Source organism: Podarcis pityusensis (genome assembly GCF_964106645.2).
Source record: "Podarcis pityusensis genome assembly, chromosome: 9".
NCBI classification, from domain to species: Eukaryota; Metazoa; Chordata; class Lepidosauria; order Squamata; family Lacertidae; genus Podarcis; species Podarcis pityusensis.
In genome coordinates, this window is record NC_138034.1 from 77,874,619 (window position 1) to 77,944,357 (window position 69,739).

General features: G+C 52.7%; 2 protein-coding genes across 2 annotated transcripts in view; one reads left to right on the forward strand and one right to left on the reverse strand.

Annotated features, from left to right (window-relative positions):
• Positions 1 to 21,786: 21,786 nt before the first annotated feature.
• PCGF1 (polycomb group ring finger 1) lies at positions 21,787 to 32,768 on the reverse strand. Its single transcript, XM_081021223.1, has 9 exons — positions 32,632 to 32,768; positions 29,506 to 29,611; positions 27,365 to 27,517; positions 26,966 to 27,037; positions 26,672 to 26,777; positions 24,272 to 24,305; positions 23,297 to 23,383; positions 22,020 to 22,100; positions 21,787 to 21,931 (listed from the first exon to the last, which is right to left on the reverse strand). Exons 1-9 carry the CDS (start codon positions 32,725 to 32,727, stop codon positions 21,884 to 21,886), a joined length of 783 nt encoding a protein of 260 aa, XP_080877349.1. The 5' UTR covers positions 32,728 to 32,768; the 3' UTR covers positions 21,787 to 21,883.
• A 33,971-nt stretch (positions 32,769 to 66,739) lies between these two features.
• TLX2 (T cell leukemia homeobox 2) overlaps positions 66,740 to 69,739 on the forward strand; it is a 3,015-nt gene continuing 15 nt past the window's right edge. Inside the window, exons 1-3 of the mRNA XM_081020441.1 lie at positions 66,740 to 67,169; positions 68,561 to 68,798; positions 69,395 to 69,739. The exon at positions 69,395 to 69,739 is cut by the window's right edge and continues 15 nt beyond it. Coding sequence (XP_080876567.1) covers positions 66,761 to 67,169; positions 68,561 to 68,798; positions 69,395 to 69,611 — 864 coding nt within the window. The 5' untranslated portion in view covers positions 66,740 to 66,760 and the 3' untranslated portion in view covers positions 69,612 to 69,739. The remainder of the gene's footprint in view (positions 67,170 to 68,560; positions 68,799 to 69,394) is intronic.

Here is a 69,739-nt window from a genome sequence, read left to right on the forward strand (position 1 = left end):
ACATCACCACCCGACCCCACCCCCACTCATCTTTCCCCCCCCTCCACTTCTTTCCCCCATCCTTCCTAATGTCTCAACAAATGAAACTGATTTGTAAAAAAAAAAAAAAAGTTACATGAGGGGGAATACGAGAGAGAGACATTGCACACACCTTTGTAAATAAAGAAAATCTTTAATGAAAATACATTTTTAAAAAAATGGAATAAAACAAAGAAGAAGGGAAGATGGCTGCGTGACCAGCCCTTTCATGGGGTCTGCCAGGGTCAGGCCCATCTACCTGGTTGTTATGTACTGAGTTGAATACGATCCAAAATGCAGCAGTCTGATTGGTCCTAGAACAATAGGATTCAGATTGCAGCAGTCTGATTGGTCCACAGGAGCCACCCAATCCAGCTCCAGGTGGAAGTGAATCCGCAACCTGATTGGCCTACAGGAGAATCCCGGAATTAGCCAATCACGTGGGGCCCATTGTGTTAAATAATGTATATAAAGCAGACATTCTGGGGGAACTTCCATTTCCTCCTCACCACTATGAGCTGAATAAAGAGCCTGAAATCCACTCTCGACTCTGAGTATATTTCACTGGTCCACGCAGGGGGAGGATGCTCCAGACCAGGTGTGACAGGAAGTCCTCCTGGCTGGAGCAACATCCCCCTGTGTGTCCACTCTGGGCAAACAGGAAGTGTTGTACTTGACTGCTACGGTGATGTCCCATCCTACAAGACCTTTGGTTCTTTTTGCTCTGTGCCATCGACACTGACTGCCAGCAACGGCACTCCAGGATTTCAGCCATGAAGGAGCCTCTCTGAGTCCTACCTGCAGATGCCAGCGAGGAATGAAGCACCTGCAGTGCTCTGCCACTGAGCAACGGCCCTTGCCGTCTGCAGAGAGTCCTGGGGGGGGGGCAGGACTGCTCTTCTCCAACCCAGATCCCTGGATTCTTTCCTGCAGGCAGCTGTGATCTACCCTGCTGTGCCATCTTCATAATTTAATTAACTAATTAAGAGGATTGATATACTGCTCAGTCATCAAGACCCCTGAGCAACCTATATTTTTTAAAAATCTGATTAATAGGTGTAGTAGTAAAACAGTGCCTCTGAGCATATGCAGAGTGTGTTTGCACCTGTTGCCTTCCTGCACACTGAGGCTGCCCTGGTGCGTCTTCCTGGAAATTCCCCGTGGCGCAGCTGATTTCTGCAGGCTCTGTTGCATGACCAGGAAGGTAAGGACACCATCATGTAAGACGACCCCTGGTGGATCAGGCCCACGGCCCATCTAGGCCAGCAACCTGTTCTCACCATGGCCAATCAGGTGCCCCAAAGGGAAACCAGCAAGCAGGATTTCAGCACCAAGGCAGCCCTCTGTCTCCCTGCCTGTGGATTCCAGCGACTGGTGTTCGGAAGCATGAATTTATCCATCCATGAATTTATCTCATCCTCTTTTAAATCACTTTTGTGTGACTCCGCTGCAAGAGGTGTCTGGAAGGCGGCAACACGAGGAAGGGCCTTTTCTGCGGTGGCTCCCTGCTGGTGAGATGCTTCCCCAGAGAGGCCCACCTGGTGCCTTCTCTACGTATTTTTCGCCACCAAGCAAAAACCTTGCTCTATAACCAGACCTTTGGCTGATTAACGTTCTATGTCCTTTCAAATGTATTTATGAGAGGTGTGGGTTACTGGCTTGTTTTTGCTTTTATTACGTATTTTGGGTTCTCGTTACATATTTTTATGATGTGAACTGCCCTGTGATCTTCAGATGAAGGGTGGTATTATAATAATAATAATAGTAATAATAATAATTTTAAAAGCCACCCAACTGGATGCCTGCACTGCCTCCTGTGTGAGTCATTGCCATAGTTTAGCAATGCACAAAGAGGAACTTTATTTTATTTGTCTCGAAGGTTCTCCCTCTGCCCAGGACCCTCTTCCTGTCTCTCCTCCTCCTCCTCCTCCTCCGCCTCGGCCTCTGCCTGCTGCTGGAGCTCATGAAATCTGCGCTCCGCGCGGCCTCATTTATCTCTGCCTCTTTTCCCAGGGGCAGGAGGAGTTAATAACAATAAAAGTGGCCCCCTCTCGCTGTCTGCAGATTTACTGTTATTTAATCATGACCTTTTGTGGGGAGCCAAGGCCGGAAGGCACATCGGGGGTTAAGCATCAGGCGCCAAAGGTCAACATCTCCTTTCATCCTTCAAGTCCCAGGCGGGCGAGGGGAGGGGAGCCGGAGGAGGGAAATAATCTGCGGTGAATCTATGCCCACTCCCAAGGGGGCAGACTCTGCCCAGGCAGAAAGTCCTTGGTGCAAGCTTTATTCTCACACTCAAACCCTCAACGTTGTCTAAGAATGTGGCAGCCAGCTGATTCAAAGGAAAGCTGGGTCCTTCTCCTCCAGAATCTGGTTCAGCTGCCTCTGGGCAGCCCACAAGCAGAGCACAAAAGCAACAAAAGGCATGGAATAAGAGAGTTGCAGAGTCGGAAGGGACCCGAGGGTCATCTAGTCCAACCCCCTGCAGCGCAGGAATAAGAACGAGAGGATTTTCTACAGAAACATCACTACTTCTGTTTGTGGAGGCAGAAAGCAGAGCCGTCCTGCCTGGCAGCCACCCAGGACGTTTCCAAGCACAATTCAAAGTGTTGGTGCTGACCTTGAATGCCCTAAACGGCCTCGGTCCAGTATACCCGAAGGAGCGTCTCCAGCCTCATCGTTCTGCCCGGACACCGGGGTCCAGCTCCGAGGGCCTTCTGGCGGTTCCCTCACTGCGAGAAGCCAAGTTACAGGGAACCAGGCAGAGGGCCTTTTTGGTAGTGGTGCCCGCCCAGTGGAACGCCCTCCCATCAGATGTCAAGGAAATAAACAACTACCTGACTTTTAGAAGACACCTGAAGACTTCCTGAAGGAAGTTTTTAATGTTTGATGTTTGATGTTTCATTCTGTTTTTAATCTGTTGGGAGCCGCCCAGAGTGGCTGGGGAAACCCAGCCAGATGGGCAGGATATTATTATTATTATTATTATTATTATTATCATCATCATCATCGCCGCCACCACCACCATTATTATTATTATTATTATTATTATATCCTTTCCTCTTGCATGAGTTTGTCTAATTCTCTTTTAAAGCCATTCAAGCTGGTGGCCATCTTGTGGGAGGGAGTTCCGTAGATTAACTACACCAAGAACCCCTTCCTTTCATGGAAACAGCCTCTGTTGCCTAATGCTTGACAAGCTGAGGAACGGATAGTGGGGAGGAGGGTGGAAATGCGGCCCCTTGGTTCTCCTGGACCTCTCCGTGGTCGTGGCATGGCCTGATTATCTGGACTGGACTGGAGAGGCTCTATCTGGAGGAGGAGGTTCTCATCCTGTGTCCTTTGGCCTTTGAAGTACCTCAAGCCTCCATCTTGCTGGGGGGGGGGGTGTTTTTAACACCCACATGAAAGGGTCCCGTTTGTGCTGAGCAGGTGATGCTCCTCTTAGTTCCATCTACTGACTAATCCCAGGGAGGGGGGAGAATCTCACAGGGGAGGTTGAGGCCAGTCCAGGATCCCTGCAGCCAAGGCATGCTGGGGAAGGAGCGCCCCCTACAGACCCCACAGGGAAGGGGGCCAGGCTTGAGTGTGTATTTTTACACACACACACACACACACACACACACACACACAGTTGTATTGTATTTCAGTGTCCTACAGCAACTTTAAAATGTTCAACATTGGAAACCATCCCCTGAAAAACCTTCAAATCCTGTAAGTTATAACCTGTTTATTATTGTATAATTAGATTATTGCTGATTTTATCTTTAAAGAGTTTTTTTTACTGATAATTTTATTGTTTTATTCTCTTTGCAAACTGCATTGATGTTTGTTTGTTTTCAATCAAGTGGTGTGTAATTTTTTGAATCAATTAATCAATTAATAATAAAATATTTATTTATAGCTTGACTTCCCCCCCCGTCAGGGACTCAATGTTCTTTATGAATCTTCTTCTTCTTCTTCTTCTTCTTCTTCTTCTTCTTCTTCTTCGGCAATCACTCGTAGCTGAGTAAGATTGTCTTCCATGAACACAGTCTTAACAGTGAGTCCGTAAGTGACTGTGGAGGCCAATTCTGGATCCACACGTCCTTCCTCAGTGGGGACATAAGTTTCTAGATGGGAGTTGATCACAGTGAGGGTTTGCCAATCTTGCCTTCCTCTTAGCACGTTTCTCCCTTTCGTCCTGAGTTTGAGTGTCTTCAAAGCTGATTACACCTTTGGTAAAGGCTGTTCTCCAACTGGAGCGCTCGCAGGCCAGTGTTTCCCAGTTGTCGGTGTTTATACTACATTTTCAAAGACTTGCCTTGAGAGAGTCTTTAAACCTCTTTTGTTGACCACCAGCATTACACTTTTCATTTTTAAGTTCGGAATAGAGTAGTTGCTTTGGAAGACGATCATCAGGCATCCGCACAACATGACCAGTCCAAGTTGATGTTGAAGAATCATTGCTCCGATATTGGTGATCTTTGCTTCTTCCAGTACACTGATACTAGTTCACCTGTCTTCCCAAGTGATGTGTAAGATTTTTCAGAGACACCGTTGATGGAATCTTTCAAGAAGTTGGAGATGGCGTTTGTAAGTGGTCCATGTTTCACAAGCAGACAGCAAGGTTGGTAGTACAATGGCTTTGTAAACAAGCATTTTGGTTTCCCTCGAATGTCCCAGTCCTCAAACACTCTGCACTTCAATCGGGAAAAAGCTGCACTGGCAGAGCTCAGGCGATGCTGGATTTCGGCACCAATGTTGGCCCTTGTGGAAAGATAACTGCCCAGGTAGGAGAAGTGATTAACATTTTCCAATGTTACACCACTGAGTTGGATTTGTGGCACTGCAGAGGGGTTGTTTGGTGCTTGTTTGTGAAGCACTTTGGTTTTTTGGATGTTGAGCAACAGGCCAAGCTTTTCGTAAGCTTCTGCAAAGATATTTAGGATGGTTTGGAGGTCATCCTCTGAGCGTGCGCACACTACGTTGTCATCAGCATACTGAAGCTCTATGATGGAAGGTACGGTAACCTTACTCTTTGCTTTCAGCCTGCTCAGATTGAAGAGCTTTCCATCTGTTTGATATATAATAGGAACAGCTAAAAACACCGGGGGTGGGGGTGGGGTGTCATTAAAAAATAATCAAACTTTTATAGAATTAAAACTACATCTAAATATAAAAGATTTGCTAAAAGCATACAGATAATTACAATAAATAATGCCAGCCCTTTAATTAAAAGCAGCCAGTTGGAATAAGGCCTGTTGGAATAAGAAGGTCTTCACCGGCTGGTGGAAGGACAGCCAGGAGGGAGCCGGTCTAATTTCTCTAGGGAGGGATTTCCAAAATTGTCTGGGGGGAGCCACCACTGAGAAGGCCCTCTCCTGCTTCCCCCACCAAGCGTGCCTGGGAGGGTGCCAGGACTGAGAAAAGCGCCTTCCCTGAAGATCTTAGAGCCTGGGCAGGTTCATATGAGCTTTCAGATAGCTTGAACCTCAGCTGTAATGTAAATACTGACCAAAAAAAATTACAAAAACATTGTAGAGAACAGAGCAGTCTCTCTGTGCTTACCATTTCCAAATGCTGCATCTTAATAGTGTCCCCAAAACTCACCAAAATCCCCCCTCCATTCAGCTCTGGAGACAAGAGTGACTGTGTCCCAGATCTCTTTTGCAGCGCCAAGTGCACAGCTGGTGCACAAGGAGCGCCTGTGGAACTCACTGTCACAGGAGGCAGCAACGGCCGCCAACTTGGCCAGCTTTAGAAGAAGACTGGAGAAATTCACGGAGGGAAATAGGCAGGGCTGGATTGAGGTTTGATGAGGCCCTCAGCTACTGGCCGCCAGTCAGGGTGGCTTTCCTCTACCAGCGACGCTTTTTCATGCCACAGTCCCTGCCCAGCACTCAGGGAAGAAGAGAATCCAGGGAAGGGACTGGGAGTGCCTGATGCAGCCGGCCTTCTCCTGGTGCTAAATCACAGAATTGCAGAATCGGACAGCTGCCAGGAAGAAATCCTCCTGCAGCTGCAGAGCTGAAGACCAGAAGCAGCTGCAAGTGGGAGCTCTCAGGTGCGGGCGCGCAGCTGCCCCGTGTGGGGAGAGGCGGAACTGCCGGATAGAGCATCTTTCCATAGAAGGCCGTTTCTGCTCCCTCTTGTGATGGCCAGAGGAGTCTCAGTCCGCACCGGATCCTCTGCCTCAGGCATCACCTGAACCAAGTCTGGGGCCTGATCCTGAAGAGTCCCAGTCTGCACAGGTTCCCCTGCAACAAACACCAGCTGGGCCGAGTCAGGGGCTCCAGATGCGGGGATGACCTCCTTGCCTCCTGCTGGGCCATCACTTACAGCTGCTCCACTGCCGGTTGGGTCAGGGGAGACTGAGGCAGCCTCTGGGTCTAGTAACCCACCGACGTCTCCTGAGCTGCAGAGACTGAGGTCTGAGAGAAGGAGAGACCTGAGTACTCGCAGGAGGATTGCTCACCTTCGGGCGAAACAGGGAGGTGAGTTGCTGGGAGATCAGGACCGGCCGTTATCCCCCGTCAGAGATAAAAGGCTGTCCAACCCTGCCCCAGGTTGCGGGAGCAACATTGCTGCTTGCTGGAACCTGCCTGTTACCCTGTGCCTGTCCTTGCCTGGTTTCCTGCCTTGGCTCTGTAGGACTGACTCCTCACGGAACTCTTGGATTCGGGACCAGACCTGCACCGCGCTACTCGGGTTACCCCCAGGCCCAGCACACCTCCCCAGGCTAGTCCCTCTTGGGCAGGGTGGGCTGCAAAGGCACTTCTTGCCTGAGCTTGGCTGGAGTGCTCCTGAGGGTGCTCTGGCCTTCCACCTGCTCCTGACCTCGCCCTTGGCTCTGACTAGTGGACGCGCACCACAATGCCGTCGGCTTCCTTGACTTGGCTCGCTCCTCGTTCCTTGGCTTTGGCCTCCTGGTTCCTGGCTCAGAGGCGACAAGGAATCTGAGCCTGAGGAGAGCCTGGCTGCTGGATCAGGCCCCAGGCCCATGCAGCCCACCATCCTGCCCCCCAAAGGACCAGCCAGATGCCTCCGGGGAGCCCACAAGCAGGACTGGAGAGGAACCGCATTCTCAACGCCTGCGATTCCCAATACCCGAAAAGAATGTCAGGAAAGCTCTGCTGAACTGGGGCAAAGGCCATATTAAAATGATCCTTAAAAGCCTTAAAAGGCCCCCTCTCACCTTCTCACCCCTTGCCTTTTCCTGTAAGACCTATTACAGTCGTTAAGAGTCGTCAGCAGGCTCATCCCAGCTATCTGCGTATCTCCCATTCCCACCACCCTTCTGAGTAATACCCCTCCCCACCTTCTCACTATATAGAAGGATCTGGCAACTTCTGTTTCAGTGTATCTGAAGAAGTGTGCTTGCACACGAAAGCTCATACCAAGAACTAACTTAGTTGGTCTTAAAGGTGCTACTGGAAGGATTTTTTTTTACCTTAAAAGGCAGTTAAAACAAGAAAAAACTTTTAAAATAATGAAAATTAACAGCAAAATTAACAGCTAGCAGAAGCACTGGGATTATTCCCCCATATGGGGTAGGTCCACATGTACATATTTGTAACTAAGTCTGCTTTCAGGGATCCAACTGTGGAATGATGTAAGTAAACTTTATTTTTATTGCTTATGGATAAGACTGTGGTGTCTTTATTCTTTTAAGAGGGATTCAAGGGAACTTACCAGGAATGTACAATTCAATCTGAGAAAGAATTGTACAATAGTGAGAGGCTCACACGAGCCTGCAACCAGCTGTCTGCTGTGTAAAGGGGAATGCACTCTGCTAGCAAGTAAAGGAACTTGCTAGCACAAGTTAGGAAGCACATTAATTAACAATATATCCTCTCCTGCCACCCTGAACATTCCCACACAGACTCCTTTGGAAGGCGGCAAACTCTCATTTGTTAGAGGTTTTAAATTAAGCAGCGTTTGGCGGGCCATCCTGTCAGGGATGCTTTAGCTGAGATTCCTGCATTGGACAAATTCCTGCGGTTCTTTGACTCTGAACCGAGGAGAGAAAGGGCATCTCTCCAGTTGGGCCAGGCTAGGCCACCCCTGGGCAGTGAGCCTGTGCATAGTTTTTGATGGGTGCTGCGTCTGCCCCCTCAGTGGCGACACCCCAACCTCTTCCTTCCCAACCTGGGAGGGGTGCTGCCGGCCTGTGTCGGCCATCCCGGTGGGCCCAGGGCTGGCTCGGCAGGCCTGCTTGCTCTGCCCCCGCTTCCACAAGGGTCTCCCCCTTCCCTCTCAGGAGGAGCCAGCCCCGCAGGGCCGGCGGGGAGCGCTGCCTTTCCAGAGGCGTCGCGTCTGGCGGGGAGCGGAGCCCCGAACGGAGCGTATTGATCCGGCTGTACGGCGGGTCAGCGATATCATTAACCCCAACAAGGCTGCTGGGCCGCGACACGCAGAGGTTAATTAAAAATAAAAGTTCAGCCAAATACACCGGCCCGTCGCCCACGCGGCTCGTGCATGGCAGGGACGCGGGTGGGTGCGGACGCTGCGATTCACACCAGCCAGCGATGCCCCAGGGCGGTGGATCGATCTCGTCTCCCTCCCCGCCATCTCGCTGCCTGGATGAGCTGCCAGAGAGAGATGAGCTGGTCCCAGTCCTGGCACTGGGAAAGTCTGGCTGATGGGAGACATGGCTGCAAGGAGAGGCTGCAGCCGGGCCTGCTCTGCCCCCCGCGCGGAGGGAAGGCGCTCTGCACATGGCCAGAGGGCGGCTCCCCAAACCTTTCTTCTTAGGCGCCCTGGGGTTGGGACTGTTTCCTCATGAGGAAGCCCAGCCTTTCATAGAAGCAGGGCGGGTGAGTCTCTGTGGTGCTTTGGCATGAACCAAATCTCTGCCCTTCCTCTTTCTTTATGGCAGGCAAAGTTGTACTTCCCCACAAGGGCCAGTGAGGCTTCTGGGCCGCAGGATGGGCGGGTGGGTGCTTTTGCTGGTGGCTTTTAATCGCAGAATTGTGGAGTTGGAAGGGACCCTGAGGGTCATCTAGTCCAGCCCCCTGTAAGGCAGGAAGATGCACCTGTTTCGACTCTGCAACCTTGGCATTCTCAGCCCCACGCTCTAAACATCTGAGCTATCCAGGAACTTCCTGTTGCCTCCTTGATTGGCTAATCCTGCACTTTTCTTGCTCTTTGTGTTGGATAAATGTACTTCAGCTGATATTTTCATATGTGTGCAGCTTTGAATGCTATTTATTTATTTAAGATAAATATCTATTTGGCCTTTTTGTTTCATAGAACCGTAGAGCTGAGGTAGCTTCAGTTATTTACCTATAAGACCCCCCCACCCACCCACAGATACAGGTAATCCCACCACCCACTTTGGAAACCCCTCAACTAGCGTAGCCAGGGGGGCAGCTGCCCTCCCAAATCAATATAAATACATCACTAAGGTTCTTCCCTCCCCAACCAAAGGCGTGCCCCCCCTAATAAAATCCCTTGCTATGCCCATGGTCCAGCTGTTTCCTTCCATGTCCCCCAGTTTGATTCTCTGAACACCTGAAGGGTCCAGGGCTGAGTCTGAGCTATGGGGCTGTGGGGGTGTCCAGGGGGGAGCTCATATGGCTGCAGGCCTTCCCAGCCCCTGTGGCACCTCCCTGCAGTAGTCAGGTAGTGATGGAAAAGAAGGGAACTTGGGAGTGGGCGTGGGGCTCTGTACCTCATTGCCAGCCCCCACCTCAACTCCTGTCCAGTCAAAATTATTTCCTCCCTCTCCCGGGAGATGTCCCTGCGTGCCCCTCCCCCTGTCGCTGATTGACAGGAGTGCTGTGAATTATTCATTGTGACGATATGAGTCTCTTTCCAAGGCATCCCAGGCAATTAGCTCCCAGACTGGGAAGGAGCCTCTGCAATAAAGGGGGGAATTGATTTAAGGGGTGCCTGAGGAATTGACTTGGTGGGGAAGCAGAGCTAGGGATGGGGCCTCCCCAGGTCGGGCTGCTCCTGCGCCGGGGGGCCAGACAGGAGGCTTCCTAGCCCAGGCCACTGGCACCCTCCATCCAGCATGCCAACAATGCCAGCCCCCTAGAGAACTGTGCAGAAATGCCTCTGCCCAGGGCCGCCTTACCCATAGGCGCTAGGGGTGCGAGGCACCTAGGTGCCAGCCTCTCAGGGGCGCCAGGCCAAGAGTCCGGGGCCCGAGAGTTGAGTCCGGGGAAGAGCCCGTCTGTTGGTGGGAGTCCACGATGGGCTCTTCTGCTGTGGGCGGCTCTGCGCTGCGAGTTCGGGGGCAACCAAGCCAGTGAGATGCTGAGGCGTCTGGCCAACTCTGCCCACCTGCGTGGCTGGGACTGGGCAACCGGCGGATCTTTGCACCCCAGTGCCGCATATGCTTAAGCCAGCCCTGCCCACTGGGATGGGGGCAAAGTGGGGCTGTTGACCATTCACAGGCTATGAGGAAGCCCCTAAATGGTGGCATGTCAACTGGCAGGGACAGAACCCCCTGACCCCCATTGCAGGAGAAGCCCTTTCCTTTACTTCCTTGGTTTCCGGAAGACCTTTTGGCAAACCATGAAACGGTTTCCTGCTCCCCCCCAGGGAAGAAGGGGCGAGCGAAGATCTACAGCAGGGAATAAAGATCGACCCTGGGATCTTCTGCCCCTGTGATCCCTGCTCTGCTTCCACAGTTGGAAGCAGCAATGCTTCTGAATGCCAGTGGCAGGAAGTCACAAGAGGGGAGAGTTGCTCTTGTGTTCAAATCCTGCTTTTGGGTTTCCCATGGGGGCATCTGGTTGTCTACTGTGAGAACAGAATACTGGACTAGATGAGCCATTGGGAAGATACAGCGCCACCAATCTGACTCAATGGTGTAAAGTTGGAAAATGTCAATGACTTCTCCTACCTGGGCTGTTATCTTTCCACAAGGGCCGACATTGATGCCAAAATCCAGCATCGGCTGAGCTCTGTGAGTGCTGCTTTCTCCAGAATGAAGTGCAGAGTGTTTGAGGACTGGGACATTGGCAGGGAAACCAAAATGCTTGTTTACAAAGTTATTGTACTACCATGCCTACTGTATGCTTGTGAAACGTGGACCACTTATAAATGCCATCTCCATCTCCTCAAAAGATTCCATCAACGGTGTTTCCGAAAAAAATTATACATCACCTGGGAAGACAGGCGATCTAATAGCAGTGTACTGGAAGAAGCAAAGATCAGTGTTGAAGCAATGATTCTTCAACATCAACTTTGTTGGATTGGTCATGTTGTTGGGATGCCTGATGATCGTCTTCCAAAGCAACTCCTCTATTACAAACTTAAAAACGGAAAGTGTAATGCTGGTGGTCAACAAAAGAGGTTCAAAGACTCTCTCAAGGCACATCTGAAAAAATGTAGTATAAACACCGACAACTGGGAAACACTGGCCTGTGAGTGCTCCAATTGGAGAACAGCCTTGACCAAAGGTGTCATGGGCTTTGAAGACACTGTAACTCAGGTCGAAGGGGAGAAACATGTTAAGAGGAAGGCACGCTTGGCAAAGCCTCACCATGATCTACTCCCATCCAGAAACCTCTGTCCCCACTGTGGAAGGACGTGTGGATCCAGAATTGGCCTCCACAGTCACTTATGGACTCACTGTTAAGACCGTGCTCATGGAAAACCATCTTACTCAGCTACGAGGGATGGCCAGAGAAGAAGACAGCCAGCTCTTCTCACATTCTTATGTCCATCCTACACCAGGGCCCAAAATGTTGATTCCACCAGTACCAGGAAAGGGGTGCAGTATCTGAGTCCCAGGTGGAATGGGGGGTGCAGGAGGGCTGCACCGAGTCCTAGCAGATGGCCCTCTTTGCCTCAGTCGCCCCACTCCCTCCCCATAAGTGGGAGAGGAGCCAGCAAGGATGCAGACAGACTTTCCCTGCCAAGAATAGCTCCAACGACGGAAGACGGGGCTTCTTCCTTTGCCAGATCTCTGCTTCCTTCTCCGCCTCTGGCCCAGCCAGGCCCAGACGAGTTGGCCAGGGAACTGCTGAGTTAGCCTCTTGCCTCCAGCCGGAATCGCAGCCCAGCCCCTGGGAGGAAGCGGCCGGCTGGAGCCTCTGTCCTCCTCTGCCTTCCTCCTCCTCCTCCTCCTCCTGGGCTGGCAAGTCGCTGCCATGTGCAAAAGTGGCAACTTGTGTCAAAAGGCAGCTGTGGTTTGGCCCAAGCAGCGGTTTGGCCACATGCACCCATGCAGACGGTATTGTGGGTCTCTGAACTTCAAAGTACAGAGATAAGAGCGTAAGAAGGGGCTGCTGGGTCAGGCCAAAGGGGCCCAGTCTAGCCCAGCATCCTGTTCTCACAGGGGCCAAGCAGATGCTCCTTCTGGGAAACCTGGAACCAGGAGTCAAGCACAGCCACAACCATAATATGTTGTTGTTATTATTATTATTTATACCCCGCCCATCTGGCTGGGTTTCCCCAGCCACTCTGGGAGGCTCCCCACAGAATATCAAAAGCACGATAAAACATCAAACATTAAAAACTTGCCTAAACAGGGCTGCCTTCTAAAAGCCGGATAGTTGTTTATTTCCTTGACATCTGATGGCATTCCACAGGGTGGGCACCACCACCGAGAAGGCCCTCTGCCTGGTTCCCTGTAACTTGGCTTCTTGCATCATGGGAACTGCCAGAAGGCCCTCGGCGCTGGACCTCAGCGTCCGGGCAGAACGATGGGGGTGGAGACGCTCCTTCAGGTCTACTGGGCCGAGGCCATTTGGGGCTTTCAAGGTCATCACCAACACTTTGAATTTTGCTCGGAAATGTAAAATGTAAAGGGTAAAGGGACCCCTGACCATTAGATCCAGTCGTGGCCGACTCTGGGGTTGCGGCGCTCATCTCGTTTTATTGGCCGAGGGAGCCGGCGTACAGCTTCCAGATCATGTGGCCAGCATGACTAAGCCGCTTCTGGCGAACCAGAGCAGCGCACAGAAACGCTGTTTACCTTTCCGCCGGAGTGGTACCTATTTATCTACTTGCACTTTGACGTGCCGACATTCTGATCGGCAAGCCCTGGGCTCTGTGGTTTAACCCACAGCGCCACCTGCAATGTAGGTCTTTCAGGACTGGTGTTACGTGGTCACAGGGATTCAGAAGCACCGCTGCCTCTGACTGTGGAGGCAGAACCTTCTCCTCGCCATGAATGTAATTTAACCCTTTTTTAAAGCCATCCAAGTCAGTGGCCATCACTGCTTCCTGCATAAATGAGTCCCATAGATTAACTCTGCATTACATGAAGGGCTTTCTTTCCTGTTGTTACATGCGCTGGTGGGAATGGGGTGGCGAGTCCTGGCAACTGAATTCTCTGCCCTCTTATCTATTGTTCTTCCTTACCTTTCTCTTGGTCCAGATTGTGAGAAAGACCTTGGACCACTGCTCAACTCGAGAGGGGAGTTCTGAGCTCTTTCCCTTTCTCTTAACCCTCCAACCAGCCACACCAACTGAGAGCCCGAAAATAAGATGGAGAGGACCGGCTTAAAAACCCACCTCTCTGCAAACAGGTATCCTATTGAAAGCAAGGGGTTGGAGTTCTTTTTCGTACTACTAGCTAGTTGCCCCAATTAGGAGCCTGAAAATAAGACGGAGAGGACTGGCTTAAAAACCCACCTCTCTGCAAACGGGTGTCCTATTGAAAGCAAGGGGCTGGAGGGACTGTCTTGCTACCCTATCCAGGGGTCGCCTGAGCTGGCACTGCACTGCGCGGGCGTTCAGTAGGGTCCCTTTCTTGAGGTTGCAACGATAGGTAGGAGGTTGCCAGGAGGGATAGCCTAGCAGGAGCTAGGGGGACACGGCAGAGTGGAAAGGAAGCACCCACGGAATACAGAATAGGGAAGGGCGAGTGCCGAAGGTCTGGGGAGGAAGCCAGATAGCTCATGACTGGGGCCAACCCTGTGAAAGGTCAGTCCATGGAAAAGGCGCCAGACGAGGGGTTGGGACTTGTGGATAGTTTTCAGGATCCTTGTAATTTGCTTTTCCTCCAAGTTTTCATTATCCTAGGCAGCTGCCGAAAGTGGGCCATAAAAAGCAAGGTGTTCTGAATCTTCCCCTGCTCACCTTCCTTGGACGCCCAGGAGTTCTGGTGCGAGTGTGACATTGGATGCCTGGTGTGAGGCATCATCTGCCCCCCTCCCTGTAACCAGCACCCCCCCCCCGTCACCTCGTGCTGTGTCTTCTCTCTCTGCGATAGAGCCCACGTTGCTCTGGGCTGTGGATGCTGAAGCCCAGGCAGGATGCGTCCCGTTCCCCCACCCCGCCAGCCCTGCCCTATTCCCAGGTCCTTGGGCAGGGGCTGCCCCCCCTCCAGGCCATCTCAGGCCTTCTCTGCAGTCTGGACATGAAGGAACAATGGGCAGGGGCCGAGGGGGTGGTGCTGTGCCAACATTCGTGACTGGCGGCATCCTGGAAGCGGGCAGGAAGCCCAGCACTTGGCGCTTCCCGTCCTCGCAGTGCCTGGCTCCCCTGAGAGGGCTGGGAAAGTGGGGAGCGCCGCGGAATGATTCACGGACGGAGCCCCCCCCTCACTGGAAATGGAGAGCCAGCGGCTTGAAGCTGACACAGCCCTCAAGCAGGACCTCTGCCCTAAGACAAGGCTGGCCGCAGTTACTCCATCTTAAAGAAGCAGCATTCTGCACATGCTCAGGAACAGCCGGACTTATTTTGCCAGGTGTCCAGGACGGAGGTCACAGGTGCCTGGGCCAAGTCAGGCGGCATTAAGAACATCAGTGCCGCTGGATCAGGCCAATGGCCCTTCCAGGCCAGCATCCTGTTCCCATGAGGTCATCCGGATGCCCCGATGGGAAGAAGCCCACAAGCAGGATTCGCACACAGGTGCAACATTTCCCCGCCAGCAACTGATATTCAGAAGCAGCCTCTGGCGGTGGAGGGAGGACAGAGCCGTCCTGGCTGGGGGCCTCTGATAGCCCTCTCCTCCTCCTCCCTGAACTTGCCAAACCCTCTTTTCAAGCAATCTAGCTTGGTGGCCATCGCTGCCTCCAGTGGGAGGGAGTTCCGCAGTTTAACTCTGCGCTGTGTAGAGGCGGCCTTTCTGTGTTGCACCGACAGGTAAGGAATCCTGAGCCTTAAGGCCCAGCCTGGCTAGCCCAGTGTGGATGCTGGACACCCCCCCCCCGGCTCACAGAGGCCCCTTAGACTTGGCTCCCTCTCCCTGCGCAGCCAGCCATGCCTGGGCCGGGACCGAGTCAGGCAAGTTGACAGGCTCCCCTCCCCTGGGCGCGTGTGTGTGTCTGTGTGAGCGGATCTGGCTGTGCAGTCGTTGAATGCCAATCGGGCACCAGCGGTTGCAAAATTGCCTTTGGATTTTTCTCATTAGCTTCGTCTCCCGTGAGCTCGTTATGCGGGAGCCTCTCTTCTGCCTGCGCTGACAGCTCATTCCCGCTCTGACAGCCATATGGCAGGAGCAGCGCTCTGGGGGGGGAGGGGGGAGCGGTGCAAGGAGGGGGGGGCACAATTGGCGTCAAAGCAGGAAGTGCAGCAAAAGTGCCCTGGAGCACCTGCAGAGAGCCTTTTCCGCCTCACCTGGGAGGAGCCAGCTGAGTCCAGCCAGCGGCATACAAATCTCCAGGGCACCCAGCCAAGGCAGCAGCTGCCCCAAGGCAGGGGACAGAAATCTCTCCCCCCCCCGGAGAAAAAGCCAGCAAGAGATGGTACCTTGCATCTCAAACACCTGGGAAGCAAACCTGGAAGTAAGTCTTCCGGTTTGCGAACTTTTTTTCGGAAGCCGAACATGCTCCGTTTTGAGTGTTACGCTTCCAATTTGAGGGACACACTTCCATTTTGAGCAGGGGTCAGCAACCTTTTTCAGCAGGGGGCCGGTCCACCATCCCATAGACCATGTGGGGAGCCGGATTATATTTTGAAAAAAAGAAAAAAAAAATGAACGAATTCCTATGCCCCACAAATAACTCAGAGATGCATTTTAAATAAAAGCACACATTCTACTCATGTAAAAACACCAGGCAGGCCCCACAAATAACCCAGAGATGTGTTTTTAAATAAAAGGACACATTCTACTCATGTAAAAACACGCTGATTCCTGGCCTGTCCACGGGCCGAATTTAGAAGGCGATTGGGCCGCATCTGGCCCACGGGCCTTAGGTTGCCTACCCCTGATTTTGAGTGTTGCACTGAGGTCTGTCTGTTTTTGCTATTTTGTGTTCGTTTTTGCGGCTCTTTTTTTGTTTTTGTGACTGTGTCACAGTTCAGCTGCTGATTGATTGTGGGACCGCAGTGCATTGTTGATTGCTTTCATTTTTTGGATCAACGATCTCGTTAAATAGTCAAATTCATGTTAAATTGCTGCTTTAGGGGTTATTTTTAAAAGTCTGGAACGGATTAATCTGTTTTGCATTACTTTCTATGGGAAAGCGCACCTTGGTTTTGGAACGCTTTGGTTTTGGAACGGATTTCCGGAACGGATTAAGTTTGAGAACCAAGGTACCACTGTACTTGGAGCCTGTCCTTCACACAAGCTGGGAGTCAAGGACCCTCTGATGCCCTGAGAGATGCCTGGGGGCTGGAGGGCCTGTCCTGGCTGCCCCTCCTTGCTGAACCTTTGCCTTCCGGAGGCGAACCCTCCTCAGTCCCCTTGGTTGGGACAGAGGAAGCTGCCTCCGGCCAGGCCTGAACTAGCGGACCCTTGGGAAACTCTGCAATTCTGTTATCCTAGGCTGGCCCCCTTGCGCATCTAGTCTGGGACAGCTCCAGGCGGCTGCGGCTGGGGAAGGGGCCTCGGGGCTTATGCGTGCAGAGCCTCTGGTGCTCTGGCCCTTGCACACTCCCAGCCTTCTTGTGGCAGTGAGTTCCAGAGTCCCAGCCTCCCACTGAGCCGAGTCTTGTCTAGGTGGCGCTCGGAGGCAGCCTGGTGATCCGGGAAGAAGCAGCAGGTCTGGTGGGTGGTTAGAGGGGAGGCTGCGCACCAGACACTGACTGTGCGTGTGTTGCAGACAGTCCAGGGGCCTCTTCCTCACGGCCAGCCCAACCCACTTTGCTGCAACTCAGGAACTTGAGCTCCCCCCTCCCCCCCATTAACTGCTTGCAGGGGAGGGGGAGGGGGGCTCAGGTTTCCCCCTCCCTGCAGTTTGGAGCCTGCGGCCATTAGCAGTGCCCAGAGCATGACCAGGGAGGGGGTGATATCAAAGCACTTCCACGCTCTCTTGTCTCCCCCACCATCCCTCCCTCCATTAGTCATGTTCCATAAAAGCTGCTTTCTCCTGGAGAGTAAAAGGTCTCAGGGAAGAATTCTCAACCGTGCTGGGAATGAAAAGCGGGGGCACTCCTGGGCACGTGCAGAGTGCATTTCCCTCACACAGCAATAAAAGCAATGGCAACAAAGGGTGTGTGTGTCAAAATTCAACATGGGCTTGGAGGGTCCCTCCGACCACCTTAAAGAACCTGGATGAATTCTCATGGGAAGCTGCTTCTTGCTTCCTTAATGTCAGCCGGGCAACCCTTTCCCCTACTCCTAAGAAAGGCCAAGTTGGCAGCTGAGATGACAGATCTGGTTTCTGGACTCTTGGAGGGGCTGTGGGAAGAGGACCTCTTCCCCACCTCCAACCCTCCCCTTCTTGGCTCTCCACCTCATCAAGGAAATGGGCGCAGCAAAAGCAAAAGTTTGGAACTCGCTGCCACCAAGTTGGACGGCTTCAAGAGAGAACTGGACAAATTCATGGAGGAGACTCATAAGTTTCTAGCCAGGACGGCTCTGCTCTGCCGCCAGAGTCAGAGGCAGCAGGAAACCTGTTGCTGGAAACCCCAGGAGGAGACTGCTGGCTGCTTGTTCTTGGCATCTGGCCTAGATGGACCATGGACCTGATCCAGCCGCCAGGCCCTTCTGCTGTTCTTCGTTTCTCCACTCGGATGTGGAGCACCCCAATAGTTGGTGTAAACAATGGAGGGGGGCGGCGAAGAGAAACTCTGGAAGCCACTCAAGGGCTGACAAAACCCCCCAGGCCTGTCTCAAAGGCTTAACATCTGGAGAATTTTTCTTTTTTGGAGCGGATGTTTCGCAATGTCTGTAAAATGGGCACAATGAGGCAGCAGTAGCCTCCCCTTTCAAGGACCCTGCTGCCTTTGCAAGTTCTCTCAGCGCCAGCTCATTTTGAGTCGTGGGGATTAGCAAGGGGCAGCTGAGCCCATCCTTGCAAGTACTTAGCGCTGGCCCTCGGTCCTGCAGCCTGATGGTTTTGATCCCTGACCCTCCGACCTGCGTTTCACCAGGTACTTAGCAAGGCCCGGGTCTTCCAAACAGGGGTAGGGGGCGGCGTGACCCCGGCCCATCTCCCTGATGCTGCCAGCGCTGCTGCCGCACGGTGAGAAATCACCAACAGCTGGTCTTGGTGGGAAGGGCCAGCCCAGGGTAACCGGATCTCCCCTCTCCCTCCCCGGCTGGGGCGTTTGGGGCGGGGGCTCAGGGTCAGCAGCAGCAGCCCTCGCTCAGGGGTTAAGCGCAGGGCAAGAGGAGGGTTAACTACCAGCCAGTGCCCTGTAAATCATTTCACTTGAGGAGGAAACAGCCAGACAAAGCCAAGGCGAGGAGAGACCCAGGAGGCGAAGGTGGCAAAGGCAGAACTCCAGAAGGGGCAGGTTTAGCCTGGAGAAGACGAACTCTACAGCTCTAGGTGGGCCTGGGGGGGGCGGAGAAGTGGACCTGCCCCCCAAACGCAGGAGAGCAAGCTGGTGGCATGGAGCTGGAGGAAAACCAAGGGACTTTCAGAAAGTGGAAGGAGGGGCAAACTCGAACATAAGACCTCCTTCATTGTTGTCTTCTCCGTGACCTGCTGCCAGGCGGTGCCCTGCTTCTCCTAGCATCCCCTGCGGACGCCAGAATGGATCAGGCCCACAGCACAAGCCAAGCCTTACTTGGGAGACGCCACCCCTGTGCGTTTGGTTTGCAAAGGGGAGCCCAGAACCAGAGGACAGCTGTTCGGACTCCTCTCTCAATATGCTGCTAAGGGTTTATTCAGTTAAACCTGCTAAGCTGTCAAAAAGGGAGAGAGGCGCCAAAGGGTTTCGCAAAGTCAAGGCCGGATCCAGAGGCCATTCGGCACTTTCGGGTGACAGCAGAGAAGGGGCACGCAAAATCTGCAGGTGACAGAAAGCGGGCATGGGCTGCAAAACATTTTGCTGGGCTGGGCAGACAGCTGCAGAATGGAGTTTGGCAAGGACCAACGCCAGGTGGGACCCGCGGGAGAATGGAAAACCTCGTGATGGTGTTGGGAAGGAAGATATTTATGGGTACGCAATAAATTGGCCATGGGGATACCTCCGCAGGCGCTCTGGGGTTTCAGAAAGGAGAGTTGCTTGTCTCAGCACAGGGAAAGGCATCGAGTGTGGGCCGTGTGGCGCTGTGGGCAACCTGAGCTGGGCCGACACTAAATCAGCAAAGAAGGTGGCAGGCTGAAAAAGCCCCGGAGATGGAAACAAGAAATTCCGACGAAAGAAGAATGGCAGACGAAATTAATGGACTCTGCAGAATTGGACAAAATGACAGGAAGGATTCGAAACCTGCGGGACCAGAGATTCACAGAAGATTGGAAGAAGTATATAGATTATTTGAAGAGCATCTGTAATCAACAAATTACGCTAGTAGGACAACAAGAAGTTTTGTAAGGAGAAATATACGAAGTGTTACAAAGCAGGAAAAGATAGAGATATTGGTTATGAGTTTGAAATGTAATAGGGAAAATAAGAAATGCATACTAAGAGACTAGATTGGAAAATTTTCAGACAGGATTGATGGAAGTCCAAAAAATTGAATAAGATGTAAAAGTATGTTTAATTACTGTTGAAAATGATATGTTAAAAAACTAACAAAATTTTATATATATATGAAAAAGCCCTGGAGAACAGCAGGAAGGGCCCCCAGGAAACATGTGGGGCAGAAAAAGGCAGCAGCCACTGAAGCCAAAAGGGGTCTCATCTGCCGAGACTCCAGTGCCACAGAATCACAGGACTGCAGAGTGGGAAGGGACCCCATGGTCATCTAGTCCAACCCCCAGAATTGCAGGAATCACAACAAAAGGATCCCGGTGAGCCAGTGGAGAAGGCATGGGAAGTGGAAATGGGGAGGGGGCTGCAAGCTGGCCGGGCTTGGCTCCGTGGGATGGAGGCCTCCTGAATAAAGGAACTGGCCATCTGAAGCAGTTGGCCTACGGAACTCCCTCCCACAGGAGGCAGGGATGGCTTTAGAAGAAGATGAAACACCTTTATGTGGGACAGGGCTGTCCAAAGCTTCTGGGCACGATGGCTCTGCCTGGTCTCCACATCTGGAGGCAGCGATGCTTCTGAACAGCAGGTGCCAGAAACCACCGGAGGGGAGAGGGACCAGGTCTGATATGCTGTCCCAAGAGCCGGATGGAGCTTAGATCCCAAAGGCTCCCAAATTCAAGGCTGGAGGAGAAGAACCACCACGTCCGGCAGGAATCCTGCCCCCCCCCCAGGACTGTGCAATCCCTGAGAAGGGAGGTGGAGCCCCCTGAGAGGGTGGGCTCTGCCACTGTCCATTCAAGGCCCCCCTGGACCACAGAGATGGCCAAGACAGGAGCTGAAGGCTGGAGCCTGAACCCCGGAGACCTCGCTCCTCCGCCTCAAATCTTTCTCTTCCCACCCTAACTGGAAAACGACTCCCGCCAGGGGAAGGGCAGCGTGGCAGAGCGGTTCGTGTTGGGCTAGGACCCAGAAGGGACCCGGGTTCAAATCCTCCCTTGGCCACGAAGCTCACTGGCTGTGCCTTCGGGGGCCAGTCCCTGCTGCCTTGGCCCGGCCCCCCTCGCAGAACGGCTGTGGGGATTAAAAGGGGAGAGCCCTGGGAGGGAAGGCTGGGATATAAACGTAATGAGTAAATGAAGGGGGAAAGGCTTACTCCAGAGGAAGACATCTCCAAAAATGCTGCAGGGCCAAGAGGAATTGGCGATGGAGTCGGCAAGGAGGGAGGGGATGGAGCCCCCCCACTTTGAGGGCCGGCTCCAGCTGTGGGCATGAGGCCAGAGCTCAGGGGCACCTGTTACGTTTCCAGGAATCAAAGTGGGCAGGTGGGGGGGGGCTGGTTCACAGCCCAGGCTGCATGTGGACAAACGGCCCCCTCCCCAGAAATCCCAAGGACTCCAGGCAGGGATCTTGCTACACGCCCTCCCCCCTCCTGTTTTCTGACAGCTGCCCAGATGGCCACCCCCATTGGCCGCAACAGCAGCTCCTAATTGGCTGCGAGCCAGGGGGGTGCCCGTCTCCCCCCCCCCAAGCAATCAGGAGCTCATGACTGCATTATCGCCCATTATCTCTGGTGGAGGGAGAAGGGGGGGGGCTGGAATGAGGATCATTATTTGCTCATCACTCCTCATTGGAATTCTGACACCCAAAATGGGGGGGCGGAGAGAGGGGGGGTGACGGAGATTAATCTCCCCAGCCAGCGCAGCAACTGCCGCTTGGTAAACGCGCCTGAGCCGGCGGCGCATTAAATCACTGCACAGGAATGGGGAGGGGGGGTGGGCTGGGCTCCCTCCTCCCTCCCTGCAGGGATTCCAACCTCAAGCCCCCCCCCAAAGGCTGAAAACGGGAGCGTCACTGCCACCCGCTGGCCGATCTGAGAACTGCCACTTCTCTGAGTGGCGCTAGGAGACCCCCCCTTCCTGCCCAATTCCCACTGTTTGGGGGGGGGGCAGATGAGGACAACATGAGAATATTATTTCCTGCTCTCCTAGGAAAACACTGCTCAGCTCTGGCAGCAGGGACCAACGGGGCGTGCGGTTTTTCAGCGCTTTTATTCCAAAAAATAGACTCGTATTGAAGAGAAGGCAGGGCTTAAGTTAAAGGGCGGGAGGGAGGGCAGGCGGGGGGGTGGGGGGGCGGGGCTGGGGCTGCAGCCCGTCCCACGGCCCCCCTACCTCCTCTTCTCCTTCACGCTGTAGTTGAGCAGCAGAGGCGCCGGCTGCAAAGGGAAGAGAGGGGAGGAGGGTGAGTGTCTCTGATTTTCCCGGGAGAGGGGGGTCACCCCCCACAACCCACCCCCCACGTACCTTGCCAAACCAGCGAGAAAGCCAGAGCTGCTTGAGGGTCATGTGGTCGGGGAGCACCTCGTTGTTGAAGAGGATCTGCACCTGGAGGGGGCGGAGTCCCGTCAGCACCTGCCGGGTGGGACCCCCAGCTGCCTCCCCACACCTGGCGGGGGCCTCACCTTCCCGTTTCCTTGCAGGGAGACCACCTGCCCACCCACCCTCCCACCCACCCCGGGGCTGCCAACCTTTTTCGCATTTCAGATTTTGAGAGGGGGCAGTCACAAAACAGCTGCCATGGGGGGGTTGCAGAGATCAGGCAATGCTCATTTTAGAATCTTGGGGTTCCAGAGCTGAAAGGGACCCAAAGGGTCATCCATCCCAAGCCCCAGCCATGTATCCCCCCCCCCCCGGCTGCTGCTTCCTAACAGCCACAGGGAGCAATTCCTCCGTGTTCGGGGAGGGGAGTGCAAGGGGGTCACACCCCACATCTCACATAAATCACTTAGGGGGTTCCTGAGCCTTTAGCCCAATAACTGTCTTCCAAGGAAGACGAGATGTTCACCGTTTTTTGGTGGTCCTGTAGAAAAGTAAAAGACTTCTGGGAAATGATATATAATGTATTGAAAAAGAGGTTTAAGATACCTTCCCCCCCCCAAAAAAACCAGAGGCCTTTTTCACTTGGATTAACAGGGGAGGGAAGACCTAGGGACCTAAAAAGCTTATTTCTGCATGTGACAACAGCCGCAAGGATGTTGCTGGCCCAGAATTGGAAACAGGAGAAGAGATCAACAAAAGAAGAATGGAAAATTAAGAGGAGGGACTATGCTGAAATGGCAAAGATGAAAGCGAAGATCAGAGATCAGGTTGAGAAAAAGTTGGAGTAGGAATGGAAGGGATTTATAGATTATTTAAAAGACCGCTGTAAATATATTAAAACATTAGCGGGCTTGATGTAACATTTATGTAAGCAAATAATTGGAAATTAAGATCAACAAGAGGGAAAAACAAAGAATTTGGAGAAAAAATGAGGTGCAATAAATTTTGTAATCCAGGGGAGGGGTGGAAGGAAGTTATATTGTTCATTGTTTTTTGTGATTGATTGGAAAAACATTGAATTTATGAATTATTGTGATTATAAAATTTGAAAATAAAATATTTTTTTTAAAAAAGAGAGTGGTTGGCCGTTTTTTTGGGGGGGGGGTGAAGCTCAGCGTTGGAGCCCCTGCCCAGGATCAGCAAGAAAGGTCTTTGCAGCCCGCAGAAGTCAGACCGGCAACCCCTCCCCAACCCTTACTCACGTGTTGTAGCGCCAGCTCTAATCGGCAGCACAGAACCCGGCGGAGGTGGCGGATCTGGGCCCGTACCGAGCAGCGAACGTATTTGTGCTGGGGGAGGGAAGGAAAATTGAAATGGGGGTGAAGGGAGAGGCAGCCCCCTCCCCTCCATCCCGGGGGTGTTTTCTCTCACACAAATCCCCCCCCCCCCAGGTCTCCATCTCAAGGAACGGCAGAGACGGTGCCAAGAGAAGGGAGGGCATGTGCGAGCGCCCGGGTGGGGAGCCCCCCCCCACGCTCTGGCCATCAGCTGCCAGCCTCTCACTGCAGGATCATGGGGAGGGGGGCGTGCTGAGGGCAGGGCCGTCTTTACCAAGGGGCACAAGGGGTGTGGTGCACCTGGGCCTCAAATTCTGGGGGGAGCCAAATGTATTGGGGGGAGGGAAATGTATACCAGACCCTCTCAATTGGTGGCAGTGAAAAGCAATGGAGCAAAAGTCCCCCCCCCCCCCCGGTCAAATATTCCCAACAAGTCAGGAAATAAAAGCGGTCATTTCTGCTGCGCCGTTGTTACAGGTGAGCGATTTTCCTCCCCCAAAAAAGGTCAACAACTTTGAGTTCGCCCCCCCAAAAAAATCTGGGGGTGGCTAAACTAAATTTGGGGGTGCCGGGCGGATCTTTGCACCCCAGCGGTGCATATGCCAAAGACGGCGCTGGCCGAGGGGGAGATGGGAGAGTCCGAGTGGGCCTGGGGGGCCGGAGGTCCGAGGGGCCTCTGATGTTGTAGTCTATGCTGTTTTTAAGTCGCATTTTAATCAATGTTTTATATTTGCTGTTAGCCGCCCTGAGCCCGGTTTTTAAACCAGGAAGGGTGGGGTATAAATAAAAAAATTTATTATTATTATTATTATTATTATTATTATCCTCCTCCCACCTGGCCAGGTCTCCAGGCCCCCTTGTGCCGCAGCAAGAGCCCCCCCCCCATCCCGGCCTCCTCACCTGCAGGATGTACTTGTTCTTCTCTTTCCCAGAACTGCAGAAAGAAAGAAAGAAAGAAAGAAAGAAAGAAAGAAAGAAAGAAAGGGAATGAGAGCCACGCCAGCAAGCCATCTCCATGCTCTCTGCCCCACCAGGGGATATGCAAAGGGGGCGACCCACAAGACCCCTTCCTCCTCCCCACGGGAAGTGGGGAAGAGAGAGGAAACCATGCTGAGGGCAGGAGCTGCCGCCCTCCTTTCCTGACAAACCCCTGTGTTGCAAAAGAGAACGTCCACCATGTTTAGGCAACACGATGACCCTATACCTACGTAATAGATAATCTTTATAGAATTCTTTCTAACAATAACAAGTTCAAAATGAAATCTTAAGACTCAAAGCCTCTGAAAATCTTTAAATGAAGCGAGGTACCAAACTTTGTATGATGAAAGATAAGCTGTGAAGCTTTGTGTATTCCGCAAATATAATGTCCAACATTGAACAGAGATTCCGGATATTGACTGCTGTTTCGTAGATCTTTGTCAGCGTGGTGGGAGAATATAGAATTGTTTCAGGTAAGAATGCAATCACTGTAATGATGTCGTCACATGAGCACTGCTCCACAGCAATTGATATTTTCATTCACATAGATTCATTCGAAGTAAGATGGGTTTATGAAACAAATTCTATATTCTTTCAGAGACTTTGAGTCTAAGATTTCATTTTGAACTTGTTATTGTTTGAAAGAATTCTACAAAGATTGTCTATTACGCAGGTATATGGTCATCGTGTTGCCCAACCATTCTTGATGCCCTCCTTTCCTGGGCGCCCCCCCCCCCCAGCTGGAGAAGAGCCCCTGCCATTTCCCAAGGGGCCCGGCTCTTGCTCTGCGCCCCCCCCCCCCAGAAAGGCCGGTGGCTCCTTGCCTTGGTTGTGGTGGAAGCACCAAAGCGCCCCCTAGTGCTATGCTGGGGCACCACAGCCTGTCCTGGAGGAGGGAGAGGGAAGAGCCCCCCCCCCACTGGCAGGCTAGTTGTGGGGCACTGGGGGCTCACCTCTAGAGGGGCACAAGAAGCCAGGAGCTGGGAAGACCCACCGCCCATCTCTTGCAACCCCACCCAGTGGGAAAACGCACCCCCCAGCAGCAAAGAGAGCCTTGAGCTGAAGACCAGGCAGGGCTGGGGGGCACATGCCCACTCGGCCGGGAGGCTCACTGGACGGCTGCCCTTCAAAGGATGCCAACAGGCAGGTGGTAAACTCCCTCTTGCAGCCCAGAGCCCACCCCCCCAGCCACGGAGGGGCCTGTGGAGTCGGCAACTCTGGGTAACTGAAGCAAGCGAGTCAAGCCACGCGCTACAGGGAAGGCAAACTTTCACTGCCCCCCCCCATCCCGCTGCCTCAAGTTTCCCTGGGACCCTGCAGGCCAGTCCAGTGCTATGTCCAGGGCCGGATTGAGGTTGGATGAGGCCCTCAGCTCCTCAAGTTAACGGGGCCCTTTCTATGCCCAGCTGTCCTTTGTCCAATAACAAATTGTCACAGTTTTTTGTGTTGAATACTGTATTTTTCGCTCCATAAGGCGCACCTGACCATAAGACGCACCTAGTTTTTAGAGGGGGAACGCAAGAAAAAAATTTTTTTTTTTAAAGGGAGCGCTGGGCAGAGCCTGTCTGCATCCCGGCCTCTGCTCAGCGCTGCCTTTCACGAGCCGCGCGGAGCGTGTGTGCGGCGCTTGGGGGCTTTCCCCGCCTGCCTCCCGCCTGCATTCGCTCCATAAGACGCACACACATTTCCCCTTACTTTTTAGGAGGGGAAAAAGTGTGTCTTATGGAGCGAAAAATACGGTAGATGCTATATGGTCATTGATGGACCTAAGAGGTATCCCAAGCCATTTGCACATTACAAAATATGTATTTTATCCAATTGTTATATTAACAGTGAAATACAATTCAGAAGTATATTAATAGTGAAATAATTATTAAGCTCTAACTTAAAAAGATTTTTTATATTTTAGGGAGCAGGCTAGCAGGTGGGGCCCATGACTTACATCTTAGGAGCCTACGCAACACAAAACACTGTTGCTGTGTGTAGGTTTTATTTGCTTTTTATCTTATATTTTGGAAATGTACGTTCAGTGTTTTTTTTTCCTTTAAATTTTTTGGGGGCCCCAAAAAGAGAGTAGGGCCCTAAGCTACGGCTTGTTTAGCTTATACGTAAATCCGGCACTGGCTCTGTCCCTGAGACCACCTCCTGCCGCTGCCCCACAGACACTGCCTGGAGGTGCAAAGGCACAGTTCTGGGCCCCCCAGCAGCTGCACCACTGGAGACAGGGCTGGGCGAGGACTGGAACCTGCCCCAGGTCTGCCTGCGAGAGCCCCCCTCCTTTGAGAGCACTCCTCCCGGCCTCCCCCCCCCCCGTCGCCTCACCTCTGTTTCTCCAGGCACAGCAAGACGTGCTCATCGAAGCGGTAGTAATGGGCCCGCGAGTGGTCAAAGGTGGTGTAGGGCAGGCCCACGCGGTCAGAGGCCGAGTCTGGGGGGGGGGAGGAAGCAGTCAGGACCCTTGCGCCCCCTCCCTTTCCGCAAAGGAGGCCTGGCAACCCACCCCTCCTCTTCCTCCTCCTCCTCCTCCTGCCCCCCCCCAATTCAGGCTCCTTTGCTCCGTTCCCTGCTGGTGCAGGACCGGGGGGGGGGGGGAGGTCAAAAGGAAAGCGCCCCCACCTTCGTTGCTGGGTTGGCTGACGCGCTCCAGGCCGCGGGATTGGTAGAACTCACGGATCCTCTTCTCCTCACCTGGGGGGGGGGAGAGGGGGGCAGAAGAGAGCCGGCCGTCGCTGGAGTCAGGGGGCAAATCTTGGCCAGCTTGCACTGACCCTCCAAAAGGGGGGAGAAGGATGGGGGGGGCTTGTCTCTTTCCTATGCTCAGGTAGAGGCCCCTCCCAGGGTGGAGCCCCCCTGCAAGTGGAGGCTTGTGGCCCTCCCAGCGTGGCCCCCCAGGGGCACCAGGGGCAGCAGGCAATGTCCCTCTTCGCCTCAGAGGCTGCTGCCCTGACGCCTGCCCTGGGGGGGGGGGGCCCAGAGGAGGCAGGAGGGCCCCCCCCGCTCCCTCCCCGCACTTACTCTCCTGCAGTCCCGGCACCAGCTTGTAGACGATGTCCTGCATGACGCGGTCCAGCTTGAGGTTGAGCAGGGGCTGCGTCTCGTGGATCTTGGTGCTGCACATGGGACAGTACTTGCTGGTCTGCAGGTACTTCACAATGCAGCTCTTGCAGACTGGGAGAGAGGGAGGGGGGGCGCCATGAGCCTCGGTCCAGCATATCTGAAGGAGCGTTTCCACCCCCATCGTTCAGCCCAGACACTGAGGTCTAGTGCCGAGGGCCTTCTGGTGGTTCCCTCGCTGCAAGAAGCCAAGTTACAGGGAACCCAGCGAAATAAGAACATTATTCAGGGCCTTCCTGGTGGTGGCGCCCTCCCTGTGGAACGCCCTCCCACCAGATGTCAAAGAGAACAACAACTACCAGGCTTTTAGAAGACATCTGAAGGCAGCCCTCTTTAGGGAAGCTTTTAATGTTTAACAGACCACTGTATTTTAATACTTTGTTGGAAGCCGCCCAGAGTGGCTGGGGAAGCCCAGCCAGATGGGCAGGGTATAAATAATAAATTATTATTATTATTATTATTATTAGGGGGTCCCACCGGGGCAACGCTCCAAAAGGCGGCCTGCCCATACTCCGCACAGAGCCCCTTTCCCTCTCGACCACAGGAATGACCAGGAGAGGAAACCCCATTGATCTTTCAGCTTCAGAGGTTCCCAAACCTTTCCGGCCCCCCCCGAGCTGGGTGATCTTGCACCCCTGGCAGAACTGTCCAGATTACGCCCCCCCTCAAGCCACGGACAAATGAGCTCTTCTTTCCATCTCTCCTCCACCCCCCCCTTCCAGCCATTCAATTCACCCTCTATTTAAAACCATTTCTAATGAGGCAATAATCAATATTTATATTTGCGGACATACTTTTAGCCAATTTTGCACCCCCGCCCATCAGATGCGGCCCTGGCAGGGGCCCACCTCACCACTCCCAAGCTATGGCCCTGCCCCCCCCTTGGTTCCACAGGCTCATCCCCAATGCCCCCTACCCTATGAAAAGTGTCTTTCAAAACAGCAGTTTGCAAAACCCACCAAACAAGATAATACAGTAAAACCCAAAAGAGTTACAATTAGTTGAACGTTTCTTCAAAATCCAGCTGAAGCTATTTAGATTAATTCAATGAAACTGATGAATGTGTGGACCAGTGATACCAGTCTGACAGTTATTTAAACCCCCAGCATCCCCCCCCCCCGGTTGCCTCCTCGTCTCTTAGCACCCCCCCAGCACCCAAGGGCGCTACCACCTACTTTGGGAACCACTGGTCTCGCCCTCAGATGGCTGTTAACCAGAAGGTTGGGGGTCTGAGCCCCCACAGGGATGGCGCTTGGGCCAGACGACCCTCGGCGTCCCTTCTGCTCTGGAAGGGAATCCCCCCCTTCCTGCTTGTGCATGTCAGACACGCCCCCCCCCATCTCTGCTTTCCAGCGTTTCCCTCCAGGCAAGGAGGGGGAGCACCCTTTTCGAGGAGGAGTTTGGGGTGGGGCGATTTTAACTTCAGAGCAACAACCTCCACCTGCACTGCCTCCCCCCCCCCCATTGCTCTGGCCCCCCTACTGCTGGCATGTGGCCCCTGGCAGATTTCCTCCCAAGGGAAGGTGGCCCTCATCGGCAAAAGGCTGCTCCTTCTGGTCTGCCCCGCGGAGGACCTTAAGGTCCACAAATGACAAAAAGCCGCAAGGTGGTTAGATTGGTCTCAACTAGGGCCAGGGCCTTTTCAGTACTGGCCCCGACTTGGTGGAACTCTCTGCCACAAGAGATCAGGGCCCTGCGGGATTAGACATCTTTCCGCAGGGCCTGCAAGACAGAGCTGCTCCGCCTGGCCTTAGGTCTGGATTCAAGTCTGACCCTTATATTTCCCTCCCCTTATGGTCTTGATCTATCGGCTACATTTGAGGCTCCATTTTAACCTGTATTTTAAATTGGGTTTCCCCCCTTCCCCCCATTATGTTTTTACTGCGATTTTATTGGTGTTAGCCGCCCTGAGCCTGGCTCTGCCTGGGGTGGGCAGGGTATAAATAAAATTTATTATTATTTATTACTAACACACCTCTCTTTGGTCAGGAACATGCCTCTCCCCCCGGTCCCCCCTCCCCGCTTTCCCTGGTGCTACTCACAGGTGTGCAGGCATTCGGTGATGGTCGTGGCATCGATGAAGTATCCGGCGCAAAGGAAGCAGACAATGTGCTCGTTCAGCTCCTTCATCTTCACCCTCACCTCCTCCTAGGGAGGAGTTAGACCATAGTTAGACCATGGGTAGGCAAACTAAGGCCCGGGGGCCGGATCCAGCCCAATCTCCTTCTCAATCCGGCCTGATGATGGTGTGTTTTTACATGAGCAGAACGTGTCCTTTTATTTAAAATGCATCTCTGGGTTATTTGTGGGGCATAGGAATTAATTCATTTTTTCCCTTCAAAATATAGTCCGGCCCCCCACAAGGTCTGAGGGACAGTGGACCGGCCCCCTGCTGAAAAAGGTTGCTGACCCCTGGATTAGACAGATGGGGGGGGGGAGCTCCTCAGCTCCTCCCTCCCAGCCGGCCAAGAGAGCTGCTCCTCTACCATCTCTCTCTCCATAGAATTTTAGTTTGAGAAGGGACCCCCAGAGTCATCTAGTCCAGCCCCCTCCATTGCCAGCCCAATGCCCACTGCTCAAAGCCTTAGCCCCCCGTTTGAAAGACGGGTCCCAGGGGGCCCCCACCAGCCTGCTGGAGGGACAGCTTGACCCACCCTCTTATCCCTGTGCCCAAGTCCAGAGCTAAAAGGCCCGAGTTCAAAACCCGCCTCTGCCATGGCCTCTTTCTCTAGTCTTGGTCAAATTTCCCTCTCTCCTTTAGACCCCCCTCCCCCGCCACAGAACAAGCCTCCCCAAATGAAGACGGGCTCCGTGAACATCCCTTTGCCCCTGCGGATCGTGTCCCGCCTCAAGTCCTCAGCCTTGCTTTTCCGCATCTCCTCTGAATATTGGGTTGACTTGATGCCGTTCCCAGAATGTCTGTTCTTGTGCCCTTATGCCCATTTAAACCGTCCCCACATCAGGCAGGGTGTCCTCATCTCCCAGGGAGACCCAAAGGGGTAGGATCCGAGTACCAGAGCAGCCCTCTCCCCTCAAAGCTGGTGGCCATGACTGCCTCTTGTGGCAGTGAGTTCCACCGTTTAACTATGCGCTGTGGAAAGACGGACTTTCTTCCTCTGACCTACGAGAGAGGGAGGGATGCCAAAGTCTGGACCTGCCTGGTGACAGGTGAGCAGTTTGCCTGCCTTTGCCATGAGAGGCTTCTAGCGCCCAGTTCTCCCTCCAGTGGGCGCCTGGCTCAACAAACTCCAACTCCCATCATTCCTGGCCACTGGCTGGGCTTGCTTGAAGTTGTAGTTCTGCAACACCTGGAGGCCAAAGATTCCTCCCAGCCGGCTCTGAAATCAAGAGCTGCCCTTTGGCCAGGAAATGGCCTGAGGTGAGTCTCAGTTTGCCTGCCTGAGAAATGGGGCCAGCGACAACTTGCTCTTCTCAGGACAAAGTCTTGCGGCACCTGAAAGACCAGCACGTTTTGTCCATAAATGTCACTTGGTCCGGCAGCCCCTGAAGATGCCAGGGCAGTGCAATGGTTAAGCGTTGGACTGGGAATTGGGAGACGCGGGTTCGAGTCCCCCCTCACCCAAGAAACTCACAGGGTCGTTGTGGTAAAATGGAGGAGGGGAGAACCAAGAGCTCCTTGTGGGGAAGGTGGCATTTACAAACAGGAAACAAAATGAAATATCTGTAGGAAGCGAATCTGTCTGTGGCTGATCTGCCACAAGACTCTTTTTACAGCATCCAACCCATAATGCCACACTTTGAGGTGGCCAGGAAGGTGGCATGGGTGCTAATGGGGTTAAGGCAGGGCCAGATTTAGATTTTATGAGGCCCTCAGCTCCTGAAGATAATGGGGCCCTTTCTATGTCCAGCTGTCCTTTGTCAGCAACAAATTGTCGCTGTTTTTTGTGTTGAATAGATGCTATATGGTCATTTATGGACCTCAAGCCATTTGCACAGCATCTTAAAAAGCAGAGACATCACCTTGCCAACAAAGGTCCGTATAGTTCAAGCTCTGGTTTTCCCAGTAGTGAGGTATGGAAGTGAGAGCTAGACCGTAAAGAAGGCTGATCGCCAAAGAATGGATGCTTTTGAATTCTGGTGCTGGAGGAGACTCTTGAGAGTCTCATGGACTGCAAGAAGATCAAACCTCTCCATTCTGAAGGAAATCAGCCCTGAGTGCTCACTGGAAGGACAGATCCTGAAGCTGAGGCTCCAAGACTTTGGCCACCTCATGAGAAGAGAAGACTCCCTGGAAAAGACCCTGATGCTGGGAAAGATGGAGGGCACAAGGAGAAGGGGACGACGGAGGGTGAGATGGTGGGACAGTGTTCTCGAAGCGACCAGCATGAGTTTGACCAAACTGCAGGAGGCAGTGGAAGACAGGAGGGCCTGGCGTGCTCTGGTCCAGGGGGTCACAAAGAGGCGGACACCACAAAACGACTAAACAACAACAAAACCATACAACCAGTCCATGCCAAATGTCAGTGCCCTATATATAGAAAGGAACAAACCAGTGATATTTTAGGGAGCAAACTAGTAGGTGGGGCCCAGGACTTACATCACAGGAGCCTACACAACACAAAACACTCTTGCTGTAGGTAGGTTGTATTTCATTTATTTTGTATCTTATATTTTGGAAATGGACATCCAGGTTTTCCCCCATTAATTTTTTGGGGGCCACAAGAGAGTGGGCCCCCAAGCTAGAGCTTGTTGAGCTTGTACGTAAATGCGGCACTGGGTGAAGGCAGCGTCCTCAGAAACGCAGGCCCCCCCCCCCCGCATGGTGGTGGCAGGTGGCACCCGAGAGAAGGAAGGGGCCCGCGCAGCAGGGGGCTGGACTAGATGTCCCTCGGGGTTCCCTCCTAACTCTCCCATGCTGGGATCCTATGACCCCCCACAGGAGTGCGGCTCCTGCGCCTTTAACAGGGAAGGGACCCCACGGGGTCATCCAGCCCAACCCCAGAACTCCAGTCGGCGCCCTCGACCAATCAGGGGGTCAGAAGCCGAGGGGACTCTCCTTAGCTCCGCCCCTGAGCGCGAGGGCGGGGCCACGCCTTTCCCCGCCCCTCTGCGCACGCTGCCGCGGCTCCCCTGCTGCGCATGCGCCCCGGCCCCCGGCGCCCCCGCCTGGCCCCCGCTTCCCCGTCCCGGTCCCGCGGGGGCCTCACCTCGTTGCGGAGCGGGTCCATCTTGTAGACGGCCTGGAGCTGGTTGCGGAGCCGCATCGCGATGGCCATCGGGCCCCCCGGAGGAGGAGACGCCATCTTGGAGCCGCCTCGCCCACTTCCGGGTTGGCCGGGGGCGGGGCCTGTCGCCGCGGGGAGCGCGCGGGGCACGCCGGGAGTTGTAGTTGGCGCCCGGGCGAAAGCGAGGGAGGAAGGAGGGGCGACTCTCGCTCCGCCCCCGTTAACCCCTCCTGCGCCGGGCGAGGTTCCCGCTCTGGCCACCAGGGGGAGCAGCCAGGCTCGACGGGGCGGGCGCCGGAGGATCCCCGTCGGATGCGCCCGAAGGAGACGCGGATCTCCGGCCAGGGAAGCCCGCCAGCCAGGCGCGCCCAGCCCGGAGGAGAGCCCCGAAGGGCCGCCCCCTCGAAGAAGGCCCGAGCTTGTTCCGCGCTGCTCCAGGGGCGAGGCCCGGAAGGAAGGATCCCGACGAGAAGAAATTATGCTCCGTCAAAATAAATTAAAAAATTCTCCAGTAGCACCTTAAAGGGTAAAGGGTTGAGATGGAATTTCCTTTCTTCTCATTTGAATCTATTGATTTGGATCCTGCTGAACTTAGTTAGTTAGTCAGTTAAAAAGGTAAAGGGACCCCTGACCATTAGGTCCAGTCGTGGCCGACTCTGAGTTTGCGGCGCTCATCTCGCTTTACTGGCCGAGGGAGCCAGCGTACAGCTTCCGGGTCATGTGGCCAGCAGGACTAAGCCGCTTCTGGCGAACCAGAGCAGCACACGGAAACGCCGTTTACCTTCCCGCTGGAGTGGTACCTATTTATCTACTTGGACTTTGACGTGCTTTTGAACTGCTAGGCTGGCAGGAGGTGGGACTGAGCAATGGGAGCTCACCCCGTTGCGGGGATTCGAACCGCCAACCTTCTGATCGGCAAGTCCTAGGCTCAGTGGTTTAACCCACAGTGCCACCCGCATCCCTTAGTAGCACCTTAGAGACCAACTAAGTTTGTTCTGGGTATAAGTGAAGAAGTGTGCATGCACACGAAAGCTTATGAGATTAAGAGTAGTAGTAGTAGTAATAATAATAATAATAATAATAATAATATATTATTTATACCCCACCCACCTGGCTGGGTTTCCCCAGCCACTCTGGGCGGCTCCCAACCGAATATTAAACACAATACAGCATTAATCTTTAAAAACTTCCCTAAACAGGGCTGCCTTCAGATGCCTTTTAAAAGTCAGATACTGTAGTTCCTTATTGCCTTGACATCTGGTGGGAGGGTGTTCCACAGGGCAGGCGCCACCACCAAGAAGGCCCTCTGCCTGGTTCCCTGTAACCTCACTTCTCACAATGAGGGAACCACCAGAAGGCCCTCAGAGCTGGACCCCAGTGTCCGGGCAGAACGATGGGGGTGAAGACGCTCCTTCAGGTATACTGGACTGAGGCCATTTAGGGCTTTCACGGTCAGCACCAACACTTTGAATTGTGCTCGGAAACGTACTGGGAGCCAATGTAGGTCTTTCAAGACCGGTGTTGTGTGGTCTCTGCGGCCGCTCCCAGTCACCAGTCTAGCTGCTGCATTCTGGATTAATTGCAGTTTCCGGGTCACTTTCAAAGGTAGCCCCACGAAGAGCGCTTTGCAGTAGTCCAAGTGGGAGATAAGCAGAGCATGCACCACTCTGTAGGTGGGCATGGAGGGCCTCATCCTGCGTACCAGATGGAGCTGGTAGACAGCTGCCCTGCACACAGAATTGACCTGTGCCTCCATGGACAGCTGTGAGTCCAAAATGACTCCCAGGCTGCGCACCTGGTCCTTCAGGGGCACAGTTACCCCATTCAGGACCAGGGAGTCCTCCACACCAGCCTGTCCCCTGTAGAGTCTCGTGCTCGACCATCTGAGCTATCCTGAAGAGGCAGATTGGCACTGAGTGGTGGCCGCCCTCACAAGGGAAGCCGAGGCCTTGTCCGGCACGTGGTGCCACTGGGAATTGAGGACCGCCTGCCTAGTCACCACCCTGGCATCTGCCAAGCCCTGGCTGCTCCTTGGCACCCTATTGCAGAAGCCATCTCTCTCTCAGGCCTGGCAGCCTCTGCCCTCCTCCTCCTCGCTGGGGGCTCCCCAGGCGGCACTTGAGACCCGGATTGCAGCGCTTAGCCAGCCCCCCACTAAGGAGCCCCCCCCCCCGCGCCAGCCAGGCAGCGCTCCTGCTTTGCATTAGTCGGCCCTGATCAAATCAGCCCCATTAGCCTGGCTCCAGGCAGCGGAGCTGGCAGTGCCACGGGGTGTGGGGAGGGGGTCTGTCTCATCTCCTCCTGGCCCACTCCTGGCCCAACTCAGCCCTGGGGGAGGGGGCTGCTCCTCTCCCTCCCCACCTCCACTCTCCCCCCCCCCAATTTTTATTCATTTTATAACACAACTAAAAAACGCAAACAGAAAAGACAAACAATACAAACAGATTCTTGTCTTATCCTTATTTTCCTAAACATTGTTAAGCGGGCTTCCCCAAGTCCCACTTATCTGATTTTCATTTTACTTCATCTTTAGCAGTTTACATATATCATAATTTCTAACCACCTTTTTTTTTTTTAATCACACTTAAAATAACTTCACATTTTATCTCTTACAAATAATACTATTTTAAAATACCCTATCTTCTAATTCTAACCCTACAGCCTATATCCACTTCCAAAGCTATTCTAAGATTTAAATATTAACATATTTTTTTCAAATATTCCTTAAACTTCTTCCAGTCTTCTTCCACGTCTCTTCTCTCTGTTCTCAGAGTCTCCCAGTCAGTTTGGCAAGCTCCATATAGTCCATCATCTTCATCTGCCATTCTTTGATAGTTGGTAAATCTTGTTTCAACCAATTCTTTGCTAACAATATTCACGGAGCTGTTGTGGCATACAGAAAAAAAGTAACATCCTTTTTGGGGATTTCACTCCCCACTATACCAAGTAAAAGGGCTTCTGGTTTTTTAATAAATGTGTTTTTAAGCACTTTTTTCTCCCCAACTCCGCTTTGGGGAGGAGAGCAACAACACCAGACCCAACCGGAGTCTCTCTGCCCGCCTCTCCCCCAACCCAGGGCTTCCTCTTGCCAGCCTCCAGTGCCCTCCAAGGCAACACTTGGGGGCACCTTCCTCTTCAGCCTCCATGCCGATGTGAAGATGGAGCTGCTGGAGATCACCGAGGAAATCTTCTTAATTTAATTAACCATCTTTTTAGGCTGCCTTTCTGGGCAAATGCCAACCCATGCGCATTTATTTCATGGATGAAATAAATGCGCATCCAAAGTGCCATAAAACAAAAGACAAAACAGCCCCAAATTTAAAAAGGGCCAAACAATTGAGTAAAAAGTTGTATCTATCTTTAAAAAATACCAAAGTGGTTTGCAGTAATATCTCTATATAAAAAAAAAACCACATACTAATTTAAAATCAGAGAAGATCAGCTATTGTGGAACGATGTTTTCTTAATTGTCTCTACAATCCTGGCAGCGTAGAAAAGATTTCAGAAGGTGCTTCAAGGTTGAGACAGAAGGCTGGATCTCCTCTGGCAGAGTTTTCCACAGTAACAGGGCTCAGGACGACCCAAAATGCTCTATTTCATGTTGAAATGAAATGAAATTTATTACGGTCCCAGACCAGCTTCACATACTGTACCAAGCGAACATAAAGCACAATAGAATTAAGTTTGAATTAACAATCGAATGTAACAATAAACAATACGAATACGACAGCCATTAGAAATGTGGTTCAGGTCTTGGTCTCTAAAATATGATCTAGAGTTTGCATCTGAGGCCTTAGTCTTTATAATAGCACAGCTTGTTCCCTGAGTTTTATGGCAGCTGCACAAAATTTGGCCACTCTTAGCGTGATCTCTGGATCCTTCTCCTCCCTCAGGGATTTTTGATGTCAAATGAGCCTCACCCTGCACACGACCCACAGGCCTGGAGGGCCAGCTGGGAAAGAGACCGTCTTCAGGGCCTTCAGGAAAGGCTGCCGTGCAGAGAGTTGGCATAGGTCCAGTAGCAGGGAGTTCCATAGCCCCAGGGGCCACCACAGAAGAGGACCTCTCTCTCATGGCCACCCACCTGACCAGCCCAGCAGAGGGTCGCACCAGCAGAGCCTCTGAAGCAGATAGCCCAGTGTGGGCCGCCCAGTAAATAGCTCGGAAGCAAATTGCTTAGGGCTGTAACAGTCAGTGCTTGGAACCGGGCCTAGAAACAGACTCGTAACTCGTGCAGCTGCTTTTCTCTAGGACAATAAAAATATATATTTGAATATATTGTGCAATTATTTTCCAGTTCCTGATTGCCTGACATGGCTTGGTTTGAAAGAGTTGGGCATTGAAGAACTCCGACTGAGATCATCTTGTATTTATTGTGGGTTTAGAGAAGCCCTACCAGACATGGGGGGGGGGTATTGTTTTAAGTATTTATTTGTGCTTTTATTCTGTATTTTTACCTTGTGAACCGCCCTGAGATTTTCGGATGAAGGGCAATGTCTAAATTTAATAAATAAATAGTAATAATAATAATTTATATGAAAATAAAGCAGAGGTTTGGTATTGGGGGGAGAGAGAGAAAATGTCCCTCAGCCCAGCAAATGGCTCCTTGAACTGGTTTGGGCAGACTGTGAGTGTCCTTTTAAAGGTGTTGGGGGTGTGTGTGTGGATGGGTTTGTTTTGTTCTTGCCCTTGTTTTTCTTATGTATCTTGTGTTCTTATTTTGCATTTTTATACTGTGAACCAACCTGAGATCTTCAGGTGAAGGGTCGTCTTCTTCTTCGATCCCTCGTATCCGAGTCAGATTGTCTTCCATAAACACGGTTTTAACAATGAGTCCGTAAGTGACTGTGGAGGTCAATTCTGGATCCACATGTCCTTCCGCAGTGGGGACACTGGTTTCCAGGTGGGAGTTGATCACAGTGAAGGTTTGCCTTCCTCTTAGCACATTTCTACCTTGCGTTCTGAGTTCAAGTGTCTTCAAAGCCCACGACACCTTTGGTAAAGGCTGTTCTCCAACTGGAGCGCTCGCAGGCCAGTGTTTCCCAGTTGTCGGTGTTAGAATCATAGAATCATAGAATCATAGAGTTGGAAGAGACCACAAGGGCCATCAAGTCCAACCCCCTGCCAAGCAGGAAACACCATCAGAGCACTCCTGACATATGGTTCTCAAGCCTCTGCTTAAAGACCTCCAAAGAAGGAGACTCCACCACACTCCTTGGCAGCAAATTCCACTGTCAGGAAGTTCTTCCTAATGTTTAGGTGGAATCTTCTTTCTTGTAGTTTGGATCCATTGCTCCGTGTCCTACATGGAGCTGTTTATACTACATTTTTAAAGATTTGCCTTGAGACAGTCTTTGAACCTCTTTTGTTGACCACCAACGTTACACTTTCCATTTTTAAGTTTGGAATGGAGTAGCTGCTTTGGAAGGCGATCATCAGGCATCTGCACCCATGACCAGTCCAGCGAAGTTGATGTTGAAGAACCATTGCTTCAAGACTGGTGATCTTTGCTTCTTCCAGTACACTGATACTAGTTCGCCTGTCTTCCCAAGTGATGTGTAAGATTTTTTGGAGACACTGTTGATGGCATCTTTCAGGGAGTTGGAAATAGCGTTTGTAAGTGGTCCATGTTTCCGGGTTTTGTACTAACAAACAAACAAACTAACTAACTAACTGGGATGCGGGTGGCGCTGTAGGTTAAACCACAGAGCCTAGGACTTGCCGATCAGAAGGTCAGCGGTTCGTATCCCCGCAACGGGGTGAGCTCCCGTTGCTCAGTCCCACCTCCTGCCAGCCTAGCAGTTCGAAAGCACGTCAAAGTCCAAGTAGATAAATAGGTACCACTGCGGTGGGAAGGTAAACGGCGTTTCCGTGCGCTGCTCTGGTTCGCCAGAAGCGGCTTAGTCATGCTGGCCACATGACCCAAAAGCTGTACGCCGGCTCCCTCGGCCAGTAAAGCGAGATGAGCGCCGCAAACTCAGAGTCGGCCACGACTGGACCTAATGGTCAGGGGTCCCTTTACCTTTTTAACTAACTAACTAAGTTCAGCAGGATCCAAATCAATAGATTCAAATGAGAAGAAAGGAAATTCCATCTCAACATGTGTTCAGCAGCAGAATGGACTCCTTCAAAAGGTGGTGGACTCTCCTTCACTGGAGGCCCTCTGTCATGGAGCTTCAGCTTCGATTCCTGCATTGCAGAGGGTTGGATTGGATGATCCTTGGTAGCCCCTTCCAACCCAACAATTCTATGATTCTTCACGCACATTCCCAGCCTCTACCATGGGCTGAAAGTGTTGGGGGCTCCCCTAGAGCTTCTCCCCCCACATGCAGCCTCTCCTGCCTCCTGCTGACATGCCCCCCCCCCCGGCTGGGCCTGACACCCGCCTGCCTGACAGGTAATAATGCTGCGGCCCCCAGTGGCCCCTTTAAGAAGCCCATCCCAGTGATGGCCTGTCAGTCTCCTGTCTGTGGCTGCCCCCCAAGAAACTCATTAAACAGCTGCAGATGGAAGAAGCCCAGCCCAGAAGAGGCCAGAGGGGCTTCGGGGGGGGGGGGAGCTTGGCTTGGGCTCACTCAGCTGGCTGAGCCCAGCGCCCGGCTTCAGCACCGGGCAGGAAAGAGCAAAACCCAACGGCCAGGAAATATCTACATGGAGCTGTGGAAAGTGGGAGGTCAGCAAGGCAGGATTTTCACTTTGGAAGCAGCTGGTGATCAAACTGGAAGGGAAGAAACCACTTTGAGGAGGTTTTCTTAAAAAATAATAATAAAAAATGTGTATAAATTTTAAGAAATAAATAAAGAATATGAGAATGGAGGTGGTTAGACATCTGGTTACTTTGCATGCCTCCTCCCCTTGCTACCTCAGCAAATACCCAGCCTTTCATCACCATCATCATCCTCATTTATTATTTCTATCCTGCCCCATCTGGCTGGGTTTCCCCAGCCACTCTGGGCGGCTCTCAACAGAACGTTAAAAACACGATAAAAGGTCAAACATTAAAAACTTCCCTAAACAGGGCTGCCTTCTGATGTCTTCTAAAAGTCAGATAGTTGTTTATTTCCTTGACATCTAATGGGAGGGCGTTCCACAGGGCAGGCGCCACCACCGAGAAGGCCCTCTTCCCTCTTCATAGCTTGATAACTTTGGGGAGGAGGCTACTTTGTGACACCCCCCCCCCCAGATATGCCCTCCCGGTGTGTTTTAAGGGAGGCACTTGAAATGGTCAGTCGTTTCCATTCCCTGAGGACTGGCATTAGAATTCCTCAATGCAGATTTCATTCGCTGCCTCCGCTGAGGAAGGCTCAGGACCTAGTGGTTGGGCACTTTGCATGTGGAAAGTTCCAGCATCAGTCCCTGGTGGCATCTCCATTTTCTCATCATCATCATCATTTTATCTGTATGCCACCTTTCCATAGTTGAAACCATGCTCGAGGCGGCTTACAACATAACAAGGTTTATACAATTACAAACAAAAGTCATAAACATTAAATAAAACACTCCAAAAAGTTCACAGCCAAGTGGAAACAATTTTCACATAAATCATAAAATTTTAAAGGGAACTTCAGGCATGGGGCGGGGGGGGGGGGGCTTGGGGAAAAGTCAGAAGGGCACTGCCAGCCAAATATTACATGGGCCCACGGTCTGACTTGGTCCAAGGTTCCTTCCTTCCTTCCTTCCTTCCTTCCTTCCTTCCTTCCTTCCTTCCTTCCTTCCTTCCTGCTTCAGGCCACGCACAGCCCTCTTTCAGAAGCCCCCATCATCTGGGGAGGGGAGAACTAGGCCTTCCTTCCTGATGCAGAGCCTTCCCCATAAGGACCCCCCCCCATGCCTGCAATGAGGCATCCAAGCATCCCTCATACAACCAGGGGAGTGACCTGGGCAGGGAGGGGGTCTCCTCTGGAGCCAGTGTGGAGTGCAAGGCACCAAACTGGCATGAGGTGGCGCTGCATCGCTACACGTAGCCGGGCTGGAGGGGCTGCAGGGCTGCCTGTTCCTTCTTCCTGCAGCCCCTGGTTCTCCCAGGCCCTCCTTCTGATGTCTCGGTCGCTGCACCTTCAAAGGGAAGCTGGACTAAGAAGCTGCCGGCCTGGAATTCATAACAGCAACAACCGGGGTGCCAACTTGAATAAAATAGGGGGGCAGGTAAGCCCCACCCTGCATAACTGATCACATGATGCAACACACATACACCATTTGAATGACAATGCTCTTTAATTTGGGGAAAGGCTGGTCCCCTCAAATATTTTATTGGGGCTTGCCAATCAGAAGGTCAGCGGTTCGAATCCCCGCGACGGGGTGAGCTCCCATTGCTCAGTCCCTGCTCCTGCCAACCTAGCAGTTCAAAAGCATGTCAAAGTGCAAGTAGATAAATAGGTACCACTCTGGCGGGAAGGTAAACGGCATTTCCATGTGCTGTTCTGGTTCGCCAGAAGCGGCTTAGTCCTGCTGGCCACATGACCCGGAAGCTGTCTGCAGACAAACACCGGCTCCCTCGGCCTATAGAGCGAGATGAGCGCGCAACCTCAGAGTTGTCCATGATTGGACCTAATGGTCAGGGGTCCCTTTACCCTTTACTGGTTTCTGGTGGGACCCAGTGTTGCGCCTGGCTTGCGGTTGTGCCCAGGCTTATACTCCAAAGCTGGAAGGGCCTTACCCTGGCTTGTGCCACCTAGAGGAGTATAAAAATGTAAGAGAAATACAGTGGTACCTCTGGTTACAAACTTAATTCGTTCCGGAGGTCCGTTCTTAACCTGAAACTATTCTTAACCTGAGGTACCACTTTAAGCTAATGGGGCCTCCCACTGCCACCGCTATGCAATTTCTGTTCTCATCCTGAAGCAAAGTTCTTAACCCGAGGTATTACTTCTGGGTTAGCAGAGTCTGTAACCCGGGGTCAGCAAACGTTTTCAGCAGGGGGCCGGTCCACCGGCCCTCAGACCTTGTGGGGGACCAGACTATATTTTGAAAAAATAAATAAATGAATGAATTCCTATGCCCCACAAATAACCCAGAGGTGCATTTTAAATAAAAGGACGCATTCTACGCCTGTAAAAGCACGCTGATTCCCGGACCATCCGTGGGCCAGATTTAGAAGGCAATTGGGCCGGATTCGGCCCCCGGCCCTTAGTTTGCCTACCCATGCTGTAACTCCAGGTATTTGCAACCCGAGGTACCACTGTATTTAGGGATTCTTATGACAGGGGAGCAGAATCACCTGCATGCCAGCTGGGCATGGACATGGCCCCCACTGAGTCCTGGACCCTGGCACCCTGCTGGAGCTGGCAAGGGAGCCGCCTTCTGCCTCGTCCGCCAGCCAACAGGCACGGTCCTCCCTTGGCAGAAGGCTCTGGGCTGGCCAACTGTAGTTGCCACAAGTGGAGATCCTGGATTCCTGGCTCAGGGCTGAGGTCAATGTGCGGGCAGCTCATCCATCAGGGAGGGGACTGAAGCCCCCCCCCCCGCACAGAGATAGATGGGCTTCGCCTTCCCTAGAGGCTAGGAAGGCACACAGCTGGCTGGAAGTCCAGGTTGGAGTGGAGTTGGGGCTACACGGTGGATCGAACCCTCCTCTCGTGCAAGGAAAGGAGACCAGTTTAGAGAGGGAGGCAGAAGGCGGCTGAAGATATGGACTTTCCTCTCAAGAAGTGGGCCCAATAAGTGAGTGGCAGACTCAGCTTCCTTGAGGGAGGGAACTGGCTGCCCTCTTAAATCTGAAGAAGGTCCCACATGAAGCCGCTGCCTGCGCTGTGACTGGCCCACCCATCAGGCAAGATGGGGAATCTGCCTTGGGTGGCAAGATCCCCAGGGCCAGCAGATCTTGCCTCCCCCATGCCACCTCTACAGCAGCCTTGTTCCTGGCGTGGATCTTCACTCGCCCCTTCTTCCCTGGCAGGGTGTGTGTGTGCCATTCTGCGTTCACCTCAGGTGCCCAAATGCACTGGGCCAGCCCTGCCTGCTGCGATGCAGGGGGCTGGACTAGATGACCCCTGGGATCCCCTCCAGCAATTGTTCTCTAGCTCCGAAGGCATTTGGCCTTCATTTTGTGGGCCCACGCGCCTCCCCCCCTTCCCTCCTCCTTGCAGACAGAGCGTCATTTTGCCCGGCACCAGCTTGTGCTCATAAAGGCCTGGTAGCCTCGGGGTAGTCAAGCTGCCCAGCAGCCGCTCTCGTCATCTGGAGGTGGAGGCTGGACTTGGAAAGCCTTTTCCCTTTTCTGCTGAAGCTCCGAGCTCCCCCATCGCCGCCCCCATCGCCAGCCAGCCCTGGCAGATGGCGTGTGCCCCCTCCCCACTGCAAACTGGGATCCACCAGTGGCTGCAATGTGGTTTGTGCCTCAGAAGCTCCTGCTCAGTGGTTGGATTTTAGTGGTTTTGCAACAGAACAGAACAGAAGAGCCCACCGTCATATTTTGCAAAGATTTCAAACCCTTTACGCCTTTTGATGTGAGGGGGCTGTTGACGGTCATTCGAGTCTAGAGCAGAATAAGGCCCCCTGGCCCTGTCCTGATTTGTGTCTTAAGAGTTAAGAAGGATGCCAAGTGGTGGGTTTATGAAATACATACACACATAAACACACATGTATGTTTAAGTTCCAATTTCTGCATTGCCTCTGTTTGATCCCTCATACCATGGGGTTCCTTATTCTTCTTTTCCTTCTTAGGTAAAGGTAAAGCGACCCCTGACCACTGGGTCCAGTCGCAGATGACTCTGGGGTTGCGGCGCTCATCTCTCTTTACTGGCCGAGGGAGCCGACATACAACTTCTGAGTCATGTGGCCAGCAGGACTAAGCTGCTACTGGCGAACAGAGCAGTGCACAGAAACGCTGTTTACCTTCCCACTGGAGCGCTACTTGCACTTTGAGGTGCTTTCGAACTTCTAGGTTGGTAGGAGCAGGGACCGAGCAATGGGAGCTCACCCCGTCAGTCGTGGGGATTCAAACCACTGACCTTCAACAAGCCCTAATCTCTGTGGTTTAACCCACAGCGCCACCCGCGTCCCTTCTTAGTTGGTTTATATAATGTTATTTATTTCATAAAATGTATATACTTCTTGATTGTAGAACACCTCAAGGCAGTTTACAAAATATGCATGAGGGTGTTAAAAGAAATACAAATTGATTGATTGACTGAGCAAGCCTCTGGGTCATACTAACCTGCAAACAGAATCATTTGAAGAGTGGAGGCAAATTCTTGCTCCCTTGCTAGTCAGTCAGGCTCCTTATTCATGCCCCCTCTAGATAGTCCACTTACCTGCAACAGAATGTCACAATTGCCCTCCCTCCCTCCTCGCAGAGCTCTTTGTTTTGGACCCGGAAGGTGGCTATTTCTGCTGGAGTGCCCCTTCCAGTGCCTCAGGAACAGCATTTGGGGCACAGCAAGACGCACCCCTAAAGTGTCACTACCCAAGTGTCCTTCCCCCTAGCACGCTGCTCCTCTGGCTCCCCAGATTGCTGCCACGGACCAATATCATTGCTTGCCATTAAGTGAACCTGCTCTCAGTTCAAAGGTGCTGAACTGTTTCTGCTTCTGCATCTTCCTTCCAGTTCCTTTGACGCTTTCGGTCTCCTGGTCCTTACAGCCAGGTAATACCTCACCCATGTCTTTATCACCTGCAAAGTCGGGCCCTGTCAGGTGTGCTTGATCTGCTGCTGTTTGATCCCTTCCAGATGATCAGGAATTGGTTCAGGCTGAAGAACGACCTCAGGAACCAGGGAAGAAGAAGAAGAAGAAGAAGAAGAAGAAGAAGAAGAAGAAGAAGAAGAAGAAGAAGAAGAAGAAGAAGAAGAAGAAAGGAGTCATGCCCCATAGTAGACAGCAATCATTAACCAAAAACAAACATCAGCAGCTGGAAATTCATTGACTGGAAATGGCAGCGTAAAAAAGAGATGGAATTTTCAGCTGGTAGCAAAGTGGCTCAGAGATGCTGCCGAGTGAGGCAGCTGCAAGAAAGGCAAGCCCGATCTGTGGAGGTAGCATGAGATGGGCCACATCCGGGAGGGATAAGGAGGTACCAATGTGTGGGAATGTTGAGGATAGTAGGAGAGGATATATTGATTAAATATTATCCTTCCTCACTCACGCTAGTGAGTTTGTAGCAGAGGACATTCCCTTGTACACAGTGGCGTAGCGTGGGGGGTGCCAGGGGGGCCGGCCGCACCGGGCGCAACATCTGGGGGGGCGTGCTCGCTGCCTCCGGAGTCGCCGAAGAGCCTCGGGCGCAGGCTGTAGCAGAGCCCCATGTCTCGTGGAACCGACGAGCTGTGCGCGCGCCCGGGCTGAAGGCGTCCGGCAGGCAGCGGCTCTCAGCCCCGCGCGTCAGGGCCGCGGAGGACGTGCCAGGCAGCCCCTCCTCACAGCCCCGCCTCCGCTGCTGCTTTCTGCAGCTGCTGGGCCATGTTGCATTCTCTGCCCCCCTCCTCCTCCGGGCAAGTGGCGTGGTTTGGGCGGCAGCGCCAGCAGCAACTCGACTCAGATCGGCAGGTTAGGGGTTGGGGGGGGCGCAAATTACTTGCCTTGCCCCGGGTTAGGGGGCGCAAATTACTTGCCTTGCCCCGGGTGCTGACAACTCACGCTACGCCGCTGCTTGTACATAGCAGAAAGCTGGTTGATGGATTCCTTAGAACCATTTGAGTTAAACAATCCAGTCTGCCTTGTCCAGATTGGATTGTTCCTGGTAAATCCCCTTTAAAGGTAAGAGAACCCCTGACAGTTAAGTCAGTCGCAGACAACTCTGGGGTTGTGGCGTTCATCTCGCTTTACAGGCCGAGGGAGCCGGCCTTTGTCCACAGTTTTCCCGGGTCATGTGACCAGCATGACTAAGCCACTTCTGGCGCAATGGAACACCAAAACCAGAGCAGCGCATGGAAACGCTGTTTACCTTCCCGCCAGAGCGGTACCTATTTATCTACTTGCACTTTGACATGCTTTCGAACTGCTAGGTTGGCAGGAGCAGGGACCAAGCAACGGGAACTCACCCCGTCACAGGGATTTGAACCACCGACCTTCTGATCAGCAAGCCCAAGAGGCTCAGTGGTTTAGACCACAGCGCCACTTTAGTTCCCTCTTAAAAACAATAATGACACAACAGCCTTTTAAAAGTAATGATAAGGTTTACTTGCATTCAGTTCACAGTATGAAGGCAGGCTTTAGCTTGTAGTTACAGTTACAGAGAAAAGTGTGCATTCATCCTCTGTGAGGGATGAGTCCATGTGCTTCTGGCTGAGAGCCAGCACACAGCAAAAGGCATCAAGAATAAGGCGAAAAAGGGAAAAATGGAAAATGGCTGCGTGATCAGTCCTTTTATAGGGTCTTCCAGGGTCACACTCATCTACCTGGTCACACGCAGGGGGAGGAGGCTTCAGACCAGGTGTGCCAGGAAATCCTCCTGGCTGGAGCAACACCCCCCTGCATTTCCACTCTGGGCAAACAGGAAGTGTTGCACTTGACTGCTTACGTGATGTTAGATCCCACATAATGTCGCTGTGCAAGCACGGGCCAGCTCTTGTTATGTGCAAACACAAATCTGGATTCTGTCTGTGGAGAAAGGGCAGATGCTAGGAAGGGCAGCAAGCGTGGGTGGAGCCAGGATTTTTGTTGGGGGGCGCAGAACCTCAGTTAAGTATTTTTCTTGATTTACCTGATTCAGCTGCCCTCCTGCCCTGCCCCCTTGGCTGCGCCCATGGCAGCAAGGACCAATGGTGGGGAAATAAGACCATGGGGCAGCAGTGGTGCCTCTCTTAGTATTTCATGCCTCCGATCCTACAGATGAGATTGTTGTAAATCACATGCCTGTCTGAGAAGAGAGTGAGAAACGGAAGACAGTCTTATTTCTTCTGCTGTAATGTAGCGTACCAGAGGATGCTCAGAGTTTCGGGGGCTTGCAGGCACCCCCAGGGCATTTTCCCAACAGCCTCACCTTAAGCCGAGGACAGTGGAGATGGAGAAGGAGGGTCTTCTCATGGGGGGACAGGGAGGTGGAATGGATCAGGGGGTGCGAGTGTGTATGTAACTGGGGTAAGGTTGTGCATGAGGCATAGAATCATAGAATTTAAAGTTGGAAGGGACCCTGAGTCCACAGAGCTGTATTGGTGATAGGTAGAGACTTAGACCATAGAAAATGTAATTGGTAGACAGGGCTCTGTGTGATGTCATTTCCTCAAAGAGCTTCTAGTACTTCCTGTTCCCCCCACTCTCTCTTCCTGTGACCAGCCATGCTGGCAGACTTGTCCCTGCTTGCTCCAGCTCAGCCTGCAAAGGTTTTACTGCTGCTATTGCTGTGAACCATGCATGATTATAAAGTAAGTAAATCATGTTTTAAAGTTACTTAGTACGTTGTTGTCTGATTCTTTAAGTAGGGCAAGAAAGAAAGAGCCAGGCGACTTCATAGCTGGACTTGCTTAAAACAAGGTTTTGCAGCCTGATTCCTCTGCTTTTAATTTTGCTGCCAAGGATGGGATTTTGAAATTCTGTTCAGTGCACACAAGTGGGTGCCTGGAGGGGTAAATTGCAGTTAATATACCCTTTCCTACCCATTCAAATCCATGCCACATTGAGGTTGTGCAGGTTTCCCAAAAGAGTCATCTGTTTGACTAGGGGAGAGGTGCTGGCCTAGATGGGCCTGATCCAGCAACTGCAGTAGTACTCAGTTGCTTTGAGTATTACTGTGCTCAAAGGTGGGTGGGGATGCTGATGGTGCCCCCCCCCAATATGCTTCGAGAAGAGGTAGACTCCACCGTGGGAGAAGGGCCGGGGCAGGAGAGTGCTAGAGTCCTGTCTAGTCAAGTTGTGTGGGATCAATTCCAATCTGTTACTCCCGAGGATGTGGACAGGCTGCTTGGACGAGTGAAACCAACCACTTGTCTCCTGGATCCTTGCCCATCCTGGCTTATAAAAGCTAGCCGGGAAGGACTGGGCGATGGGCTTCGTGGGGTGGTGAATGCTTCCCTCCATGAGGGAGCCTTCCCAGACCCGCTGAAAGAGGCGGTTATTAAACCGCTTCTTAAAAAACCATCTTTAGATGTGGCCACGATAGCCAGCTATTGCCCAGTCTCAAATCTTCCATTCTTGGGCAAGGTGATTGAGCGAGTGGTTGCTGAAAAACTCCAGGCACGCCTGGAAGAAGCGAACCATTTGGATCCCTTCCAGTCGGGATTCAGGCCTCATCATGGGACTGAAACTGCCTTGGTCGCACTGGTTGATGATCTCCAGCGGGCTAGGGACAAAGGGGAGAGCTGTTTCCTAGTTCTGCTGGATCTCTCAGCGGCGTTTGATACCATGGACCATAACATCCTTCTGGACCGTCTAGAGGGGCTGGGAGCTGGGGGCACTGTCATACAGTGGTTCCGCTCCTTCCTCCTGGGCCGTGTTCAGAAAGTGGGGGGGGGATGAGTGTTCAGACCCCTGGGCTCTCACTTGTGGGGTGCCTCAGGGTTCTGTCCTCTCCCCCATGCTTTTCAACATCTACATGAAGCCGCTGGGAGAGATTATCAGGGGATTTGGGTTGGGTGTTCATCAGTATGCGGATGATACCCAGCTCTACCTCTCTTTCAAATCAGAACCAGTGAAGGCAGTGAAGGTCCTGTGTGAGTGCCTGGAGGCGGTTGGAGGTTGGATGGCGGCTAACAGATTGAGGTTGAATCCTGACAAGACAGAAGTACTGTTTTTGGGGGACAGGAGACGGGCAGGTGTGGAGGATTCCCTGGTCCTGAATGGGGTAACTGTGCCCCTGAAGGACCAGGTGCGCAGCCTGGGAGTCATTTTGGACTCACAGCTGTCCATGGAGGCACAGGTCAAATCTGTGTGCAGGGCAGCTGTTTACCAGCTCCATCTGGTACGCAGGCTGAGACCCTCCCTGCCCACAGACTGTCTTGCCAGAGTGGTGCATGCTCTGGTTATCTCCCGCTTGGATTACTGCAATGCGCTCTACGTGGGGCTACCTTTGAAGGTGACCCGGAAACTACAACTAATCCAGAACGCGGCAGCTAGACTGGTGACTGGGAGCGGCCGCAGAGACCACATAACACCGGTCTTGAAAGACCTACATTGGCTCCCAGTACGTTTCCGAGCACAATTCAAAGTGTTGGTGCTGACCTTTAAAGCCCTAAACTGCCTTGGTCCAGTATATCTGAAGGAACGTCTCCACCCCCATCATTCTGCCCGGACACTGAGGTCCAGCTCCGAGGGCCTTCTGGTGGTTCCCTCACTGCGAGAAGCCAAGTTACAGGGAACCAGGCAGAGGGCCTTTTCGGTAGTGGTGCCCGCCCTGTGGAACACCCTCCCGCCAGACGTCAAAGAGAAGAAGAACCACCAGACTTGACATCTGAAGGCAGCCCTGTTTAGGGAAGCTTTTAATGTTTGATGTATTATAGTATTTTAATATTCTTTTGGAAGCCACCCAGAGTGGCTGGGGAGGCCCAGCCAGATGGGCGGGGTATAAATAATAAATTATTATTATTATTATTATTATTATTATTATTAGGCAGCCTTCATCTTTCAGCCTCCCTGCCCCTCCGGGGCGAATGTTTCAGTGGGTCAGCCGGGGGCTTTTGCTTCTGCCCCCTCCCCGCTGCTGCCGCCTCGAGGGAGGTTATCTCCCTGGGAAGGCCAGCTGCTCTGCTAAAGTCCAACCCAGCCATGTCCCAGTAGAGAGCGAATCCTGCTGCCCCCTTCCTTGCCAGGCCAGCTGCCCCCTTTGCCCTGCCTTCCTAGACGAAGTCCCCCCCCCCTTTTTTTCTCTCCCCTCCCAACCAGGCCTCCTTAATTTGCTCAAGAGGGCACCGGTGTCGGCGGAAGGCAGGCAGCTGCGTGGCATCGAGGGGGCGGCCGGGAGATGAATGGGGCAGGCAGGGAGGGCGGGTGGTGGCCTCCGTGGGTCCCCGGGAGCTGCTCTTCAGCTTCCTGTGCTGGGGAGGAGGCAGGACAGGGCCTCCGGTTGCCGCCTGGAGGGGGGGGGGGGGTCCGAGGAGCTCTTCATGCGGTTACGACGTGTCTGATTGAGGCAGGAGGCGCCAGCCGCTCCCCCGGGAGCGCAAGGACCCGGCGCACGGCCGGCCTAATGCAATCTGCGGCCGCCGCAATCCAATTAGCCCAGAATTAACCCAGCCGAGAGATGAGGGGGCGGCTGTTCCGCGCTTGCCCTGCGGGAGCCGAGGAAGTGGGTGGGTGGGTGGGGGGCGAGGAGATGGCCAGGCAGGCCGCGGCGCGCTCGGGGTGCGGCTCGTTGGCAGGGCTGCCAGCAGCTGCCGCAGGTGGGCGCCCCCTCGCCCAGAGACGGGGGGGGGGGAGCGGGCGGCACCAGGTCCCCTCCCAGCCTCTTCAGCCATACCTGAAACGGACAAGCGGCAGCAGGGGACGGGTTCCCCGTGGCCGCGTGGCAAGCCCGCGCCTCAGTTTCCCAAATGTGAAATAAGGGGATGGGGCGCTGCCCCTCGGGGTCCTTCGAAGGACACGCGCCTGTAGAATGCAGTCGGAAGAAGCGCCTTTCAGGCTGAAGTTGCCTTGAGGGTGTGGGTCCGAATGGATGGCCTCCAGGACCCCCCTGCTAGAATCAGATTCGAGCTACGGCCGCCTGGGGCCTTGCGTTCACATGTCACCTTAGTCCCTTTGGGTAGCCTCCCATTTTCAGGTCGCTTTGACTGGACGCCCTGCCAGAAGAAGAGGGACCCGAAAGTGGGGAGGTTTTTCTTGGCCCCAATAAAGAGAGAAGCCCCCATGTGGTGCAATGGTTAGAGCGCAGGGCTGCTGAGCCCTCGCTTAGCCACGAAGCTTCGAGGCCAGTCACCACCTCTCAGCCTAACCTACCTCGCAGGGTTGTCGTGCGGATTAAATGCGGGGTGGGGGGACCCATGCGCACCCGCTTGATATCCTTGGAGGAAAAGGTGGTTTATAAATGTAATAAGTATTCGTTGGCATCAGTCAAATTATTACAGTGGTACCTCGGGTTGCATACGCTTCAGGTTACATACGCTTCAGGTTAGAGACTCCGCTAACCCAGAAATAGTACCTCGGGTTAAGAACTTTGCTTCAGGATGAGAACAGAATTTGCGTGGCAGTGGCGGCAGCAGGAGGCCCCATTAGCTAAAGTGGTGCTTCAGGTTAAGAACAGTTTCAGGTTAAGTACGGACCTCCGGAACGAATTAAGTACTTAACCCGAGGCACCACTGTATTTGTATGCCGCTCTTCATCCGAAGATCACAGGGACGGTTTACAATATAAAAATACATCTCCTAAAACCACACACAATAATCCCCCTAACTAAATGAAGGCTTTGGCTTTGGCGGTTTTCCTAAAGTGCTGCGGCGGCAACCTGCGGCTGAGGACTAGCCTTGACTCGCTGCCTCTACTTTCGCGGCCCGGTGCTTCTCTCCGGTGCTCGCCCGCACAAGACGCGCAACACACACCGAACACAAACGTTCCCTTCTGGCCTTCGTGAGAACGTGCGAGGGATTCTCTCTGGTCTGGCTCAGGCGGGCAAACCTGATCAGCGGCGGAGCGAGGAGAACAGGCTGGGGCGAAGGGGGCGCGGGTGCAAGTCTCACACTCGGCAGGAGTGGCGAAAGTGCCACGGAGAGAGAAGGTCGCGGCAGCCGGGACAGGTTCCTCCTTCGCCAATGCACCTACTACAGGCCATTTCTGCAGCCAAGGCCTTCCTCGCTACGCACCCATCCAGAGCTAGGCTAGATGGGTGCCTTCTGTTGGTTTTTGGTACTAAAATGCTCAGCAGAAGTTGAACTTCATACCCTGTTGGAGGTGCGCCCTTGACCCTTGATATAATACTCGGGGACTGTGAGTTTAAGAAAACTAAGGAAGCCACGTGACGACGCCTCCAACAAAACGCCTGATTGACAGGCGGCGTCCCTCGTCCTATCGAGCTGGCGGGGGGGGGCTTCAGCCCTCGGGTCTTCGCAGGAGACGCTCACAAAGACTTGTCTCCGAAGGGGAGGGGCATCATCCTCTTGTGTTCATTTACATGCCTTTTTTCAAAGGGGCTAGTGACAGAATAAAATCTAAAAACAAGATAATGCACGAACAGTTACCGAGCAGAACACTTTTTTTAAAAAGTCGCCCTAATACCAACAGGGCAAACAAACTGATCGTGTTGATATATCACTGCCTGACAATAAATTACAAGCACCAGAAACAATACCCCCCCCCCGGAGTGTTGGGGGGCAAGGCAGGTGGAAAAGCGGATGACCTTTGATAGTTCCAGCAGACTCTCCCTTTCGGAAGGAGGAATGAGAGCAGCAACCCTAAGAGGCATCAGTCCATTGCAGGCGGTTGGACTAGATGACCTTGGGGTCAAGAAGGACTGTCCAGGAAACCTGGAGGCCTCTCTCTCCTCTCCTTCCCACGCAGAAACAGCCTCCTTCAGTGCAATCTGACTTGCACCGCCACACTTCCGACGGCCCCCCGTCAGCCCGAGTGACCACTGTCCTCCCCTTTTACACTGGAGGAGAAGTGGGGAGGCGGAGACGACAGGTCGTCGAGGTCTTGGCCGAGTACAGGTGCCCTAAACTAGTAAATTGACGCGCAATCGGGGCCAGTGGCGTTTGGCAGCCAGAGGAGCCTCGGAGACGTTTGGGAAAGCGCCGTCATCTTTGCAAAGCCGCTGTTTTCCTGACGCGAGACCGCTGACTCAAACGCTTTAAGAAGTTCTGAAAACAGGAATATCAGAATTCTGAACCTGCAGCCCCGGAATCCCCCTGAGGAAGGAAGGAAGGAAGGAAGGAAGGCCACTGCTAAGCGCCAGGGGACACGGCCGGGTCCTTGGAGAGCCTGGAGAGACCTGCTTGGGGAGCCGCGGACCTCGCTGGACACCCGGCGGGAGAAACTACGCACCAGACGCGACGCCTAAACGCAGAAAAACCCCAGAAATGCATCCAGCCTAGTCCGCTGGAGAGGAAACAGGGACGTCATCCTTCGCTGTTTGATGTTTATGGTCAGGATTTTGCAAGGGGGCAAGTGCAATCTAAAGAAAGAGTTTCCATTTTGCAGGGAATAGTAAGTGGAACTGAATTAGCTCGCACGCAATAGGGTCCCCCTCCAGCTTCCTCTGAGCTTCCAACCGAATAAAGCTCGTTCCCACGAATTCGGGAGACTAAACACGTGTCCGAACGTTTAATGACGTGTGCCTTTCGGAATCGGGCCTCTTCCCAAAGGTCCCAGCGTGGGGCACTTTGCTGGTGGGAGGGCGGGCAGAGGGGCACAACCCCCCAGGCAGAAGAGGGCGGATATGAAATAGAACATTTGTATAATCGATGCTCCGAAAAAAACTCTGGGTCCTTCCAGCGTTATTGCCTCCCTGTTTTTCTCATTAAACCGATTCATGAGCGAGATGAATATATTACAATTGTTGTTGTTGTTTAGTCGTTTAGTCGTGTCCGCCTCTTCGTGACCCCCTGGACCAGAGCCCGCCAGGCCCTCCTGTCTTCCACTGCCTCCCGCAGCTTGATCAGACTCATGTTTGTCGCTTCGAGAACACTGTCCAACCATCTCTGTCGTCCCCTTCTCCTTGTGCCCTCAATCTTTCCCAACATCAGGGTCTTTTCCAGGGAGTCTTCTCTTCTCATGAGGTGGCCAAAGTCTTGGAGCCTCAGCTTCACGATCTGTCCTTCCAATGAGCACTCAGGGCTAATTTCCTTAAGAATGGATGCGTTTGATCTTCTTGCAGTCCATGGGACTCTCAAGAGTTTCCTCCAGCACCATAATTCAAAAGCATCAATTCTTCGGAGATCAGCCTTCTTTATGGTCCAGCTCTCACTTCCATACATCACTACTGGGAACACCATGGCTTTCACTATACGGACCTTTGTTGGCAAGGTGATGTCTCTGCTTTTTAAGATGCTGTCTAGGTTTGCCATCGCCTTTCTCCCAAGAAGCAGGCGTCTTTTAATTTCGTGGCTGCTGTCACCATCTGCAGTGATCATGGAGCCCAAGAAGGTAAAATCTCTCACTGCCTCCATTTCTTCCCCTTCTATTTGCCAGGAGGTGATGGGTCCAGTGGCCATGATCTTCGTTTTTTTGATGTTGAGCTTCAGACCACATTTTGCGCTCTCCTCTTTCACCCTCATTAAAAGGTTCTTTAATTCCTCCTCACTTTCCGCCATCAAGGTTGTGTCATCTGCATATCTGAGGTTGTTGATATTTCTTCCGGCAATCTTAATTCCAGCTTCGGATTCATCCAGCCCAGCCTTTTGCATGATGAATTCTGCATATAAGTTAAATAAGCAGGGAGACAATATACAGCCTTGTCGTACTCCTTTCCCAATTTTGAACCAATCAGTTGTTCCATATCCAGTTCTAACTGTAGCTTCTTGTCCCACAAAGAGATTTCTCAGGAGACAGATGAGGTGATCAGGCACTCCCATTTCTTTAAGAACTTGCCATAATTTGCTGTGGTCGACACAGTCAAAGGCTTTTGCATAGTCAATGAAGCAGAAGTAGATGTCTTTCTGGAACTCTCTAGCTTTCTCCATAATCCAGCACATGTTTGCAATTTGGTCTCTGGTTCCTCTGCCCCTTCGAAATCCAGCTTGCACTTCTGGGAGTTCTCGGTCCACATACTGCTTGAGCCTTCCTTGTAGAATTTTAAGCATAACCTTGCTAGCGTGTGAAATGAGTGCAATTGTGCGGTAGTTGGAGCATTCTTTGGCACTGTCCTTCTTTGGGATTGGGATGTAGACTGATCTTCTCCAATCCTCTGACCACTGCTGAGTTTTCCAAACTTGCTGGCATATTGAGTGTAGCACCTTAACAGCATCATCGTTTAAAATTTTAAATAGTTCAGCTGGAATACCATCACTTCCACTGGCCTTGTTATTAGCAGTGCTTTCTAAGGCCCATTTGACTTCACTCTCCAGGATGTCTGGCTCAAGGTCAGCAACCACACTACCTGGGGTGTACGAGACATCCGTATCTTTCTGGTAGAATTCCTCTGTGTATTCTTGCCACCTCTTCAATTATATTACAATTATAATCGACTAAAAGCTGCCGGATCAAACAGGGCCGGGCGGGAGATTTTTTAAATGCTGTATACATTTAAATAAAAGCGACCATTCGCCCCGCTTAAAGGGAGGAACTATTTCTCAGCAAGACATCAAGAAAACAGTTGGCTCCTTGTTTCAGAATGAAATGTGGCTTTTATTTATATTCTATATTTTATTATACATATATTATATAGGTATATTATACATATACATTTATTATATGTGATCTTTGAATAAAGGGCAGTATAGAATTATTTTTATTTATTTATTTATTTATTTATTTATTTCAGGTGTGTGCAAGGTTGATCTAAGATTAATCGATATATTACCAAAATCAATGCACTGTACTATAGAATGTGAGCCTTAGTTTGGCTTCATCCCTGAAGATAGTTCATTTCCTGGAGCTGCAGAGTTGCAAGGGACCCAGAGGGCTCCTTATTTGTTGTGTTTTTGGATACTTGCTTTGGGGTAGTGAAAACAAACACACAAACCTATTCAACATAATAAAAAATGCTTTTGTCAGGTGGGGTGGGAGGACAAATAATAACTAGAAACTTGTTTCTAGAAAATAAGAGCTGAATCTTGTAGGATACTGTATCGTAACAGGTGGAGATCTCTGATCTGATTTTTGCGCAGAAATAAAAATTATTCAACTTTAGAAATAAGTTTTCAAACGTTTAGTTGCAGAAGTCAGATTCAAATGTGACAAAATAACAAGATACATTCTTTTCAGTTAAAAAACTTTCCTGCACTGGTCGCACGGTGAGCCTTTAAACTTATTTTACTAAAAAATTAGCTTTCCAGCTAAAAATCAAAATACCTTCCTCCTCCTGCGTGCATCCGGCCAACACCCAAAGACTAACGGCTACGTGCAACTCTGCGTGTCTGTGCGTGATGCAAGCACTTTTATTTTGCATGTATAAACACCACCAACAAACACCCTCCGGTTTCAGCGCCTCTCACCGCTGCCTTGGGATTTAACTCGTGATCCAAGCACAAAACTCGGTCACGAGGTAGCCTATCACACCTTAGTGGGAACGTCCAGCCCTATGGAAAAATACCGGCTACATGCCTAAAGCACTTGAATGCCATGCAACTAAAATACAGCATTTTATGTAACACTAAACATAATTTCAGCAGATCTCGCCGCCCCGAGGGTTCTCCATCCGAGACACAGACCTTTCACATTTCGGTCAGGCCGCGTCAGCCGCCGCTCGCTGCCGGGTCTGATCCTGCGCGGAGGCGCTGCCTTTAGACGCGCTGCCTCGAAGAATGCCAAAGTCCCGCCTGGGTTGGTGGCCCTTGGCGACTCGCCCTTTCCCGTCCCTTCCTCGCCGCTTTCGTGCCGCGCTCCCGGCTTGTGGAAGCAGAGGGGACGCCGCGCAGCGCCTCCCGGCCCCTTTGCGCAAGAGGAGGCCGCGCAAACGTGGCTTGGCTTACGAATATACGCGCAAGCGGAGCCTCAGCGGGAAGAAGGAGACGCCTAAAAACAGACAGAAGCGACGCCCCTGTCCAGGCTGCGCGCTCGCGCCCAGGTTTCAGGTAAGGCCGGCCGAGCTCGTTCCGAAAACTGGAGCCGCCATTGAGAAAACCGGGAGCGCGTTTCGTCAAAGCGGGCAAGGCAGCTCCGGCTGCACAGGAAACGGCCTGCGAGCGAGAATTTGGAAACATTTTTAAAGTTTTATTTTATTTGTTTTAAGGATCTTGACAGACTTGACAGCCCTCCCAAAAATCCTTGCCATTCGCCGTAATCTCTTGTTGTGTCTTTCAAGTTTCGGATGTGACATTGTATGCCAAAACTTTTTATTCAAATGGATAAAAGTTGTGATCAGTCCTACTGTGGAAACAGAGGGTGGCTCTTCAGAAAGGCTTTCGGGAGGGGCTGACGTGGATCTGCTCCTCCACTGGCAGCAACCTCCTCCTCAAGCTGTAGGGTGGTGTTTTTATTGATGCTGCTAGAATTTGTAGATTATGTCATACTCTTTGGAAATATTGCCTTACAGAATTTTAGAATGCCATAAGGGCTGTGTGTTAATAAATGATGTAATCAAACCGTCAGTCACATGTCAGCCGTCAAATGCTATCTTCCAGTATCGACTGTCATGATCCATTACTGATGTCTGGTACCATTTTTAAAAAATCAACGGCCTCTGAGAACTGGCTTATGGAACTGGACAGTCAGGTAGGAGCAGCAGCTCTGGAACCAGGTCAAAATGCGCCCACAAGGCACAGCCTATTGCTGTATCAGAAAAAATTAACAAGATTACTAATACAAATGATGTAGATGATTTTGTTGAAATATGGTGTCCTTTTATAAAATATTTCACTGATAACCATGAAGAATGGCAACCACCAAAATAACTTACAGTACTGGACTTTGGCAAACTAAAATAGACTGATCTGTCCTGGAGGTCGAAGTAAGTTGGGATTTTGTTTCTGCATGTTTTAAATTTTTCATAATTATTGTTATGTATTAGAAATCAATAAAACTATATATATGAAATGGATCCAGATCCCAAAGTATATGGAAATGCACAGAGCCAAGGAGTGAAGTGTTTGCAACACCAAACACATTGCAAAGCAGCCCCATGCTCAATGGTGATGTCATCTCCCAGGGTGCCATTTGCCAGCCCTCTGCCTGCCAAATACAGCCAGCTGTTATCAGGGAGAAACCCACCAGACAAGCTCCTCAGAGGAGAGGAGGCAGGTGATGCCCAACTGCATGGCGAAGGGTTAAACTGCCACTTTTATTCTGAAAAATCCCAAGGTCCCTTTGTTATCCCCAACCCAAAACATCACAGGACAGTGGGCAAGCCAGTGAATCTTTCTATCAGACAAACCAGTCATTAGGCAGAGACCTGTTGGGGTGGAAGGAGAAACTTGACCCCAGGCAGCCAAGGACATGGTCTTTGTGGTGGCTTAGAAGTGGGGAGGGAGCAGGCACAGTCATTATTCCTGGAATGAAAATAATCTCTCTCTCTCTGTATGTCTCCATTGGAGCTCCTGGTCTGGCTGTGTGTATAAGAGAGGGAGAAGCTGGCTTGATATAAAACCAATAATTATGTCTGCATTTGTTTTGTTTCTAAATATTTTCTGTAATTTTTCACTTTCAAATACGCAAAAAGCTACTGGGTTGTTGTGTTTATTTTTATTAGGTATTTTGTGGTTTTACATCTTGATTTTATTCTGTGAACCACTCTGAGACCCCCGGATATAGGGTGGTATATAGATTCAATAAACAACAACATCAAAGGTCAAACAAGAAAGGAAAAGAAACAAAATGAATGAGAGGAGAGGAGGGAGCAGCAGTTTTCCAAAAACGGAATTACAGTTCCACACAATTGCACTTCATAAGGATATCTTTCCAAAGGAATCTATGAGATCCCAAGGGGACCTGCTAATCACGTCTCTCTACGTTAATGTGTTCAATAAATGGATATCAAACTTTAGAAAATATGTCCTTAATTTTTGGATGCTGTCGGGTTTGGGTATCTTTGGTTAACTTTTCCATTAGAGCAATGATTTTATTTTATTTTTTAAATCATTTTTGTTGTTTGGAGCTGTGCTCAAAAAGCAGCTCACACCCGAGGGGTTCCGAACATGAAACAAATGCAGCCCTTGGTATAATAGCCAGAGGCCTCCACTGCACTAATTGTTTGCCATGTGTCTGTCAGTCGAGATCTGAAGCATCTGCGATGCTCACTGAAGCTGCATTGTCTGCCCTGAAGACATCTGGAACAGGGGACGGAGTCGAGTTTCCACTGTTCAGACAGATGTGCCTGTCTAAACAGGGAGCAGCCTCCCCATCCCATTTTGCTCAAAGCAGCAAAAATGTACTCTGGAGTTGAGAAATTTCATGGGCTGGTGGCTGCCTGTGGCACCCAGCTCTTTTGGTGGGGTTCCCATGGCAGCTCTGCCCTCCTCCTGCCTGCAAGGCTGCCCAGTGTCTCTAGGTCACCAGCATGTCCAGGCAGACAGCCTTCCCCCCAAAATTCTTGATGCACCCGCTGAGGAAAGAACAGCCCATCTCCCAGCTTTTCCACCTGGAGGCAGGTGGCACAGAAATGGTCTCCACAACTCTTTCCTTGGGGAAACACACCTTAAAGGAACAACCCATTGGCACTTTGGGGAGAGGCACAAAAGCATCTGCCTTCTGCCAGACAGGCCAGAAATTGCTCCAAGGTGCTGCATTTATTTGCTTAAAATCTTATGCTCTGCCTTAAAAACAAAAAATCAAAGTGGCTTACACAACAATAACACATAGATACAACCAGTGCTTTTTTCTGGGGGGACGCAGGGGTGCGCATACCCCTAAACGTTTTGTGAATCTAAGTTTCGCCTCATTGAGGGGCAGTATTTCAATATGTGTAGGAAAATGAGAGTACCCCCTAAACATTTGTTTTTTATAGAAAAAAAAGCACTGAATACAACAAAACCAACTCCATGGAAGGCATTAAAATACTATAATAACTTAAAAACATGCAACTCTTAATGCCACCCACCCCCAAAATCCAAGGTAAAGGTACATAGAAAGGAAAACAATATTATCACATTTACAAAAAAGAGATAACTTTCTCAACTTGAAGACCTTCTGAGATAATAGGTTTTGACCATTTATTTATTAGCCAGGAGGACGTCACACTGGACAGGGGCTCCCAGCTCTGTTCCAGCATCTTCCTACAATAACACGAGGCTTTTCTTTCTATTTAGAATCATAGAACTGTAGAGTTGGAAGGGAAGCTAAGGATCATTTAGTCTAATCCCCTGCAATGCAGAAATCAAAGCTAAATATTCCATGACAGATGGCTGCCCGATCTCTGCTTAAAAACCTCCACTGAGGAGGAGTCTGCCACCTTCTGAGAGTTCCACTGTTGAATGGCTCCTAACTCCCAAAAGTTCTTCCTAAGGTTTAATGTGAGGAAGCTGCTCTGCAAAGTAGCCCGTTGCCCCCAAGGAGGTCCTAGCCTTCAGATTGTCCATCTAGCATCTGGCCACTGCCTGGTCCTGCATCTTGATGACCTTTGGGGGTCCCTTCCAACTCTACAGATCTATTATTCATTCATCAGGTGAGGACAGAGCTGGTGAACCAACTGAAACTGGAAAAGAGACAGGACTGCCTGGTCAAGGATTGCCCTCAAACTACTGACCTGATCTTTTTTGGGGGGAGGGGAGTTGGGAGGGCAACGCCTTCCATGACAGCTTGAACATTTAACCCCAAGTCAGGCAGTTCATCTAGCAACAGGATTTCCACCTTGTCAGGGTTAAGTTTCAGCTTGTTTTGTCCAAACAAATCGCAGCTCAAGCTTCTCACTGATTCACCAGGATTGATCGGAAATGTGGAGCTGAGTAACATCTGCTTCTGCAGCCCAATCCATCCAGAAGTTTCATGTGGATGAAACAGGGGGTGTGTGGCGTTTAGACTTCATAGGTTTCTCAGCATGGTGCTGATGACAGGCCTTCAATTGAAGCAGCAGCAGTAGTAGGTATTTTAAAAAATTGTATACCACCCTTCATCTGTAGATCTCAGGGCAGTTCACTCCAGTCCTACTGAGTACTGTTTTTGGGTACAGGAGGCGGGCAGGTGTGGGGGACTCCCTGGTCCTGAATGGGGTCACTGTGCCCCTGAAGGACCAGGTGCGCAGCCTGGGAGTCATTTTGGAATCAGCTGTCCATGGAGGTGCAGGTCCATTCTGTGTCCAGGGCAGCTGTCTGCCAGCTCCATCTGGTACACAGGATGAGACCCTACCTGCCCACGGACTGTCTGGCCAGAGTGGTGCATGTTCTGGTTATCTCCTGCTGGGACTACTGCAATGCACTCTACATGGGGCTACCTTTGAAGGTGACCCGGAAACTACAACTAATCCAGAATGCGGCAGCTAGACTGGTGACTAGGAGTGGCCGCTGAGACCACATAACACCAGTCTTGAAAGACCTACATTGGCTCCCACTATGAGCACAATTCATAGTCTTGGTGCTGACCTTTAAAGCCCTAAACAGCCTTGGTCCAGTATACCTGAAGGAGTGTCTCCACCCCCATCGTTCTGCCCGGACACTGAGGTCCAGCTCCGAGGGCCTTCTGGTGGTTCCCTCACTGCGAGAAGCAAAGTTACAGGGAACCAAGCAGAGGGCCTTCTCAGTGGTCGCACCCGCCCTGTGGAACACCCTCCCAGCAGATGTCAAAGAAATGAAGAACTACCTGACTTTTAGAAGACATCTGAAGGCAGCCCTGTTTAGGGAAGTTTTTTAAGTTTGATGTTTTATCTTGGTTTTACTATTCTGTTGGGAGCCGCCCAGAGTGGCTGGGAAAATCCAACCAGATGGTGGGGTATAAATGATAAGTTATTATTATTATAGCTTTGCTTAATGGGCATCTGGCTGGCACTGTGAGGCTGGACCAGGCAGTCCTTGGCCTGATCCAGCAGGGTCTCCTCATGTCCTTGAGGCTGGGCTTCCTTAGAGCTGGAGAGGAGGACATTTGCCCAGCCTCTAGCGCTGGGCTTTGCACATGGACTGCGCTTCCAGGCCAGGCCCCAAGGAGGCAGGGAAGGAGGGCAGGACCCACAGAGCGAGACGGGGAGAAGCCAGGCATCCCTTGGCAGTGCGGTGCATCTTTGGAGCAGCACCTCCAACACAAGCACCTTCTCCAGGGCCTGGGATGGAGCCAAGGCTGCCTACCCCCTAGGCCTCCCATTCCCGCCCCCTCATCCATCTCCCTGGGAGCCAGTGTGCATTCCGCCCTTTGGGCTCTTCCAGGCAGACACCACTCATTGTGTCAACTTGCCAAGGAAGGGAAGACGCCTCCTCCTCCTCCTCCTCCTCCTCCTCCTCCCTTCAACCCCCCCCCCCAGCCCTGGACCCAGAGGAGGCACCGAGGGGGCTGCGTGGGGGGCTAGCTGACTGTGCCCTTCCTCCCATAAGAGGGCCATGGCCGGGGCTCTCCTGGGCTCTAAGGGGGTTTAGTTTTGTGCCCCTGCCTCCACCAGAGTGGTTTCAAACGCCTCCATATTGATTCACATATTTGCTTAATAATTTTATATCCTACTTGTCAAAACCAGGAATGGGGCTGGCAGTCCTCCAAAATCCCAAGACCCCACCACAGCCTCAAACTAAGGCCAGGACAATGACCATTGACACAGGCACCAGACGTACACAACAACAAAGAGGCTCAGAAAGGCAGTCTATAATATTGTAGCAATAATACCATGAATCGTACTGTTTCCTCTGGCTATGCAATATAGGAAACTGTAGAAACTTCAGATAATCGCCAAAATTCAATGGCTTAACCCATTTCCTTGGTTCCAAGGCTAATGACTCCTCTGGAAGAGGGGAATCCACAATCCCCTAAGCATAAGCTCACATACTCCTTCTCCCTTCACAAGGTGTGAACTTAGCCACACAATAGAAGGCAGGAGGCCATCAAGGGCAGCCCATATTCCAGGCAGAAACCCATCGGGATGGTGGATTGAATCCTGATACTTTCGAAGAAGAAGCGAAAGCCTTGGAGCTAGGGGGATGTGTAAATACTCTTATTGTTCTTTGGGGAAGAGGGTGTCGGGAACTGGGGCTATTGACGGGGTGGGTGATGGGCTCATGTTTCTACATGCCAAACACCTCCACTTTGTGACATATTTGTGATGTATCGATGATGCTGTTGAAAAATGTATTATGGGAAATGGGGAGAGGCCTTAAAAGTTCACGCAACCCCATGCTCGGGGTTCCTACTCTTCGTGTGTTTGGACCTACTCTCATGCTGGTGAGAGAGAGAGAGAGAGAGAGAGGAAATAGGAAGTTACACTGCTCTTTCCCTCCCAGGAGAAGAGGGGAAATGACATCACACAGAGCCCTCTCTACCAATTACATTTTCTATGGTCTGAATATCTGCCTTTCAGCAATACAGCACTGTGGTATTGTCATGCTAGCTAGGAAGAATATGCATTTATTAGGTTTGGCTGCCAATCTCCAGCAACAACTGGGATAAAGATCTCCCAGTTAGGTAGGACCAATCCACTAGAGTTCAAGAGCGCCCCCTTCCATTGCAAGCTGCATGGACTCCATTCTCTCCCCAGGAACTTCTCCAACACCTCAAGTCCAGCTCCAGGTGTCACCGGGCCACTAACATCTGATGAGGCAGAATCCGACAATTTGTCATAAGAAAACCTCCTCTGTTCAGTGACAGGGGAGGGAGCAGCAAACTTTAGGAATGTGGTTTTGAAAGTACAAAATGCGCCTCCGTCTGCTTCCTTCAGTCCAGGGAAACAGGACACTAAGAGGGAGTCATGGAGTCATGTTTGTCTGTCTGTCTGTCCATCCACACACACACACACATTATAAACATATAGTGGGTTTTTGGAAGTTGCCTGTGCGCGCATTTGTTTTATGTGTGGAGATCCGCACACGCTGACCAACGCAGTCTTTGCAGAAAGGCTCCATTCTTGTTATCTTGTTATCTTCTGCCTGTTCTGCCATTGAGGATTTTTTGGATCATTATTTGTCAATCACTTTTCTGACCCAGGCAGTTATCTTTCTACAAGGGCCGACATTAATACCGAAATCCAGCATCGTCTGAGTTCTGCAATTGCAGCTTTCTCCCGACTGAAGTGCAGAGTGTTTGAGGACTGGGACATTCGCAGGGAAACCCAAATACTTGTTTACAAAGCCATTGTACTACCAACTTTACTGTATGTTTTCAAAACATAGACCACTTATACTGTAAATGTAATCTCCAGCTTCTTGAAAGATTCCATCAATGGTGTTTTAGGATTATTATTTTTTATGTTACTTGGGAAGACAGGTGAACAAACGTTAGTGTATTGGAAGAAGCAAAGATCACCAGTGTCAAAAGCAGGGGCGCCATCATGCCCTCAGGATTGTGGGTGCCAGACGCCACAACGGGGGCATGTGACGTCACAAGGCACGCGCCTGTCCCGTCGAAATGCCCATTTTGTTCCTAGATGGTGGACGGTCTCTTGGGGCGGGAATGATGCGGGCATTCAAGGTCGCGGTGGAGGGATGGCGGCTCGGCCTGAGAGCCCAGACTCGAGGCCGGGGCCAAAGTGGGACCTGGAGAAAAAGGAGACCCGCAACCGACTCCCGCTCCGCCGGCGCGCCCTCGGAGAAAGATTGCGGGCTCCTTCTTCTTTTCCCCGTCGAGGAAGAGGTTCTCACGCGCTGGAGAAGCGGGTCCCCAGTACGGCTCTCCTGCTGGGTCCCTCAGCCGCGGCCGTCCGTGCAGCGACGGAAGAAAAAGCCAGGGCCCTTTCCATTGCCCTCGGAGCAGGCCGAAGGGCTGAAGTTGGGCAAATCAGCTGGGGGGGGGGGCGGTGAACCCCTCTCCCCTCCCTCACCCCCCGATCTCTCCCCCGCAGGGTGCTGCGACCAGAGGCCGAGTGCAGACGCCCACCCGACGGTGCCCCCCAAAATCGAAGAGCGCCGGGAATCCCGCTCCTGCGCCAGACTCTCCTCGGGCGGAAGCGGGCCTCTCCTCCCCCAGGGACTCCAGTTGGCAGGTCGGAAGGGGGGCAGCGGACCTGAGCTGGACTGCTGGTCCGACCCTCCGCCGCATTCCTGCCCTCGAGACCCTCCCCCCCCCCCCCCCGGTTTTCAGCGCCGAACGCGGGAATTTTCTTTCCGCGGGTCGGTATGTTTCTGCTTCTCTTACGAAATCGGGCCGAGTTTCACATTCAGTAAATACGAATTTTCTCTTTTAAACCAAACAGTACCTACCGATGTTTTTAATTATGCGTTTGGATTCTTTCCCCTGGTTTTATTATATTTCATATGCTGTAAATCGACTCGATAAATAGTACTTTAAAGTGTGGATTAGAAATATTTCAATAAATGGAACAACTTACTTCGGCTGCTGCCTTTCTCCTCTTTCGCAGGCTGCTTAAATGCAGAGTTCAGTTAGACAGAATTCGCTTTCCTTCACCGCCTTCCTGCAAACGGCCCATTCTACCTGAATCTCCGGCGCGGCGGATCGGGGCCAGACTGCCGATTCGCCTCCTTCCTCTTCCCGCGTCTTCCTTTTCTATCTCATCGCCCCTCGTGTGACTGTGCTCTTTTAATTGAGATGACTTGTGTACGAATTTGGTTTAAAAAAAGAAAAGAAAAAAGTATAAACGTGATATAGTTTTTTTAAAAAAATATCGCATTTTTCTTGGCCTGGTGGTCTCCTCTTGTCGCGCAACTCTGGCTTTCTGGCATTTTTCTAACTGCCGCCTCGGCGGTTTTGTCCTCCTTCTTACATGAACGTTGCTGAAATGGTTTCTACAGTATTCGGTAACCAGAAGCTCCCGGCTCCGGGTCCGCGTCCCCCGGGATCCACGAGAGCCTCTCCAACGCGGGAAAACGCTCAGGGCCGTTTGCTTCAGACCTTATTGTAAACAGAGCGCGGATTAGAGATCCCCCTCCCCGTGCCTGTATGTTATATTTTTATCTGTGTAATATGCAATATGTATCTTGCTTTGTATATATTGCTTTTAATGCAGTAAACTGCCCTGGGACCTTAACGTGCAGGGCGGGTAGAAAATATAAATAATATAAATATAAATAATATAAATATAAATAATATAAATAGAGAAGCCCTTTTCTAGTTAAATGGGACTTTGTCCCCGGGAAGTTAATATCTGGCTGCTGCAGCCTTAAATAACAACCCTGAGATTGTTTCCCCAGAAGTCCAGGCGATTGACGCCTAAAACTGTCAAAAACCCCACAGCTGCCTTGGCAGGGAACAGCCTCCCCCCTCCCAGATGGAGCCAGGGGGTGTCGGGCCGGCGGCTTTGACCAGGAGAACGAAGAAAACCGGGACTGGAGGCGCGGGGCCAGGAGGGATGTGCGCCCAGAGACCGACGGGGGTTAATTCATGAATTATTCCAAAGAATTCTCCTCCGTTCAATCAACAAGTCGTCATATTTAAGGGTTTGCGGGAGGAATCCTTCCTTCGGGCACCTCAGATTCCTCAACGTCCGTGCCCTCGGAGCGCGAGGCAGCGGGACTCTCTCGTCGGGTTTTCCTGGGTTTTCCTGCGCTGTAGGCAACGCGGAATGGTCGCGCGATTCCTTCCAGCTTCTCCGCCCTGCCTCTCCTAGGCTTTCGGTCCTGGCCCCTGCCTGCGCTTACTCGGAGGTGACCCTGCCTGCTTTCATTGCTGGTCCGACGACGAATCGCGCCCGAATTGCCCCCTCGGGCCTCTTTCTGAGTCTCAGCTCCGGGTGCTTTGCCGAGATGTCGGTGTCGGGCCGCGGTTTCAGGCCTGCGGAGCGGATTTAAGCGCTTCATTTGGGAAGGCTACCCAAAGGTCAAGACTCTCCCCCGACCGACGCCTGGAAAGGGCAGCGGACCCGACGGGGTACCCGGGGAACAAAGGCTGTCTCGAGGGGCGGGGAGAAAGGGTCCCGCTCCGAATCACACCAGATTGACGGAGACCCCAGGAGAGACCCCCGAGGGCATCCCCGCCCTTCCCCCCTCCCGCTGTCGAAGTCCGCCTGGAGTGGTCCGCATTCTGCAGCCCAATGAAATACTATATTTTATTTTGTGTGTGTGCATTTCGGGCCCGGGTGACCGAAGCGTCAGTTCCCTGGTGTGGCGGCGGGGAAGCACCTTCCCCCACCCTCAAGATCCACCCAGACACCCCTCAACTGGAAGGGCGGGAGGAGGAGGAGGAGGAAGCACAGGGATTGGGCGGCTTCTTTCTGATATCATCCCCGCCCCGCCCCCTCTGGATGTCCGCCTGTCAATCACTGCCAGAGGCCGCCAATCAGAAGGTTGGAGGCAGCGATTTTGGCAGGCGGAGATGGAGACGGGGAGAAAAGTGCCCGTAGCCTCGTGGCCCCTGGCGCTCTCCGGGTATGTCCAGCCGCCGAGCAGAGGCGGCAGCGCGCCCAGCCTCGGGAGAGAGCGCTGCTGCTTCCGCGCCCGTCGGAGGGGCCGCTCGGCCACCCGGCCGCCCCTCATGGGGCCACCGCGGGGCGATGCGCCCTCGCAGTGAGCTCTGCGAGGCCCGTCCGGGGCGCGCCGTCGGGGAAGGCTCCCTGGAAGAGGCAGCGAGAGCGGGGTGCCCCTGCGCGGACCCGGAGCAGGGCGCCGGCATGCGGCAGCTGAGCCGCCGCTGCTGCTGAGGAGGGCAGGATGGAGCCCTCGGGCCTGGAGCTGCTGGAGGGGACCGTCCACACGCCGCCGCCGCCGCCGCCGCCCCAAGAGCCCATCCGCTTCGGCATCGACCAGATCCTCGGCTGTTCGCAGCAGCAACAGCAGCAGCACCACCAAGGCGCTTGCGGAGCTGCCGTCGGGGCCCTCGGGGAGCCCGACCTGGCGCTCTACGGCGGCGGTTACGGAGCAGAATACAACCCGGCTTGCTCGCTGGGTGCTTACGGCCTTCCCAGGGCAGCGGCTGGCGGCAACGGTGGCGGCGGCGTCATCCGTGTGCCCGCGCACAGGCCGGTGCCCTCCGCAGCGGCCCATCCCCAGCCGGGGGGAGCTAGCCTCACCTTTCCCTGGATGGAGAGCAACAGGCGCTTGACCAAGGACCGGATCGCAGGTGAGAACAGCCTCACACGATGGCAGGGCCCTCCCGCAGACTTGGGGCACCCCCCCCCCACTCCGCGTCGAGGTCTACCAGAGGGAGCCCGGTGCTCCAGCGCGCGGAGTCTCCCCTGTTCAGCTCTCCTCAGAAGCCAACTCCCAAGGGTCGAGGGGTCTTCGGGCCCCCAATAAAATATTTGAGGGGGGCGCCCCCCAAAGTTGGTGGACATTGCCATCGAAACGGCGTGCGTGCACCACGTCATGTGATCAGTTATTCAGGGCGGGGCTTACCTCAACCCCCCCCCCCCATTTTATTCCAGTTGGCACCCCTGCCCAGAAGTGCCTGGATCTGAGCCAAGACTTCCTGGGGCTCAGCCCCAAAAGGAAGGTACCGAACCCTGAGGGCTCCCCGCATTCTGGGTCTCTCCTGCCCCAAACCTTTTAAACACCTGAATTCATCTGAAGGGGCAGGAGAATATGAGCGCGATCTTCAGGTTTCCGCAGTAACTTTCACCAGGCAGGAGAGGAAGGCTGCAGAGGGGCCTGTACGGCAAGGCTGTCGGTGGGCCCTTCCCATAAATCTCCGGCTCGCTCTGCAGTGCCTCTGCCTCCCCTCGCCCCACACTGGGAGTCCTCTTCACCTCGCAGTTGGAGGAGACTTTCATAGAATTATAGATTTAGAAGGGAACCCAAGGATCATCTACTAGGCCAACCGCCTTCAAAAGAGTTTCGCTTCCAGCTCCACCTCTTGCGACTTCCGACCGTTCTCTGTGAGTGGGGAGCAGGGGGAGGCGATGGGGAGCGGGAGGGGGAAGGTTTGGTCCCGGCTCGCATTGCTGTGAAGATACAGCGGGAGCGAAAGCGGCTGCCCCCTCCCTGCCCTCCTGCCTTGCCAGGAAGAGGGACAGGAGCGGAGGGGGGCGGGCGGGCGCGGCCAGGATCTGCCCATTCACCCGCGGGACTCCCTCCCACCTCGACTCCTTCCTCGGGATTCAGGCTGAGAACGCCCCCACCTCGCGCTGCGCCTTCTCTCCTGCCGCCGGCATTCTGGGCGGGTGGGGGCGACGGCAGCCTGGATCTCCAGAGTTCAAACTGAGACGGGAGGGGTCCCTGCGGCTGCCCCCTGGAGGGATGGGGTCCCCAGAGGTCGTCCAAACGTCTCCGACCTGGGAAATAGGCGAGAGGGATTAGTGAGACTCTTCTGCCAGCTGAGCCGCAGGAAGGTCAGGGGTCCGAGTGGGGGATGCGATTCCTTCGGTCGGTGATCCCGGGAAGGGCGTCCCCGGAGGGAGACTTCTCCACCGCCGCCCTGACCATGGCAGATGGTTGGACTAAATGAACTTTAGGGCTCCCCTTCCAGTTTTATAATTCTATGACCAGGCTCGTCCTCTTTTGCTCTGCCCGCAGCCGCCCTGCCGCCTTTCTCCGTCGCCCGGCGCATAGGCCACCCGTACCAGAACCGCACTCCGCCCAAGCGCAAGAAGCCGCGCACCTCCTTCTCCCGGGCGCAGATCTGCGAGCTGGAGAAGCGCTTCCACAGGCAGAAGTACCTGGCATCCGCCGAGCGAGCCGCTTTGGCCAAAGCGCTCAAGATGACCGATGCTCAAGTCAAGACGTGGTTCCAGAACCGCCGCACCAAGTGGAGGTACGAGGCGAGGAGAGAGGGTCGCTGCCGTTGTGACTATTGTTATGATGATGAGGAGGATTTTCATTTATCAGTAGCCTCCTCCCCCCAAAAAAGCCCATAAAAACAATTTAAAACCAGAAAAAAATGTAAAATACTCAACAATACAAGATGGTTATCTGGCCATAAATTAATGAGAACTTTAAAGGCTGCAAGCCACGCAGATCCCAGCTGAGCCCGTAGTGGGGGAGGGTCCTCAGGAGAGCCGGGAGCCCCACCCTGTTTGCAAAATGGCCGTGATGATAATAATACCGGCCCACCTCTGAGGGTTGTTGCGCGAATGAGTGAGAAATGTAGGTGAGGCGCTCCGGACACTGTGAGCGCTAAGAGTGTGGGAGGCGGGATGTAGACCCAGGCAGGTGGGAGGGGACGTCAGGTGGGAGGTTGCCAGAGACACGACCCACCTGCCAGTGTGTTTGTTCAGAGGCGCTGCCCCGCGGTGTTTGCCCAGAGGCGCCCCCCTCCTCCATTTGCTCCAGGCAGGGCGCCCCCTCCTCACTCGCCCGTCCTTGCCGCTCACGCCCACCCGCTTCCTCTCCCTCTCCCCCGACCCCCAGGCGGCAGACGGCCGAGGAGCGCGAGGCGGAGCGCCAGCAGGCCAACCGGCTGATGTTGCACCTCCAGCAAGAGGCCTTCCAGAAGAGCCTGGGGCAGCCGCTGCAGCAGGACCCGCTCTGCCTGCACAACTCCTCGCTCTTCGCCCTGCAGAACCTGCAGCCCTGGGCCGAGGAGCACAAGGTCACGTCCGTCTCCGGGGCGGCGGCCCTGGTGTGACCCGAGCGCCGGAGAGACGGACCACGGAAGGGCGCCACGGACTGGCCGAAAAGCCTTTTCCTCACGCGGAGCGCCGCTCGGTGCTGCGACCTCACCCCGGAGGGACACCACCAGACAGCCGCTCCCTC

Coding starts and splice junctions, on each gene's coding strand:
- PCGF1 (XM_081021223.1), bottom strand. CDS start 32,727: ATGGCGTCTCCTCCTCCGGGGGGCCCGATGGCCATCGCGATGCGGCTC. Junction 26,778..26,965: donor CAGCCAACCCAGCAACGAAG/GTGGGGGCGCTT, acceptor CCCCCCCCCCAG/ACTCGGCCTCTGACCGCGTG. Junction 23,384..24,271: donor AGAACAAGTACATCCTGCAG/GTGAGGAGGCCG, acceptor TCCCTCCCCCAG/CACAAATACGTTCGCTGCTC.